Raw genomic sequence first — 72,089 nt, forward strand, 5'->3', positions numbered from 1 at the left:
AGCTACTATTAAAATATAAAAGAAGAGGACCTGACATATATTTATAAGTATTAAGTACCTTTAAAATGTTTAGAGCCCATTTTCAAGCCCCCGACACAAAATCCATGTTGTTGTATTGAACAATAGAAAAACTGAGGTAACGGGTGTCTGAAATGTCTAAATGACGTACCGTACCATATAAAACTTCCGGGTGTACATTACGTAAAAGATTGGGATGGTCACGTGATTTGTTGTGCGTCATTGTAAATTTTTTGAAGATAAATGCAAATATTGTAATGTAACGAGAATGGATATGGTGGAAATGGCAATGAGACACATCCACAACGGGATAAAAACAAATGACACCCATGTATCTTCAATGAACGACAAGGAAATTTTCACAACACAGATCAAGCTGCAGCTGGCCCCAAAAGAACATTATACACAGGAACAGCGAAAACTTGCACCTATATACTACAGCAACATACAAGTAAACAGAAAATGAAACAATACACACAGAGGCTAGAATTTTTTTACTTGTGACAGGGCAAAAATTACCGCAGTATTAATGTACTTTGGCGTGATGATTACAATCCTCCCCCTTTTAAATCTCGATATCGTGGAAAAAATATTACTCATTTAAACACACCTAAAACACAGTTCGAAAAGGATCTGAGTCCCATGTCACAACAGAAATTAAAAAATAAATTATTATACGTTTCACAAATGCACAAACAAATGACTTCTAGCACTAACATGCCAGCTCCATACCCGTTTAATCCTACAAAATTGTATATCCTCCTCATATGTTATGTAAAAACCCAATTCTTCCCATGCAGGGTTTAGAACCACGATACTATAGTATTATTGTGTAAGGTTTTCCATATTGACTTAGTTATCAGTCCGAGGCTAGCCATATTGGACTGAGGTGTAGCCGAAATCCAATATTACTAGCCGAGGACCAATAACTCAGCCAATATGGAAAACCTTACACTAGATCAGTATGGATTTTAACAGGACCAGTATGATATATTGACGGGTAAAAGCCGTATTGGAGGCTAAAATCCCGTATTGAAGCATTTTTGTATTTTGTATTGTACTGGCAGTTTTAATTATATTAAGGCTATTTTTTAACCTTAGTCAATAACCGTCCTTATTGCATGTAAACTCGATATTTGACTAGCAGCCGTTTCATCTAAATGATAAAACAAAAAGATCATTTTGATGTCGATCACCTACCAGATATGTTCATAACGCAATGTGACGCCAAATTAGTTTTTACACCCCCCACCTAATCATATACTCATCTCATGTGAACAAGATATAATGTTTAAATACATATTAATGGGAAATACGAAGGCGTTTCAGTCACATGTACATTTCGTCTTATACAATGGAAAATGTATAAACTGAATCACCTTTGGAGTTTAAAATTGGTTTTGGTTTAGACAGGTATTCGAACTATTAAGGTTCAAATGCATTTACATTAACATGATAGGACTTTATGAAGTGTCTGTGTTAGACAGCTACATTGACATGATAAGGTTTTATGAAGTGTCTGGATTAGACAACTACATTGACATGCTAGGACTTCATAAAGTGTCTTGATTAGACAGTTTTTGGATTATTAAGCGTTCGATTTTGACAGGTTTCACTGTAGGAGTGACAATGTCCTTTCAGACATACGTAAACCTTCTATTATTTTTACGTACCCTACCGTTGCACCTGGTCTATGCTCCCAGTTTTTAGTGGAGTTCGAGTTGCTCATTTGCATTTGTTCCTTTGCATGTATGATTTTAGTTACTTTAGACCTTTTGGAGACAATCAGTTCAAGACTATTATCTGAATATAATAGCATTAAAACCTTTGATTTTTCAACATTTTATACTTCTATTCCCAATACTCAGTTAAAATCCAGACTTAAAAACATACGTCGTTGTTTTTTTCCAAAAAAAGATGGTACACCTAGATATAAATATATAGTTCTTGGTAGAGATTCCTCATACTTTGTAAGAAATAATTCCAAATCATCTTCCAAATATACAGAGGAAGATGTTTACAAAATGCTGGAATTTTTAATCGACAACATATTTGTCCAGCGTGGTGGACGCGTTTTTCAACAAACGGTCGACATTCCAATGGGAACAAATTGTGCTCCTTTACTAACTGACCTATTCCTTTATTCTTATGAGGCTGACTTTATAGCTGATTTGATCCGAAAGAAAAAATATCGTTTGGCTAGATACTTTAATCTCAGTTTCCGCTATATAGATGACGTATTATCTTTAAACAATCCTAATTTCGGGGATTTGATACATCGCATCTACCCAAAAGAACTTGAGATAAAGGATACTACAGACACTGTAAGGTCAGGCTCATATCTTGACCTACACTTAGAAATCGATGGTAAAGGAAAACTATTGACCAAACTTTACGACAAACGTGATGACGTTTCATTCAGAATTGTCAACTTTCCTTTCATCTGTGGCAACATCCCTTCAGCACCTGCGTATGGAGTGTTCATATCACAACTCATACGTTATGCCAACTTTGTTGTGTGTGTCGATTTTCCATCTCTGGATTTTGTCCCTGGATGACATTCTTTTGATTACCGCTATAATCTTGGTTCCCTTGATTACTCTTTTACAGCTACTTATGATGATGATAATAAAAATAATTGGGTAAAACACCGAGGGTCCAGAACCTTACTTTGGAACGCAACGTCTGAGAATAAAAAAAAAAAAAAAAAAAAAAAAAAAAAAAAAAAAAAAAAAAAAAAAAACCAAGTTGGCGACCATTTCATTGTTAAAGCCCTTTTTGGTTTTCCCATAAACATATTAATACTTGTATATAGTTATTTTACTATATGAACATTTTTAACTCCTACACAGAGTAAATAGACTATGAAATCAATGATAAATATCAAGTTACATTTATAGGAACATCACAAAACATACACTCCTTAGTTGAAAAGGTTTAAACATATTTGCTAATAATTATTCCGCCCGACAATTTTCTTACGTAAATATGTACGTATGACATTAATAATCCGACATCGATATAACAATACATCACAATCATCAAGCTGAAATTGATATTTTCTTTAGAGTGTAATCGTACCTTCATTGCTGGTTGGTAGATCAATTGAAAATTGAATCTCTCATAGCACAATACAGTATTTAAAAAACAAAAGAAAAAAAAACGGTGTTGCCTAATGTTATTTAAAACCTAAAATAATTACTTTTGAAAAATGGTCAAAGCACAAGTAATTAAAAAAATCAATAGTGTTGCACTCTGAGAAAAACACAAAAAAGGCGAAACAAAGCAAACTAAGCGAAATACGTATACACACAAAACAAAGCAAAAAAAAAACAAAAACAAAATAAATAAATAAATAAATAAAAACAAAACAAAACAAAACAAAAACGTAAACGAATAAATGAAACAAACAATAATAATAATGATAATAACAAATGAAAAAAAAAATGCAAAATCACACTTAAATGAAACACAAAACTGAAACAGAAAATATGAAGCTAAAAATAGTACTCTTCTTGGAATGTATGAATAAAATGTCACCTGATTAATGCAGCGTTTGTTATAACAAAATTCATTTACATGAAAAAATATCATTCTATTGATTTTCTAACCTATTTGTTCTTTGAAATTCGTTTCCTTCTGCTGACTTTTTGAATATGTCGCATAAAAGGAGGTAAACCTAGGATAAGGGACATAAAATATGTATCATATTCAATTTCATCAAAACCTATCAAGCTTTCATTGGAAACAGAATGAAATAAAACCTAAAACTTTGACGTTTACATGAGATTAATATAAAATGCAAAATACAAATGTTCCAATGATTTGTAAGAGTAGTGTCCCTTACCCTAGGTCTACCTCTTTAATTCAATTTCAACGGAAACTTTGTTTCCAATTTGAAGATTTGTCAGTATTGTCTTGTTTTGTTTTTGTTTTTTTTTTGTTTTTTCTTATTTTTTGTGTGTTTAAATTGCAAAAGATACAAGTAATTTGTAATTAACCTCGAAATGAAAAGGATTTGCGGTGAAGAATTACTTCTATAATCACTGTAATGAATTCAACAAAAATTAAATGTCTGGATGATAATTTGTAATTTACAATGGTGTGAATAAATTTAGCATGTTTACTTTCATTCAATTGAAAAAGTGTCTAATATCTTTTTTAAAAGATGAAGAAAAATATACGTGTTCGTCTATAAAGCGTATTTTCCAAGTTAAGCAGTTCTTTCACGATCATTTTAATTTACCTCTTTAATTATTCATAAGTCATTTGTCAATCTTTCAGACTTTACGGAAACAATATACACTTAGACCTTATCATACATTCTATTTTTGATAAATAACAAATAAAAAATAACCTTGTGTCATTACATAGCAAAAATCTTGTCGAAATTGGCATCAAATTGTATTCTTGCCATTTATGGGTTAAACAAAATAGAATGATTGGACTAACTAGATGTAAAATACCGATAATTGGTTGTTGCACGAGATAGATCGATAACTTCAGAGACTTTCCGAACGCCCATGTTTGTATCTCTTCTATAAAGACTATATCGATAAAGCTAAACTAAAATTTTCTCCAAGAAATTATAGAAGTTCACTTAACAAAAAAGCAGTTAAAGTCTGTTGGAGGAAATTTTAGAAGAAATTTAAGTTATTTTTCACTTCAGATATGCAAATCAATGTTAAAATGTATATACTAGTGTCATCATTTGCCGTAACATTCTGCGCTGTTACCGAAGCTTGGCTTACAAAATATGATTATGACGGCAACTTTGCTGATCATAAATGGGGTGGCCAAGTCAAACCTCAGGTAAGCCAGTTTTTATTATTGTTAAAATTAATTTGAACTGAATGTATTTTTCTTAGTCAATAAAAACAGTTAGATTTACCTTTTCGAAACGAAGCATGGCCGGTTTAAATATTGTTCTCTACATGACAAGTTATCATACAATTTCTTGCATATTAAGAACAGTACTAAAATGTAGAAATAAAAGTCAAAAGTGTATTACAATGTACTACGCGTTTTTATTTGTATATTTAACTCATAACAAAATTTTTAAAAAAATGGTATGTAGAATAAATATTTGCAAACGAGTGATTATTACGGTCATTCACTTTTTTTATTAGAGTAAAAGAAAAGTAAAGTGCTACAATAATTGAAAAAGTATTGATAAAAATATACAATTAGACTTTTCCTCAATTATTAGGTTTGGTTTGGTTTAAACATGCGTTAAATCAATTCTGTGATTTCTTTTTTCGAAATTAAAAATGAGTTGAATTCTTTGATATTTAATATATCTTAACTATGCAGAGTTACCCTATTTTCGAAAGCGAATACAAATGTTTGTTTTTTTTCGGGAAAAAACATGTTATGTTTTAAACTTGAGATAACGTAAAGCTGAAAATTACTCATTATTGAGTATTTTTATGTCTAGTCGGGATCTAAGTACAATAAATCGCCCAAACAAGAGTCTTAATGGCTGGAATAAATAGTTCAGGCGGTAAAATAGGCATCATTATTTGTTCAGAGAACAATTATTTATCAAAGGCTGTATAATTAGTAGTTTACAGAGACAATCTATAGTCTTCACCTACTCGACTGACAACTCGCAAATTGAAGACCAATCAGTCTTTACAATTTAAGAAGTAAAAGATTTTAATCAAGAGTATTTGGAACTAAAGTCAACGTATTTTACGAACTTGACATTCAAAGGGCAACTTAACGGGTGTTTCTAGAAACACAGAACACGCTTAACCTACCGTTACACCTGAATTATGCTCCCAGGTTTTAGCCCGGGTTGCTCATTTGCTTTTGCTTCTTTGTAAGTGTTATTTTGGCTATTTTATGTTTTTGTATTGTGTGTGTCTATTTTCCGTGTTCTGTCGTTATCCTTGGAACAATTCTTTATGATTACTGTCGATTCCTTGTTCTTTTGATTTCCATTTCTCTTGCATTAAATTTTGTGATGCTGAATTTCGCGAATTTCTGAAAATTAAACATTTTCTGAAAAAAAAATGTTTGTAAAAGAAAAGTATTTAAGCTAACAGTTTTCCTCACTCGTAAACTGCAGAAGAAGGGAAAATAATTTCACGGTCTTTTCCTTAGTAGTTGAAGACAACTTCTTTTCAGTCGATAAATTAGATGTCATATATTTCAACAGTTTGTTTTTTAATAAGTTATTTGGATTAAAAACAACTTTTTTTTATAATGGATTACAGCGAGTAACGTAGTAATTTTCGAGAAATTGAACCTCTCTTGATTGCAGGACTGTTATTTGACTACTTGGACTATTCACGAGCAAATTTAAGCATTCTATCAGTTGATAGTATTTAAATCTGCTTCTTTTAGAAACTGATAATATCTTCCAATGAAATTTAAAACCAACAATATTCCCTAATATTAATTATGTTACTCCCTGCGCTGTATCTTTTTTTACGCTATGAACTTATTCATTTCAAATGATAATACATCGAATGGTAGCACTTACAGAAAAGATTAATCTCTCTCGAAAAATAAATTTGTGGGCTATGAAAAAGAAAAATATAACCTACATGTGATCTACCTAATACGGAAAGTGTTCCCTTTCGCTAGTTTACAGCGAAATATCAAACAAATTACATAAGACTATTGCGAAAATTGAATCTCTTGCTATTTACGTAGCAGTCCAGGTAAGAATCATGCAAAATGTGATTCATGGATTGAAAGCCTATATGTATATTTTTTGATATTTTGTTAAAATGTTATCGTTGAAAGGAATTACCATAAAACTTATATAGAATGTATTGTAGAAATTAATACAAATAAAGGAGAACTCTGAAAATGACACTATATCACAATAGAAACTTCAATGTGGAATATCTCCTATACGCAGACAGATTAGAATGAATGATAATACATTTCATCATATAGACCCACAAAACAACTTAATAATAACAAAAATAAAAATTTGTAGCCATTTTTAGGTGTATCACATATTACAGAATTTGAGGGATTCTTACAATGACTACTTCTTAAAAGCTACACAAACTGCAGATACAGTGAAACATGTCTACATCGAACCCTGAAACAACTCGAAAACATATATAATACAGATTTTTTCGAAAGTCCCTAATATTAATTTAAATATGTTTTAACCTTGCTACACCGAACACCTGTTTTAAACGAATCAATTTTAAGTTCAAATAGACGTTTGGTTTAGATAGAAGTCGCCGTTTTGAAAGAGTAATCAAGGGAACCAAGAGTCTAGCATATATTATTAGAATGTAATCCAGGGACAAAGAGCAGACATTGAAAACAGACAAGAACAACATAAAGTAACTAAAATAATGCATGCAAAGTAACAAAAGTAATTGAGCAACTCGCACTTCACTAAAAACTGGTAGCATGCACCAGATGCGTCGGTAGGGTAAGAGTCTTCTGCTTTTCTAGATACACCCACCGAGTTGCTTATAAAATGTCAGGTCCGTGAAAGTATAAACCGATTCTCAATAGAGTTAAGAATATAACGAACGTGATGTTGAACAACCGCTACTGGCAAACATTATTTTGTAACTGTATTAGTGTCGGTTCGGGGACTTTCGTAATCAAAATAAAGAAACACAAGGTCGAACTAGCGTGATTAATTCAAATATCAAGAGTTGAAGTTCCATTATTCCTGTTAGAATCCCGAGCAAAATTACAATATTCCGGGCAATCCGTTGGGATTTAACGACTTATAAAAATTTCGACCCAGATGCTGTCAACAATTTACCTATAACACAGAATATGCATATTAAGATTTTCTTCCTTGAAAACAGAATGATAACATAGAAATTGCTTATACCACTACAAGCACATTTTAGAAAGGATTCTTTCTGACCAACATTAATCCAATAAATCTGACATCTACGTCGTAGATAAATCTACATGATATGAAAATAAAATATTGTCGTATTACGATGGATATTAACAATTAGTATTTGATATGAGAACATTGCGGGGAAGGTATATGATGTATGCACTGCAAACATCCAACACATCCATAAATCAAGTGTACGGATTCTTGCCATTCTAAGTGAGCTAGGAGAAAAGAAGAGACTTTCGTCTTAACTTAAGGAGGTAGACCTAGGGAAAGGGACATAACTCATGAAATCAGTGATATGTTTGTATCACATTAAATTTCACTAATGTCTTTCAAGCTTTCATTTGAAACAGAATGAAATCGATTCAAGTTATTTTGATGCTTACATGAGATTGATGTAAAATGGTAAATGCAAACGTTCAAATGATTTGTAAGATAATGTCCCTTACCTTAGGTCTACCTCCTTAAATGGGCGCACTTTCCATGTCTCATCTGAACAGTGAACAGGTTGTCGATATAGTTTTATCAAGAGTACAAGGGAAAGAAAAAAACTAAAACGAAATTTGTTTTTTTAATGAATAATGCAAGAACTCTCAGAGAAAACAGTCCTGTGCAGTATTTTATGTTGGAAGTTCAATATATGCATGTTTTGTGTTCCTTAATATTCATGCAATAACGCTTTTACTGCATAGCAAAGCTTAAACTTTGTTGAAGTATCAGTGATGTTATGAATTTGAAATTGTATTGCGTTTGTGGAATATTTGTTTACAATGCTCGCTCGCTGACGTTTGGTAGCTTCTTCGGGTAATACGCATAATACTCAAGAAAAAATGGTGTTAAAATGGACATATTTATGAAGAATAAAAAGATGTAATAAAATTGTTTGACTAAATCCTTCTGAGTTGTTTGTATTTTCAATTTGCTGCTAAATGGAAATGTCTGTATTTTAAATTCGTTTTCTCACGATAATCAAAATACGAGTATTTTCGGTTTATTTCATTTTTTGTTGTTGCTGTAATGGTTTTAAGAAGTTGAGTTTTGAATTGGAAGTATGCAATCAAACATGTCACATTAATTAATCATCGAAACAAAAAATTACACAAATTACTATAAATAAGAAATCTTCTTAGATTTGAGACCCTATTATGAAAAGTGTTAATAATTACAAGGCTTTAAATGATAATTGAAGATACGAATGCAGTCGTGCGTAAGTTCTTCGAGATTTCCCATCGACCTTGTTATAAAGCATTCGAAATCCTTCATTGATATATTGTCAGCTTAAAAACAAATGAAATTACTGCTGTTTGAAATCAAGTGTAAGTGTATTGTGAAAGTTTCAATTGCAATAGTGAAATGTATTCAAAAGGTTTGAGAAATTAAAAGAAGTTTTCCTTGTATACACAATGTACGTTAACAGTAAAAATGAATCGTTTGATCTAGAATTGTAATAAATGTACGAAATATACTTAAATTTCCTCAATCAATTGTTTAAATTCAAATTGCCTACTTGGACATCTTTCATACAATGTTTTTCTATGTGGATTTTAACGATTTTCTTGTTGGAGTTGATACATACATTCTTTAAAAGAAACTACAATTATTTTTCCCCTGAGCGATTCTTAAAATATTCTTCTAATGATAAATTTCTTTCTATTTATGATGCATATTTCAAATACTGATTAAAAACAGAACTTGCAATTTAGTGTAATTGATTCTGCTGAAAATAGGTTAGGTGACAGCTTATGAATGCAGATCTATTTTATCATAACGTGTTATATGGATGCCGTACCTTGATAGACATCAAACACCGTAATTAATATCAATCTGTACAGTAATACAAGGTTACATGTTACGTACAAGTCATTCACTGCACTAAATTGCAATAACTCCTTACAAACTAAGGATTGGTGTAATCCGCGTGATAACATTCCATTGCATTGACATAAAGTCAATTTACGAGTAAGGCTTAAAACATTCGGTAAGTTCGAGGAAACATTAATCGGTTAGAGTCGTATTCGAGAATTCGAATATGAAATGTTTCCTAAATATTTGCAATTGTTTTTATACTGCAACAAAATAATTCCAAACAAAGATAAAGTCAGCAGAAACCATCTTTTTTATTCAAACAGATTGCATCATTGCGACTTAAACAATGTTACGGTAGAGACGTCACAACAAGGCATTATTCAATCAATCGTAGTATATCACTAGTAAATAAAGAATAGTTACAGAATACAAAGGGGATAATACGTCAGGGATAAGATACATAAGGATCAGTTTAAAGCAAACATCAAGTTCACTTCCGGAACGTGCGACGATCTCGTACGACTCGGAAAATTGACGGGTTTTTAATTTAATACAGTGAAACCTGTCTATTCCTAACTCAGAAAAATAAGAAAAACCTGTTCAATCAAGGCAATTTTAACTTGGTAAAAAGTTGGTGGACAAGATGACGATGGCGGTTTTTGAAAAGCAACGTATTAGTGCAGGCTTAAGTAAAGAACTAGAAAGATTCTATCAAAAATTCAACAGCACACACATATACCCCCACACTAACTATCCCCAACCACACCCAAAATACAACAAGGGCAATTCAATTGAACATAATATTGTACAAAAAAAAACTACAAATGACATCTCCACGATAGATAAAAATAAAAAAATATGATACAAAATCAAAAGTAATTTATTCTTAATAAGTTTCTATAACTTGTTATACTTTTGTGTTGAGGCCTGGTGCTGCTCAGTAATTTTTAATGTAGTTTTCGGTTGGTATTGGATATTCTTCTTTTTGTTGTTTTTCTTATTTCGGTACTTTGATAATCGTGGTTACATTTGAATTTTCTTCCATATTAGGTCCTGATTAACAGAAAAATTAACCCAATTATTCTTGACTAGAATAGTTAAAAGAACGTGTATTCTACCGGTTGTTTTAAGCCTTGTTCAAATATTTGACATTACTCAAAAGCATGCAAAACAACAGCTTACAAATATGAAGAAAAGCCGGTTTCCATTTACGGCTCTCAATAGTATTATTTAAACTTCAACAGTAGACTAAAATCCTAGGCCGTGTTGAACAGGACGTTGCCTAACAAATGTTCAAAAAGCCGTTTGCTAATGAGAAATGGCATAAAGAAAGTGGCACTGATATTATATAACTCTATTCAGCATTCAAATACAACTTATTTTAACAAATAACGTATAATGTATTGAAGATCTGTTTTGACAAAATATGAGTATTTTGCGTGTTGGTTGTTTATATATTTTCTTGTTTGTGTTTAACTTTTATATCTTATTTCTTCAAGACTAATAAAACCTATAACTTAATGAAATATATATTGTATTTAAAATCAGCCAGACAGTTTCTTTCTATTTGACTTATTTCCGTTTCTCCGCGAGAAGAATTGGACCATATCTTTCTATCCTCTGCTACTTTAGCTACATCTGTCCATGAGTGAGATCTTTCCTTTCTCGTTCTATAGTTCTCCTCCAAGTTTCCTTTGGTCGCCCTCTTTCTTTTTCCTTCTGATGTCCAGGTTAGCAATAGTTTGGTGTGTCTGTTTTTTTTCATTCTAAAGTTGATTGATTGATTGATTTTGCCATCTGCAATTTGTTCATTGTAAAAAACTTTGAGTTGGTGTGTCTGTTTTTTTTTTTTTCATTCTGAAGTTTATTGATTGATTGATTTTGCCATCTGCAGTTTGTTCATTGTAAAAATAACTTTTATCAAACAGTCATATTTTTTTACAATTTTCTGATTGTAATCCCTGTTTCTGTATCTTTAGCGTACATGTGCTGCATACTTTCTTTGCGTAGATAATTCTTAATGGACGGAACAAATGTTACATGCGGACATACTGTGAGTTAAACATTAATTCAATCGTCAATTGCTGAAAATTACTGTAGATCAGAGTTGATTGTGTTCAGTTGAGTTGTCAGTACTTTAAATTGCCAAAGCAAAAATAGAGATTACTTAATTACTGCGTAGTAGTCAGGATGGCTATAGATTTATTTTTATTTGTTAAAAGTACAATCGATTACGACTGAATTATACACTTTTTAGCATTGGTAACAATTACAAACGTTGAACTTGGCAACCAATTTTGTCATTGTTAAAATACGGTGTGTCTGCTGTATAAATCAAACACAAAAAGACAGGTTTACATAAAATTTTATATCAAAGACATGTAGAAAGAAATTGTAAGGCTTTACTTGAAGTGTATCATTAATGCATCTATAAAGAAAGTTCTTTTGACGCCAATGGCTTATCAAAGTATTACACTGCTATTTCTGAAAGTTAAAAGGGATTTAACTGGTGAACAGAAATAGCAATACGTGTATATTTGATTCCGATAGGAAAAAATAGAATATTACAACCGAATATCTTATTTTTAAAGTAGAATATCATAAACTGTAGGCCAATATCAAGGTAATGAATTCTTACGCCAAGGTCAATTCAGACGAAAATTATATATATAAAAAAAAAAATAATGGAATGGCCAATGTAAGATAGTTCCCTTTTTCGAACATACAACCAATAACGCATTACTTTCAATATTTTGTTGGATGCTGAAAAAATAAAATGCATATGGTTAATGTTAGATACACCATATCGAACATATCAATATCTTATGTATCATAACAACATTTAGTTTTTGATTTTGAATATTCAAATGTAAAATGTAAAGCTGCTAGTTAATTTCATGAAGGATATACATGTGTACGTCAATATGAAGATGTTTAATTTAAACATATTTTATTCAGAAATTATAATGAATAGCATTAGATATTTAATATGGAGATGTTTGTAGGTTTATAATGCCTCGAATTAATCATTGCTTACAAAATTCCACCACTTATACCGTGATCTTCTCGAGTGTCAATCTCAATCATGCGTACAGACTTCTAAAAGTACCTACTGTGAAAGTCCTTTTATTCGTGGACACTCATTTCGTGGATTTAGGAAGAAATTTAAGTTCGTGAATTCTTGAATTCGTAGTTTTGAGATTTTCAGGATACACATAAAGGGGAATTCCCTTTTCGTCGGGTACAACATTTCGTGGTCATTGACCTACCAACGAAAACCACGAAAATTGGTACCTCACGAACAATAGTTCTTTCACAGTAACTCCATTGGTGTTTCTAGAGTAGTATATGGTAATCTCTTTCACTTCACCTATTCCATGCTCCTTCGCTTTGATTAAGTCAAGGCCCAAAGTGACAAAAAATTTTGATAAAAAAAGTTATTACAAGATTTTGCTGTTTTTGAGATGTATTTGAATGCTTTTTGGTGGGCAAGGTTGCGAATTTACTTACTTATAGCTTTTAATTCGTAAGCTTTACATTCATGTTTGTCATTGTGTCTCTTTCCGTTCTTTTTGCATCTTCTTTGTTCATGAATCTCGAATGGTTTATAACGGTGATTGGAAAAAATCTTATTTTAAAATTCGCGTAATGCATTTAAAAAAAAGAATCTTAGCTTTTGCTAAGACAACAAATGGTTAACTTTTCTTCAAAAAGGCATCATACGCAGATATTTGTCTTCTCTCGGCATAGGCCATGAAAGTTATGTTTTCTTAGAGATTTATCCGAGCTGTTAAGAAAATAAGATTGAAACTTAAAGTCAGCCAACAATACTAAATTTTATCTAAATCGACACTAATGAGCACTTAACAAGGTCTTAAATTGAATTTCCACATTAATGATGCAATTTAATTGCTTTATCGGTTGATGCGTGAAATCAGTACTATTCATTTTATCTGTGGAAACCCTTAAAACTCGAGCATAATAATGCAGCAATAAATACTAATAAAGTTGCATTTTGGAAAATGTCGACAGATTTAACCGAGTTTTTCTCTTCCAAACTGAACTAAAAAAATCTGTTATAAACTGCACCTTTTAAAGACCCCGTATTGGAGATATTGGAGGCCTAACACTTTTAAGCTTCACACATGAAATATTTTTCAGATGTTTATGAGAATATTGGCGTAATCATGTAATTGTTACCTAAATATATATATTCTACGAAGGGACAATCGGCATTAAAAATAAAATAACAACATTGCAAATGATTTTTAATGCTGTTCAATGTATTATCAAGGTTAAAAGGTTAAATGCAAGAGCTCTTTTGAAAGCAGTAGTATGCAATGTATTTATAATAGTTATTCAAGAAGCAACCAGTTACCATCAATGACAAATGCAGATAGTCCTAAGATAAGCAGGTTAAAAAGTATAAATCCAATGGACCTCAGTGATTGCAAAAAGCAAAAAAATAAAAATAAAATAAAATAAAATAAAATAAAATAAAAATAAATAATTAAATGATATGCAAGATCTTGGTTTGTCAATGATGAACATTATTATTCGCAAAATTATTTCGATCAGTATAGATCCTCCTTCACTAGTCAGAAGTTTAGAGTATTCCTCCACTCAAACTCTAGATTTTCAATATTCGAGCTTCGGCGAGCATGCTTAAATTTAATTTTTATCGCAGAGAGTGGATAAATAGATGAAATAATTTGAAAACAGGAAAAAATGTAAAACGGCAGGAAATATTTCAAATTTTATTTCCCGTCGGTAGTCGCGTTCATTTTCTATCTTATACTTCGAATGGGGGGACAGGCCAGTTGTTATTTCAACAACCGGATATAATATCATTAAAAAGCAGTAGGTACTAGACATTATTTGCGCATTACTCATTTTCTCAGAACCGATAATGTATGTCATTCTAGAATCATAAGTAGACAGTGATAGACAATATTCATACTAGTATCAATTATATTTTGTTTGTATTTTAATTTACCGGCATAGTGTCAGCATAATTTTAGTCTAATTGTATATATCATAGCTTATGCTTATTTTACTTTGTTAAAACACTTAAAGATTTTTTTCTAGTTCTATTTGAAACAGGCTGCATATTTTTTGACTGGGGAAAATGCGGGCTGTATGATACATTTATATTCTGTCAGCCAAATTCTCCCTAAAATGTAAAAAAAGTATTGGTTTAGATTTCATACCACCAAAAGGGTTCTTCTTCTTTTTATAATGGCACTGAGATAACGACAATTTTAACTACACGTGGTCCATGATCCCAGTTTTTAGTGGAGTCCGATTAGCTTATTTGCTTTTGTTACTTTGTATGTATGTTTTTAGTTACTTTATGTTGTTTGTTGTGTATGTCTGTTTTCCATGTCTGGTCTTTGTCCCTGGATTACATTCTTTTGATTACCGCTATAACCTTGGTTCCCTTGATTACTCTTTGATTACCGCTATAACCTTGGTTCCCTTGATTAATCTTTGATTACCGCTATAACCTTGATTCCCTTGATTACTCTTTAAACTTTAGTTTAATTACATAGTTTATGTTTAAAAAAAAAAAGAATGTTGCATTCGATAATATTGCACTGTCTCATGGACATTTCTCCATAACTGTTTTGTTCTTTACTTTTCCAAACGGAAAACAATATCAAAGTCAGTATTTGTATAATTAAGAGTTTTTTCAAACATCCTGATTGTCTTTATCTGTATTGAGTAGCCTTTACGTTGCAATATTTCTTTTTCCCTGCCTTACCAACGCTAAGTAATCGCTGGTTTGGCTCCTGGCTTTGATTTTTAAGTGATGCATCACAAGCTTCATTATCTTCAGTTTAGCATTAACACTTATGACCATTAAAAGAATCGAAAACTTTTATACGCCACATTTGGGAAAATAGATAAGAAAACACTTGTCTTTGAGCAGACATTTATTTTATCACTTATGATGGAATGTCTGAGAACATAAAACGAATCTTTGATACCGTGAGCTCGGGAATTCAAGCATGCTAATCAGTTGTAAAATTCCTGTTTTTTTCTTCTATCTACTAATGTCACAATTTTGTTTCAATTATATCTTTTATCTTGTCGCATTGAGAAAAGGTCGAAAAGCCAATTAGCATGAATCAATGCTATTAAACCATTGATGAAACTCCATCAAATAAATATAAATACAGCAAATATTCCTCCTCTTTATTATTGACCAGAATCTTCACAGATAGTAAAGATTTTTCTATCATCCTAAATGTTGGTAACCAAAGATTACATAACTTTTAATTTGAATGTTCATTGTTCTAAAGATTTCCTTTCCCTAAGGAATTATATATCAAATATTTTAATCAACGCAGCGATTCAACTGAGTAGTTGTAAATAATGTATTTAGACATAATGGTAGCTTCTCAAAAGAATTTTGTTTTCAATTTAAAATTTACCCACTCCTGTTTTGACAAAACAATAACATTTGTACTGAAAATTGTTGTTTTTTAAACTTGTAAATAAGGAAAGGTCATGTTCTTTTCTGATCAGATTTAATATTTTCCACGATGAGTAATTTGAGTTTTTTTGTATAAATATATTTTTGACATTTTGAATTTAAAAATAATATCACATCAATCTTTTTGACTTCAGATTCTGTCAGTCACGAAATTAATTTGTGTCACGATTGTTTGTAAAGAAACGTCTCTAAAGACACTTTGTGTCATGCTTACACTGAAGGTTCAATGTCATGCACCATGGAAAAGGTCAAACTATGCGCAAACGACAAAAAAAAAAAAATGACGTAAAAAGTATGGAATGTTTTCTTTTTTTCTTGACCTCAATTTCAACACAAATTTAGAACACAAAAATAATGAATTAAAGCTAATGCTCATTCTTTAGTCGACTACTAACCTTGCCAAAATTTATTGCCATAGCAACCGACGGTGGTCGACCATTTATATCCAATCTTAAAATTAACTGATCTTTGTCGGGGTATTTAGGCATATACAGTATTAACTGTATAAACTGACCCTGAATAAATCGAAAACCCGTCTAAATTATTGTTGAAGTTTCAATGTATTTTATACCTGGGTAAACCAACCACACTGTATAAAGTGGACAAATGATAAAGTCCACGAAGGTTTCGGTTATGACAAGTATTTTACTTATAAAATTCTTTCCATGTCTATATGAGTAATACTAAATTTTTTTTATAAAAACATATAATTTGTCGTACATATGTTGTTAATGTTTTATTAAATGAATAGTGGGTAAATTTTAAATTGAAAAAGAAGTTTCTTTTCTGGTGAAAGAATTCTTGTATGCGAAGTAATATGTACTTGAAGTTTGGGTGACTTATTCCGGGCTTGTTTGAAGACTAACTTGATTTTAATGATGCGAATATACGTTATTGATTTGGTTCTTATATTGAGAAACACATCCAGACAACTTGATTTCAATTTACACTGGAAATGCATTGGTTAACGTTTAGCGATACGATATATGGAAGTCGGCTATCGTGCAGACTCTATATGGTTGTCAAAAAGAGATCGGTTAAAGAATAGTCATTCATCACTCTTCCCTGTACCAATAAAAATGTCAGGAACCATTGCTGTGGGATCACAGGAAACCCACTGATGTCCATTACAAGATATTGCCTGAATCTAAAATGCAATTCTGGCTGTTAATGGGTTTTGATGCATGATAACACATATAGTGAAATCTGGCGTAAGTGGCCTTCCGGGGAGAGCAAAACCCTTGTGATATAAGACAGCTTATCTCAATATACAGGTTTATTGCATGTACATTCTACTACATAGAGGGGTTTTAATCAGTCTCTTTTAAGACATGTAATTGCTGATAATTGAAATAATAAAATGTTTCATAGAAAAAAATATGGTTTAAAAAATGGACCACAATACCTGATCTTTATGGGATTAAAAGTTGAGTTATTTCCCTTCAACTGCTATTTCCAAAAATAATGTTTATTTGTTATCATTGGTTATTTATAGAGAAAACGAACGACTGCTGCGTTAAGCTTGCAATCGTATAAATTTTGAAGTTCGGTAAGTTGTTCTCGTAGCATTAGAACCAAATAGTTAGGAAGTTCAAGATTCAAAAATAATTTTTGTGACGAATAGAACGATTTCAGTTTTTAAACATATTGATTAATTTATGGCCAATAGTTTTCCGTTTAGTAAGTTTAAATAATCATTTTTACATGTACTAAGCATAATATATTTCCATGTATTCTCAATGCAGTGTGATACCTTTCTGATCATTTTAAACCGTTTTGTTCGAGCTAAGCTTGAAGAGGATAATTATTTAAAAAATATCTCACAAAAAAATTAATGAAGGAATATCAATTCTATTGTGTAAGCCCTTGTTTGACAAGATCTTGAATTAGTTAGTGGCGTTATAAACCAATCGTGCAAAGTATTATTAACTGAATACGTTAACATGGTGTCATCATATCTCATGAGCACATCGCTTTAATGGAAAGTAAATAATTTGTATGTTGTGCTTTTAAAAAAATAACAACTATGAGCTGACAGAATGTTCGTTTTTCAAGTTAATGAAAGTGTTCGCACTTGAGGGCTTAGCAGTGATAAATACATAGTCACGTTCGTTGCTTTGATGTTATTTGCTCACATCACTGCATTATCATAGACAAATACATATTCCCTTCGATGAAAATTTGACTTATCAGGGGAGGCTGAAGTAGAATTAGTGAAAGTAGGTGCATAATTGTCTTGTTTCGTTGTATAAAGCAAAGATGTTTCTCGATAGCTTAAATGCTAAAAAATACTTGTGAGCCAGGTGTATGTCCTTACATTTTCGTTTTCTCATCTAACTGTCAATTTCTATGTGTTGGCTTTCAGTTTTTATATTTCGTTTGTTGTTTTTTGCCTTTTCCAATCCCTCACTTCGTCCAAATAATGTTTTACCTACTGTCTGTCGAGATAATTTAAATTTTGTTTGTTCATATACAAAAGTCACCAAGTTCATACTTTGCATATTTTAGCAGCAATTTATGTTTCATAAAGGTTTCAACGAATATATCGTGTTTAATACAACGATCGTAAAGTAGTATGAAACGTGTTGGGGTAAAAAAAAGTCTTACATACATTAAAAAAGAAATCTTCCGTGTTCGTTTGAAAGAAAATGAAATATATAGTGGCAACAGTGAAATTTACAAGAGCAACTAGAGAAACTAGCATTCATCTCCCACTTAAATCAACCAAATCAAAAACGATAACTATTTCATCTCAAAGGTGCAGCAACAAAAAGAAGAACTAAGACTTTTTATATGGTCTGTAACGTTTTCTTAAGTAGAAATAAAAGAAAACTTGGTTGGCATGTATGAATCAACTCCTGTCTAATATTTATAAAGACTGATTACAACTGGCAATGTTCCCTTGGTAATAAACAGGTTATTCATCATACAGGACTAATTGAACTGTTAGCCTTTCAATCAGTTCAAACTGCCTAAAATTATTTATAGCACATGTCAACCCGTGACCGTCAGTGTGCAATGTATAGGCTGAACTGATAAGTCAGGACAGATGCTCGTCTGTAGTCTTTTTAAGGTTATGCAATTGTTTTAATATTTGTTTTGCTATATATATAGTTTTAGGGTATTGTCAAGTAAACATTTGTATCATTTTTTTTTATTTTGCAGTTTAAAAATGAGAAGTGCTCCGTAGTAGTAAAAATCAATTCCGCAATTTTTTTAAATTTTCGCGCGTACCTATCCACCGCCAAAATGGCAAGAAATAGCACATATCTAATTATAAATTACACTAAGTAATTCAATCGTTTTGTCAAAAGCAATGTAAGTATTTGAGTTCCTATTACATTGATATTACTGCATTTTATATTTAGAATTTGGTAACCCTTTTTACGTTTTAGTACCAATTGTATTTTAGGGTAATGTTTTATTTTATTACGATGATGAAACATAGAAAAATTTCTATAACGAACGTTTAAGCATTTCATGTTATATCTAGTTTGTAAAACTATAGCAAGATACTTTACATTATTGTAATATCTTGAACACACCATATGGTACATATATTAAAAGGCAAGGCCGAGTTATAAACTGTAATTGATTTCCGTGCTGGCTCTTGTCAGTTAACCTTAAAGTCATATACATGTAATTTGAATAACGTAATTTAGCAAAAAAAGAAAGAAAACAATGCTTAGAATCTATAAACCAGCATATTTTATCTAAAAATTGACATTAACATTAAACTCTCTTACAACAACAAACTAATTTCTTTTCTTTGTCATAGCTAAAACTGTTTTTCTAACTATAGACATAACTTGGTCTGGATACATTACTAAATCGTTGAAAGAGTTTATTAGTTATTAAGTAATAGGCTTACGAATAGAAAATATTACCTCATTAGCTTTAATGATGCTTCATCTCCATAATTAGGGCGCCGACTGACTTTCTTACACAGACTTTAGATATTTTTGTAACTGATTACACATACGCTTTGATGTGTTCACGAAAAATCTGATGCTGATAAAGAATCTTTTATTTTGTTTTAGTCATTTTGTTTTGATGTTGTTTTTTTTTAATTTGTTTTCAGTGACAAAAAATACAAAAATGTAATGAGCAAATTACTGTAAATGAATTAATTTTCGTAGATTGTTGCGGTTTAAAAAAAAATGAAATGAATTAGCTATACACATTGCTGAATATCAATTATATGCGAGCACGTTTTTTTGCGCTTTTATATTCATTGCGAAAGAGTAATCAAGGCAACCAAGGTTATAGCAGTAATCAAAAGAATGTAACCCAGGTACAAAAACCAGGCATGGAAAACAGACCTACACAACGAAGAACATAAAGTAACTAAAATCACACATACACATTAACAAAAGCAAATGAGCAACTCGGACTCCACTAAAAACTGGGAGCATGGACCAGGTGCACTGGTAGAGTAAGCGTCCTCTGCTTTTCTAGAAACATCCGGACTCGACTAAAATTAGGGTAAATAACGAAATTAGAATAAATTATATAGTTCACCGGAAAAATTAAATAAATACTTTTCCAGTGCCCATATTAATTAAGTACTCCGTTTGTCACTTACCTTATATATTTGTTGTTTTTATTTGGTACATGTCATCTTCGAACATTATAAGCTATGTACATACTTTTAAAATTATAATATTGAACGTTTTTTATTGCATTGAAAAAAAAATGTCATATGTTGCGTCAAATGCAGATATTTAGTCTTCAAATAGCTAGTGTGACTTGATACAATTGGAATACTCTCAAAGTAATCATGAGAACCAAAATTCGATGGAAATCAACCAGAACATAATCCAAGGATAAAGTCAAAGCAGGGAAAACAAACACACACAACAAAGAACATGAAATGATATGCGTTTTTAAAAATCATAGAACTTACATATTTTTATACTGTTGATGTCGTTTAATTCCGCTTGTTTTGAAGATAATGCCAAGAACACCTTAGAATAGTTTAAATAAATGTTAAATAAATTCAAATATACCAATCTTTCATATTTGAAAATTTCAATACGCGTTCCGGGAGTAACTTTTATCAGTAGCATTAAAGTCAAATATATGGAAGATCTTAAACCAAAAATTAGCTGCATTCATAAATAATCAAATTAAAAATGATGGAAATAGAAGGTTGTAATAATGAAACCTCAGTGTTTTTTGTTTACTTTTTGTAGAGCCAATTAGTAAGTCTTTATCTATATTTTATTTAAGTAGCGAACAGTTTCAAACTAAAACTTGAGGCAGAAAAAATATATTAAACATCCCAAAATCTGTTCTGCAACTACTTCTTTTGCTTGAATTTTGTACATAAATGAATAAAACAAGAATACATTTGGCGACATTCTAAATGTAATTCAATTTGCTTTTCCAAGGTTATAAAAATCATTCAACGTATTGCCCGATAAAATGTTTACCTAGAATAGAATTGAATTGTTGCCTATAATATAATTGACTATTTTAACCAAGGTGTATTATCTTTCAGATTTTAAACATTTTCTCTGTTTTTAGAAGGCGTGTAAAACGATCAATTTCAGTCTTCATGTCTAGTAACCAAATAAAAAAGTCAGTGTCTTAACACAGCGATCAGATCTCTATCGTAAATCATATTCATCGTGATGCACGTAGGCCAGAAAAAATATTGAAATCAATTTAATACCAGTACTGTCCTTTTTAAATGGTACTAATCTGAGTTATGTTAGAACGAACAGAGCGTTACCAACAATCCATGTATGTCAGGAGTGTGAACCATAATTTTTCAGAATCGTCGTCGGGAGTGACGTATTGTCGGTCAAAGAATCTCTCATAACAACTTGGCAGTGCACCATAAAAAAAGTCACCATTTGGGTACAAATAGCTCCATTTCTCATTGCCAAAGCCTATAATTACATTCAGCTACGTCCTTCCGATAAAGAACATTCCCGGACGTTACATGAGAAAACATAAATCTACTGTGAAAATCACATTGAATTAAAATTTGTTCGTTTGCATAGATCATTAAAAGGTATATGAGGATCTAATATCGACTTGTTTCATAAATCATATCTTTTAAGCTTCGGACCCCTGCATTGAATCTGAGAGACGGTTAATTAATAGGTCTTTTTAAATGTGTTTGAGTCCTGTTGATGACGGAAACAGAAATTCGTTAAATGATAAATAAGCAGGTGCTAAGATACCTGATTTCAATATGGATTGGGCGAATGTTGATATTTGAATTTTCAATGAAGGAAAAAGCAAATATCACCAATACAAAAAAAGTACTTGTATTATATGGCTTTATGAGTGTAAAACAAGATAAGAATAATAAATAAATGAACTGACGAAGGTCGTAAGGCCGACAATTATATCTTATATTCTTTATATTTTACGTTTCATTTGTATTTAATTTGTATGTAGTTACTTTTTACCTATAAAACGTGGCAAATTGTTTACTTATCAACTATTCTTATTTGCGTATAATTTTAGCCACTTCACAACATATTTCATTTTTGTAAAACAAAATAACAATTTAAAAAATTTCTATTCAAATCCAATGAAAACACTTCTGTAATGCTTATTATATAGTTTGTAAAGCTTTATCATTTTCAGTGCGTACAATCCGACGAAGAATGTACACATGGTAGCCAGTGTTGCAATAGAAAAGATGCATGCTTAATGGATCCAAGGCATTCATTTCTAGAAGGTATGAATTACTCAGTTATACTGTAAACATGTTTACCTTCTCAGTTTTAATTTTTGCGGAATTGTTCAAATAAATATTTTATTGATTCTATTGATGTCACGACAACTACTTCCGGAGTAATATGTTTTTTGTTGTTTCCTAGTATGTTGTTCTTATGTAGCGTATATCTCTATGATCTTCCCTGCTTATTCTAGACAGTTAATAGTTTATTTAAGGCAAAACTGATTTTTGAATAGAAATCACTGCGATGATTTATAGAGATTTCCCTTTGTATTTTATGAAATAAATAATATTTGACGCCACATATGATCGGAATACCAGCCCGTTCCTCCAAACAAACAAGTGACATATGTTTTAAGTATGGTTCCATCTAAAAACTAAGTATGGGGTGATTCATTGTATCTTAATATGATCATTGTAACTGTATAAATACATTTGTTAGGTCCTAAAACAACTCTTCATATGCTGATGTCCTTGAATCTGCTACTTATCGTGAAATATTTTTTTGACTGGTTATAGTGGCGGGAAGTTTTCCTGTACTTTTTCTGCAGTGTAACATTACCAAAGTTTAAGTTTTGATATCTCCAGTGGACTACTTTTACTTACGCTTATACAGTTTTTATGGACCTACAGAGGGGTTTGCCAAAAAAATTATTTTGCATGTATCACCCATTATAAGCGTCTGTCTGGTCTTTAGGCAGAGCTGTACTTAAATAACATGTTAAGATAACATGAGATATATATTATATAAAGAACAATCAATTTTCGTGCATTACCAAAACATAACATTGCCCGAAGTCTACTACTAAACATAAATATACAAGGAATTTTGCAACGAATGTTTTCCATATGTTTAAAAATACTTATAATTGTATAAAAATACACATGTTTCTCGTATGTTTTCACTATGAAAAGCATACGAAAAACATATGTTTAGGGCGGATATTTTAAATAAAAAATTATACACTTAAAATATGTCTTAAATATGACTTTTTATATAAAGATATGATTTTTGTATAATTTTGGAAAACAAGTTTATAGGCCCAAAACCATGTATTTCAATAGCGGTCTTAAACATATATTTCCATATGATTTATAACACATAAAACATGTGTAGCGATTTTCGTGGGTAGTGCACTCAACTGTTACCATATTGTAGTTAAATTAGTGTTTGTAAGAATCAGGCAAACACAGGAAGAATGGAAAAATCAGAAACCTGAATGTCAAAACCCAACCGATTTGACTATGCAATATCACTCAAGAATACTTTCTCGATTTGAAATTGTTACTCAATAGTCTGGCATGATATGGAAAATTTTGTCGATTTCCTCGATTCAGGTGGTGCAAATGGTCAAATTACACTATCAAAATAAAGGTTTTTCTTATACCATGTTTCTACCACTACCTGATATCTTACAGGGACTGACACTTAATTCTTGTCTTTTGAATATTTTTTGGTGCCTTTGATTAGATGATTTTTAACGGGTTGTCAATATTTCAAAAACCTTGCATGCACAATATCTTTATTTTTTTCAAATGTATATGCAACCCCAAAATTGGAATTCCACACAGAGGCACATACACACACCATCTTCACTTTTGATATTTTAGTTAATGTTTTTTGTAATTTCATTTTCACATCCATTAACAAAACAAAAACGTATTTTCATTTCAGGAAGAAAAGTCGGCTTTTGCAGTGACATGGGGATGATGACAGGTGCTTATCCTCCAACCAAATTTGAAGGTATTCATATTTTTCATCATAGAAATATGTTGAGTGCAAATAGTTAATACAAATATAACCTGATATTGTAGATTTTTTTCCATCAGGCCCTTTAGCTTGAATATCAATGTTGACACAGACTAGAAAATTACTGTTTGTGCTGGTTTTTTTTTTTGGTTTCATATCAGTTGCTCTTAGTTATTTTTGATAATTAAGTGTTAAAGGTTAAGGGTAAGTATTTGTAAGAATCAGGCAAAATGGGAAAAAATCAGAAACTAGAATGTCAAAATTATACTATCAAAATGATGTTTTCTATACCATGTTTCACTCACTGCCTGATTCCTACAGGAACTGAAACTTAATACTATCGCGCTTTTTTCCACGGATATTTGTACACAGTTTTTATCTATATTTTCCCGATTTTAACGAACCTCTGCAATATCAAATTTTTATAGCATTTGGTGTTTTCTTTTGAGTGTTTTTGTACAATTAAAAAAAAGCCAAAAACATTTTTGATTTATGTAGCCACTAAAGCTTTCCAATAAAATCTAGACAGAAATTAAAAGATATTTTATAAATAAAAATATGATGTATCATTTAATATATTCAATAAAGAGGCATGCAATGGGGATTATATGGAAGGATAGTGATGGGGACAATGAAAATCGGGGAATGGCATATGGTGTAAATTTTTAAAGTTTAAACATTTGAAGAACTGTACAAAAAATGTACGCATTTGAAATCTTTAACAGGAAAGGAGGGCACAATTTAAACAGCATTTTAATTCAAACTATCAATTGCATGTTAACTCAAAGGTCGAAAATTTCTAATTACTAAAATAGGTCGCATTTAGTAGTGGTTAACCAATAAGCGTTGAACCTCCCAGAAATCATATTAAAAATCATGAAGGTGGAAATAAAAACAAAACTTGCACATTGGCGTCATATGATTCGAATTGTTTGAATTTTCATCAAATTCCCTTCAACAATTTGAGAGAAGTTGTAGATTTACACTAAAAGAGGTCGCTTTTGATAAAAAAAAAATTGCCCTATTACTTGTTGTTGTTGTATAGTTTTGATAAAGAAATAATTAAAATCTGATAGTTTGGTATTACAAGTTAACCCACCTAAGCTACGAGACATTTTACATATTATTCTTCTTTTAAATGAGTCACGCAGAAGATGTTCTTTAAGGTAACACAAATTTTATCTTTATGATTCATAAAAAAATATATACAAGCTATTAAAAATTTATAAAAAAAAAAGATTCATATCCTTTTTTTTGAATACTGACAATGATCAATACGAAACAGTAGTAGTTTTAAAAAAAAATATATCAGTTATTAATTGATTAATTTTAGGTATTGATTTAAGATATTATTTTTAAAACACGGTTAATATAATTACAATGACTTAGTAATTAACAGCATTTTTTGGAAAAAAAATAATAATAAGATAAAACGAGTCTTTTGAATAATATCACATTCTATGAAATTGACATGCATGGTTACAATGTGGAATCTAAATCGAACTCAAAGTTTAACAGAAACCGATCTAATCGTGCACCTTCTGAAGTCCCATATTAATTAAAATACTTAGTCCTATACTTTCTTCAGGTTTTACTGTATTGCTATACTTTATTCAGGTTTTACTGTATTCCTTGCTTATTTGACAGGTGAAAGATGTGAAGATAGTTCTGAGTGTACAGTTGGTTGCTGCGTATCAATCCGTCGACACAGATACGGAGTTTTACAGGTCTGCGCAGAGGACACAGGTCCCTTCATGTGCATTTCCTCTTCACAGGGACTTGAAGACATATTAAAGAAATGAATACATTACATCTTTTACCTTTGTAAACGCAACTTTTTCATTACAGTATAGTGTAATTGTAACTGGTAATGATTGAAGATAATTTGTTGTTAGAATGAAATAACTGGAATGTCTGAGGCTATTTTTCCTTAATGTGTTTATTGCAAACACAGGCATGGACTTAAAGTATGTAATTTTTTTTCTATAGCATATACAAAATGCACCTACTTTATCTTTTTTCTCTTCAAGTTTTTTTGTCTCATTCTTTCATACAGGAATTCAAATTTCTGGTTAAAGGTTGACATATTATGGTTATTGTAATGAGTATACTTAACAATGTTAATTTATATGGTTTAATTCATTATCAATATACATAAAGATGTAATAAGACATACAATCCTTTTATTTTATTTCATATAACAGATTTTTAACATACATAATTAATAAAAAAAACTAACAAACAAGGAGGTAAAAAGCAATATTACATAATACTATTTGGCAGTAACATATAGCTGCCAACTATCAAATTATATCGAACACGAATGAATAAGCTCCACAAAACTAAGCACTATTATGGACACAAAGTTAAATATACACAACTATTTACATATTGCTTTACACTAGAACCTATGATATTATGTAAGATAAATCTCATAGAAATAAACAAATCTTCATAGCACTACGATAAAACCTGATAAAAAACTTAAACTTCTAAATATGGTTATAGTCAGACTGCAAGTTAGCGTTGTCACAACCGTTCCTCTTAACAGACTTGTACTGACCATCGTCAACACAACCATAATCTGCAGGTGCACTCGACTGGTTGTCTCTCACAGTATGGTCATAGGTACTGTTTTGGCGTTTTACACAATGATCATACAGGTTTTGGTTAGAATTTGTATCCGTTGTTGTTTTGGCGGCTGTAGTAGTGTGGTCGTAAGTACTGTCTGGTCGTGTCTTGAGGTTGTTGTCTTCGTTTTCTCTAATCTCTTTTGAATCAATATCTGTAATCGTAATTCCGTTGGATTTTGTGACGCCATTAAAGCGTATATGATCTTCTTTCCTGAAATACGATATAAACATATCTACAATTGAAATTGAGCCTATCGAAACGAGACATTATATGGACTAAACAGTTTGTTCGTACTTGCCATTGTTTTTTAGCCGATATTTGAAGACGTTTTATCATAATAGGTTATCGGTTAAATAAACTTCTATTTCATATATTCAGTAATGTTTTGTTTTTTTTTTATATGAAAATTAAGGTAATAAAATTACAAGTTCACAATCATAAATCGGTAAGAAAACATTAATACAAAAAACTGGCAAAATCGAGGATATACCGGACAACTGTTAAAACTCTTTATGTTCATGACCTGGTGGTTAACAAAAACTTTATCACTAATCAGTGGGAAGAAAAGTGTTGGTGTGAATTCAATTCACACACAATTTTTACCGAAGTTTAAAGTTTCAATACAAAACAACGTCTGCATAAAACTGTGTAATAACTATTAATTCACTCCCTACAACACTCTTGACAACCACCCTCTAAGAACTTTTCTCACAATACACAATGATTCAAAGAAAGACGTCATTCTGGTTAGAAACTTTCAAATTGTATCATAGAAGAAAAACCAAAACGTATACCATGTACACATACTTTGATTAAAACGAAAGATAGTTTCTAGTTACTTAAATAAGGAAAATCGTCCTAGTTTTGTCTATTATTATATATTATATATTATATACACGTCTATGGTTAATGTTTACAATTGTATATAAATGTTTAAACAAAGTAAAAAAAAAATATAGTTAAAAGTTAAATATAAACATTATAATTGTAGTAACAAGTCGAATCATAGTTTACCATCATCATGTTTGATGAGCGGATATAAACAAGGGGACCAAGATTCAACCAAAATCAAAAGAATAATCCAAGGATGAGGAAAAATAGACACGCACAACAAAGAACGCGAAATAACCAAAATATCACGTATAAAGAAACATAATAAAATGAGCAACTAGGACTCCACTAAAACTGGAAGTATAGACAAAGTGGACCGGCAGGGTAAGCGTCGACAGAAACTTTGCCTCTGTGGTATGTCTCAAGGAAAGATGAAGATTAACCAAATCATGGCAAAAAGACGATATCAAATAACAATTTTATGTTAGCTACTAAATGTTTACATAGCTCCCAGGGTAGATTCATGTTTACATAAAACACATTTTCCTAATTCCGAACTTTTGATCACAGAAAAATTTATAAATGTGTGATCACTTTGCGGTAAGCAGTAGAACACTTTACAATAAAGCAGTGCGTTTAAAAAAAATAATCACTCAATATCTTGATTTAGAATAGTTTGAATTCTGTTTTGAACAGAAATAAACTATAGCTGAAGCTAGTACTATATTGCAGAATCTTTGTAATAATATCTTTATTCAACAAGATTCACAAGCAAGAAAAACTTTTAACTTGAAATGATTTTGTTTTTACTTACTGCATTAAGAGCACTCACAAAGCAGAAATGTTACTATTATCCATGATCTACTATATATTGTGCTGCCCTTTGACCCTCAAATGATATATGAAGTATGATTTGCTATAGAGTACGTCTAAAACACCATAAGTAACTGACATTGTATCGCAATTATATATTTTATCCATGATGTATCGACGACATTAATGGTTAATATGATCATTGTATCCACTAGTATCAAGATTGAAGACGTTAGTGCATCATACACATTATCTTGTGAAGGGCATTAGCTATTAACCTTCCAACGAACCAAAAATTAAGCAGTCCCAGCAAGCAGAAGAATAAATTGTTAAAATGTCTATAGATTTATATTGTAAAACATTTACCATTTTCCCTTCGCTATAATCTTATACAATTACTGCAGATCAGTACATGCGATATCTCATAAGTTTTCCATAAAAAACGATTTCGCGTGATCTGAGCTAAAATAGTTGTTTTATTGCATTTCTCTGTAGACTGTCCAAGACTCAGTTACATGTACTCTTTATCATGATTCTAGAACAAATACTTTGTTTTTTTTCTTTAATGTGGTCGATTCAAATAGACCGCAGTGCAATATCACTAGTAATAAAAACGTCAAGGGTTCAATATCACAAAATACGGGTGTGTTAGTAATACATTGTTTAAATTGAAATTTTAAAGTACGAACAGCAATGATAAATGGGTTATAAATATGTATATGAAACAGGTGAAAGCTGAAACGGTCTAAAAGAAGCATACAGTAAGTTCATATCCCATTTTATCGTGGAGCTACTTAGTTCGATATAAAATCTTGACCCGACATTTCGTGTAACATGTTGTGACACCATTATATCGGATGATTAGGAGAAAATACACGCGTCAGAAACTTTTACCGTCATCATGCAGAATTTGCTTAAGGGAGCATAGAGAATCTGGTTTCTAATTATTGTTTTAAAATGTTCGGACTTCTTCCTGCGGGAAGAGCATATAAATATCAAATACCAAAAACAAAATGAACCAAGAAACGTAGAACAAATGGGTTGTAATACGATGACGCAATTCTTAAATGTGAACATAATTCTGTATCGATTACGATCGAATGACAACGGTCACATTTTAGACCAACATCTATAAACAATGCACTATAATTATTTGTACATGCCGTACATTAAATGCTGTTCAAAAGAAGGAAGTTCGTAAAGGATATTAGCCCCACACTTTTAAGAAATAAACGTGACAATAGAATATAAATCATATATATACTGGAAGAAATAACATATATGAAGTCATTAGTTATAATTTCCTTTACAGTTCTACTTTCAATAGGTCCACTGAAAGTTCATTGCGAAGTTACTGTAAAAGAATGTCTGGCCATGAGATGGTGATTTCTGTGATTTTCATGGCTAGGGTAAACCACGATTTTAAATTCTCAACAAAAGTTAAAATTTTCAGATACAACAGAAATTGAAACTCATGAATAAAAGTACTGTGAAGGCTGTCGAAATCGAACCCTGAATAATCCGAAAACCTGTCGAAACCAGACAATTTTTATTAAAGTCAAAAACGGGTTCGGTTTAGACATGTACAAAATGTATCACTGTATTTTCACGGTACAGTAGTCAACACGCAATGTACTCTTATTCCATACTCTAACTGTCATACAGTTAGCTTTGTTAAGTATAAGTCTTTGTAAGAATCAGGCAGGTTGCGAGGAATCAGAAGCATGCATTCCAAAATCCCTCCGATCTGACTATATAATTTTACTCAAAAACGATTTCTATATTTGAAAAGACCACTGTCTGGTCTCTGCATCACTGGCTTTGTTCTAAAATTTGTCAATAAAATGTTAGGGAAATGAAGTTTTTGAAAGATTTATCGTCCCTTTAAATGATCGTTTTCAGTAAATTCCAATAAAATTATATATCAATTTACCAAAATGATACGGATTTTTTTCCTCGATTCAGTAGGTACAAATGTTCAAATTACAATTTTATAATAGTTGTTTTTTTTCATACCATGCTTCACCCACTGCCTGATCTGATTCTTACAAATACTAACACTGAAACATCAGAATTGTTTGAATGTTTATTTTGCTACATATAACTCTGAGGGTGCCAAGGGTCATTTTCAAACAAAAATTCTTACTTTTTTTTCCTTCTCATCCAAATAACGACAACAAGAACCACAAGTAATACAAACACCACCAGCAATATTGCAACAGCCACAACTGAAAATAATGGGAAAAGAAACCTTTGAAATGTTTCAATCTGAAAAACAAATACACATTTTTAAAATGTTACAATACACATTCAGATGTAAATGATATCGAGTAGCCTAGAACAAACATTCAAACTACATATGAAATCATTTGAAAACAAAACGTTCACTCAAATATTAATAACTAATGCTGCATGTGAAGACAAAGTTATTCTTATTATATGAAAATTATTGAAAATGTTATTACTGAATAAGAGATTGATTCAAGTATTAGCAAGTAGCAGCCCATTTCAAATATGCTTCTTCAAAAGTCAGAATCTGATGTAGGTACCTTTTCTAAGTTATGAAATGCCATCTATGATTTTCACTTCATTTTCTCTTTTTAAAGAGAAGCAAAATGTTACATTACTGCTGATTTCAAAATGGATATGATAGAAACATGTATACAGCATGTTGATGATATATTTATCCTTGACGATTGACCTTAAGTGAACTATGATTATTTATTCAAAAGAATGACATACCCCCAGGACTTGCTGTACTTTTCACATCTGCTACAACTGAAAAGTAATAGATAAATGTCAATTATGATCAATATTTTTTTCCAATTTAAAACGCTGACATTCTATAGCTGTATACAGGTAATGTTGTTGGTTTTTTTTTCGGTTTTGTATTTTTTTTTAAATATTTTGTTTTAATTCGTTTTCCAAACTAAAGAATGTTTCCCAAAAAATACAGAAAATACATTCAAAGCTTATTTAAATAAAAAAAGTTGAAAGCCCTGTACTTAGCAACATAATCGAAATTTCGTAAATAAATAATAATTGTTTTCCAGAATTGAATATTTTAAAGTGCCCATTCATGATAAAAAGTCCTAAAAGTGAATACTGTATTTTAAGAGAACGAATTGTATTTACAAAACAAAAACGAAAATCTCTTGCAAACATGTAAGGCATTAAAAACTGTTGTATTCAGTCACATGATCTGGCACTATCCAATCCATCTCAATGTTCAATTATTTCTCAGTTGGTTGGACTTATTTGTATACGGCGAACTGAGATATTTTTGAGTAAAATAAAATGATGTCCATTTAAACTAGTCAATGGAAACGACAATTACATCACAGCTCATGAATGGATTAATCTTCATAGCATCACCATACTTTTTCCCTGCGCTATTTCAAATTACGCTGCCCCTTACCTACAGAAAACTCATCAGCATTTCTAAGACATTAAATGATTTGAATTTTCATTTATTAAAACTAACAAGAAAAAAGACAATAGATGTTGCACTGTATCTTCACTAATATAAGACGACGGACCAATTTAAGGTATACACTTTAATCATTGAAACACTATTTTATTTAACTGTCCAACAATTGATGTACCTTACATTGAATCTAATGGGTGTACATTGTGAGGTATTTTATTAAGTTCATTCGATTGGAAAAAAATTCAATGACAATCATCTCAAATTCAAGAAGGTTAACTACGGGTTTACAATAAGGTAAATTTATTTTAAAATACTTGTAATTCCAATCATCTGAATAGCATATACTTTTGTAGTGCATTATGATCTATAGTCTCAGCAGTGACACTTTGAAATGTGTTTCTAGAAAAGCATAGGACGCTTACCCTACCGGTGCACCTGGTCCTTGCTCCCAGTTTTAGTGGAGTCCGAGTTGCTCATTTACTTTTGTTACTTTGTATGTAAGGGAACCAAGGTTATAGCGGTAATCAAAAGAATGTAATCCAGGGACAAAGACCATACATGGAAAACAGACATACACAAGAACATAAAGTAACTAAAATCATACATACAAAGTAACAAAAGCAAATGAGCAACTCGGACTCCGGTAGGGTAAGTGTCCTCTGCTTTTCTATAAACACTGTTTTTCAAGAAATACTGTAAATGTATTAATTTTCGAGGATTCTGTCAAGAGAAAATATTTGAGAGTATCAATTTTCGCGATTAAAAAATATTATCCTCAAAATTAATTTGCGGGTAAGATTTTTCGCGATTTTCTGTCCACCGCGAAAATAGCGAAAATTAGTACGTTTACAATAATCGATGTATAAAATCGGACCATTCACTCACACTTACCGATTGTTGATGTAGTGTTGCAGACAAATGTTCGATTTTGTTCACAGCTTAGATATACAAATCCAGTATCTGTAGCACATGGACATAAATCTAAAATTCAATCATGCATACCAGAAATTAAAATCACTGAAATATTATATTTGTACATGTGTAAAAGAAGAACGATCAATTTTGTAAAATAGAAATATTTTTTTTTTATTATAGCCCTTGTTCATCAGATTTTTCCCTTTAGTCTTGACTGTCTCCCCTAAATTTAATTTGTTTCACCACTAAGTTTCTTTATCATAAATATATGACAAGCTACACATCGTTTTTACATTTATTGAAAAAAAATTCATGCAAGGCTGGAGAATCAGAAAAAAATATCACATTAAAAGGTGAGTAAATATTTTAGTAAAGCGTACTTAAATAGTACACAACGTCATATCAAGACAGCAAAGATTTGGACAGAGCTAAATGTATAGGTTAACAGGTTTAAAAAGTGTTCGATGTGCATTTAGCTCCATTTAGTCACCTTTTGGAGTTATACGTTAAAAGCAAATGTATGTAGCTGGAAAGGCTTTGTAAAGCTGTCCTATCATCGTCAAAGAGTAATCAAGAGAACCAAGGCTCTAGCGGTAATAAAAAGAATGTAATCCAGGGACAAAGACCAAACACAGTTAAATCACAATGCATTTCCGAAACGTTTTATAACGTTTTAAAACTTTCAGGTGATAGCTAGCGGTTACCAAAAGAATTCAAAATAAAAATTACTAAAAATACATAAGATGTGGACCACAAATGTATTGTAATTAAGTCCATATACAATTTGTATCATTAGCAAGCAAACAAAAACCTACATGACTTTAAATGTAAAATACAAAGTATTTAATGCAATAATTTGTCAGCATGTTGAAATTTTCGATAAGACTTAGAAAACATCTGCCTTTAAATATTTTATCATGTTTATTTTTACAAGACAAAGAGAAAGAAAGAGAGTAAATGTTTCATGCGTTTTAGACGAAAACATTTCATGCATTCTGAGAACACAAACCATAATAAATTCCAGCATTGAAGTCGTTAGCCTCACTATCACCTCCTGAAGGAGCTGTTGTTAAGAAAAGTGATTTGCTTATTAAAATCTTCCATAAAGCGCCAATCTTATCTATATTGTTTAAACGATTTGTTGTCAGTTACTTTCGAAAATGACCTTTTTGGGAGAGGCCAGACAATAGCTAATCTGGGCTGGAACATTAGATCGAATTCACACGCGAACGTACGCATTATTGGATTCAGCCCCTTTATACTTTTGTTATAATTGGTCACTGGTTGGTGGGTGTCACTATCGAAATTTGATATGTAGTAACGCCAAATTTTGTGACGTCAGCTATAGTACTGTTCTTATAAAATACGAAATTTCCGCTCCTAAGCATCACGTTTTACAGGTCCTGAGGTCCTTGCATTAAAAGGACTATAAAACTAGGTTCTAATCTCTGGTTGTCGAGGCTATCCAGCTGAACGTGTCTTGTCTGCACAGTTGAGATTAATTAGCTTTACTCATATAAAACCATGATTTTACAATGGTTAATAATACTAATCGTATCAATTCTGGTCATATACTATTTTTAAATGTCTAACCATATGCATATAAAATGTAAGGACAGCCAAGTCTGTCTAAATATTTTTTTAAAATAAAATGAATTGTATTGATTTGGATTGATAAAAAAACTTCGGTCTTAAATAAATTTCATTTTCTTCGAGTCTCTTTTTTCCATTTTTGTTTCTTACCTTTTATTGTTGTTGTAGTGTTAATTCCAGATCCTCCAATCCACGCATTGGTGTCAAACAAAAAAGTATCATTCCTTGTCGCTAATTGTCCATTGTGAAGTGCACACGTGGCAGAAGCCTGGAACCAGGTTTTGGGGGTCTTGTAGTACCTTAAGTTGTACTTCACAATGTCTGAAACATACTAAATTTTGTTAAGAGATAGTTTAAAGATGTTAAATAGAGACTAGGGGTGCTTTCTATTATACAGTTCGTTCCAGCTGAACCACAGATTCGTGTACCATTATTGATTCGTACCAAGTGGTTCGTCTCAGACGACAAACCAGATGAACCGGAAGTAGAATTAGAGAAAGTTGTTCGTACCGGTTAAAGGAAAAAAACAATCAAGGGTTTATCACTTGATTTACCGTTGACTGTTCAGCCATGTTGATTAGTTTACCATGAGGAACAGCCAATGCTCTTTTTACACCGATAGAGTTATAAAAGTCTTTATATATATTTCTATAATCGTTCTATTTGAGCAACCAAAATGTATATTAATGATGTATGTATATACGGTCAGCGACAGGCTCCGTGAACTTTCCTTTTACTGTATGAATTACCTGTTTATCGCATTGTCACTATCGGGGCCACTATAGTCGGCGTCACATAAATAACATACTGTTAAAATTTGAATAAAAATATTTTCTACGACTTTATTGACACCTACCGTCGTTTAAATTGTCTTAAATGACTTGCTCATTCGTTTAGCCAAACGGCTTCTCCCTAAACATTGAATCGTTAAATTCCGGTCAGATTTTAATTCTAGGTGGCAATATTTACATTGTAAAAAGTCGGCCATGTTTACAGTGATCGGGTTGCTAGGAGATGTTGTTTACGTTTAAATGGTTTGTCCAAAAACCGAAGAACCCAGAATGCAATTCGGCGTTATTTCGGATATCTCGGATTTATTTTACGTGAACAACGTATAATACCGAGAAGTTGATCAAGCAGACGATTGTCACCGGAGTTCGACGGGAACTTACGCACTTCCGTTTGTAAACAAATCGTCCGGTAAAAACCAACATGGCGGATATTAGTATGGGATTTTCTCGTAAGGATTTGTTACGCATGATTTAAGCTAATAAGCGACTTGTTTTTGAGAAGCTGTTTGGCTAAACGAATGAGCAAGTCATTTAAGACAATTTAAACGATGGTTGGTGTCAATAAAGTCGTAGAAAATATTTTTATTCAAATTTTAACAGTATGTTATTTATGTGACGCCGAGTATAGTGGGGATTAAGATTGAAGTATAAAGACAATAACAGTACATTGACTAGAAATAAAGCAATAAACAAATTTGGAACGAATCGGAAGGAAAAACGCTTGGCAAAGCCTCGCGTTTTACCCCGATTCTTAACCTCATACGTGTATTGTTTTTATTTCAAGTCAATACACTGTTATTGTCTATTTATGGAATGTTATACTAGAATTGTAAAAATCTTATGCCAGACATCTCTCACCAAGTTTAATAAGCACTAATAGTGTGATTGTTTTTTTGTTTTATATACACTTTTGTGTTAACCTGGGATAATAGATAAGCATGCGTGGAGCATGCTCAATATACACTTCCACGAGGAAAATTGTTTTATTCTACCCAAGCCATACCTCGCGAAAGTATATGTCACGTGTGCTCATCGACTAGGCCAAGGGTCTACTGGTATACTGTTAAAACATTATATGGATGCAGATCATATGTATACACTTGTACATACGATGGAAATAAAATCGGAACAAGAAATATAATAAATCCAAAGGCTCATAGGGTCCCAACCCGCCTTCTTGCAAGAGCAACAACATTACTTTATTTTTTATTTATTAACTTAACCTTTAAAGTAGTTTTATGGGCCTGCAATCTTATAGTAGTTCTTACCTTCCAAATGTCATCAGAAATGAATCACTTTATTCAGAAACTATTTTCAAAGACGTAAATTTAGATAATTAATAGCGAGTTAGTGCTTCATTTCCTACTAAAGCGTATGTTGGCAAATTATAAGATTTACACAGAGCAGAATATAAAGGAAAAATATAGAATTATAGTCATTGCTACCGTCAATATTCCTATAAAATTTCAAAACACTGCATGGAATCTGTAGTTTAAAACTAATTTATCTTTGGAAATTGTCTATTTACGAGCTTATAGATAGTCCTCAACAGCAATCTTTTTTCAATAAAGCAGAACCAAAGTGAATCCTTTGTATCAACTGGAACACCATTCGGCCTTTTTCGGTCATCCCCGGAAAGAGTCGATTAATGTTCCGATTGTCTTTTGTATAGGTCCTTCCTTGCATAAAGTTTCTTTACTTTATTTCAGTATATTAAGCAGATTTACTTCAAGGAAACTATGGATGGATACATCCATCGGTTGGGCCATCTGAGGTGTACAAGAAAGTAATTGTTCGTTAGAAAGCATTAGAGTCAACATTTCTACATGTAGACTGTGTGAAAATTCGAATCATTGGCATTCACGGACAACCAATCGGGAGCTAAAATATCATGTGGCGGCCAACTTGATCAAGAGGAACCATTTTAGGAAATTTACTGATATCTAAAACTATTCAAGTTACTTCATTTCAAAATAAGTTCAGGAAAAAACTAAGAAAACAGAAACAAGAACAACAAAATTTAATGACATTAAATACAGGAGTTCATTTTTCAACTCGAGGCATGTACTAGTGGCAAGAGTTCGGTTCTCATACTGTTTGTTTAAAAAAAAAAACATCAGTTGAGTTGCCAATGTATAATTTCAAAGTCTATGAAACAGTCCTTTAAAGACACATTTTTTATTCATTTAAGTCAAAAGGCATTAACGCCTTATAAGGAAGTCATTCAAATTTATTTTCAAAAATATTTTATAGGTTGGTATATCACTTTTCATTATTAAATTAATACGTGAATGGAAACCAAAATAAATGCCACTTCATAATGCGGAAATGAATTAAATGAAAAAAAATATAAACAGTAAAATACAATTACATTATAGTACGTTTTATCAATTTGACTTTCCGAAGTCGGTTGATCAATTTAATTTATAATTTAGTTTTTGGTCAATAAACTCTTAAGTTGAGCAGTGAGATTTTTTTTTCTTTCCCACAATTTCTAACGATGTTGCATAAGGATATAACAGGGCATGAAAAAACGACAAGATAATCCTAATGATATTTGTAAAACTACCATTGACTGGGTTTTGAAATGGAAATGAGGGAAATGCTATGAATAGTTCCAAGGCGCAGCATCAAATCTGTTGAGAATAATTGATGAGGAGATTGCAATGGTTGAAAACTAAACGATTAATAAATACGGAACAATACTCTTGTCTGTTTCAAAAATATTAATTCCAAAGCACGAACGTAGAATTAAATTATTAATACCATCTTGTGTTTGGACGGTAAAAACTCTTTTTTTCACTGATATAATGCAGCATTTTATACACCAACAATCCTACATAGGGGATATCAGCCACCAAAACATACAACTGAGCTGTGTTCTCTTAAAGCTCATTGTTTTTTTCTTGAGCCTTAATATCGTTTTAGCAATAAAAGTTACTACCTATTATTTCACTTATCAAATAAGTACTCTTCCATGTAAAAATCGGGCAGGAGCATGTACATTTGTGGTTTTCAAACCTCAATACGCTGGGATTGCGTCAGAGAAATATTGAATGTATTTTTCAATAAGTCACCATTACATTAGGACCAGTCTGATTCTTAAATAGGTTTGTATACAAATGTATAAACCCGCATGACTACGTCATAATTAAATCAACTTAGCTATTCCATACCTGCAGGTCTTTCACATATTACACCGCCACTGGTGATGTCACATGAGGCAGATTTCCATGATTTATCCCATTCTGTCCCCTGTGCGTCCATGTAAGCACACATGTTCTGACTATCCGTAGAACTAGAACATTGATAATACCATTACCGAGTGTTTACAAAATATGTTGCTAATGTCTTGTCACTTTGTGTCCATTCCAGATATTTCATGGACATCGTCACGCATCTCTTTTTTCATTGATATGAAAAAGATCTTACCTTAAACGGCAGAGAAGGATCTTTTTTATCTCAATGAAGTTTAATTACAGTGTTTATGTTGTGCCGAAATTAAAATGTGTCGAATTGTCCATTATTGTTCATTGGATAAGCGTACATACATGACATCTTCCGGTGAAGAATTGATTTGTGTTATCTGTGTTTTAGTTCCTTATTTCAAAATTGCGTACTTATGTGCACCATATCGACCCATTTGCGTTCTAAATGTTTTAACAAATTACTTACCGTCAGATTTTTAAGGTCACTATAAGTATCATATTGAATGAAAACCAAGTTCCTTTAGGACACGCACCCCTACAAGTTTGTATGAAGTATTCTTATAATGAATAAACAACTCTCTGAAATCTTACAACGTGGATATTTGAGTGCAATGGCAGTAAAAATTATCGGGCTTAAAAACATTACCTTAAAACTGTGGATTCATTTTCCCAGAATGTCAATGGAGGATTAGCTTTATCATCACTGGAACTCCACTGAAAATTGTTACCATTTCTGATCTAAAATATAATATCATGCCATTTACCGTTTTATTGTAATACTGTACATGATAATTTAGGAAGCCATAAGAGAAGAGTAACTTAAATCGAAAATGTAATTTTCAAATGTTTTGAATATATGTGTCGCTCAATGTTTTTCTATTTTGTTACAGTTTCTTAGGAGTTTCTTTTTGGAATGTTTTTTTTTTTTTTACCATGTTTTCAACTCATTTTTTCATTATTTTACCAATATCAACAAAAAAAGCCTGATTCGATACAAAAAGCACCACTTTTGTGATAAAAACTTATATCGAATTAATGAACAATGTAAAGGAGACGTTCACATCTAAACATTAATCAGAAATGACATAGGCTCTCCCTGCATACATGCTCTGTGCGACAGAGTGGTAAAATATTTTCTTTCTGATTTGTCCTGGTGAACCTGCTTAAGTTTAAAGTGCTAATAATTGCATTGTAAGTTAGAAAATGAAACGGGCACCAGCTTCCCCGAGACAAAAGTTTGAATTGAACACATGACGATTTTAGATCAAAAACCCGGGATTGTTCATCGCTTATATTAAAGCAGATTATCAGATATATCTGATGGTCGTAATTGACAACCCAGATTATACCACTGTGAAGGTACATTCATCAATGAATATTAATTTTCGCGGTTCTTCGATTATTTTTCAGCGAAAATTTTATATTTCATAGGGAATTTTTAAGCATGAATGGACCTAAAAAATAAAAACATTGAAAAATAGTTCTGCCATGGTATTATTCATAATAGGGTATGTAAGTCTCGTTACGTGACTCCGTGATTTTATGAGCATGGGTCCTCGTCTACGATTCAAATGTATGGAGATTCGTCATTAACATATCAATTGGTTCAACATTAAAAGCCAAACTTTTTTGTGTGTATACATACTGATTAAAAAATGACAAATATCTAGTTCTACTAATAAAAATGTTAAGAAAAGCATAAAATAGAAGATTTTGAACTGTGATTGCAGCGTTTAGATTTCCCGGAAGTAAACAATAAAATGCAGATCGGTCTTCGGATTTCAATACTTTCAACATCAGAAATTTCGGAAGGGAAACTGAAACCAGAACGAGACTTACAAACCCTATAAAGCTGCTCTTGAAAACTTACAGAATGAAAGCCTATCCACAATTTCTTTGCATTATTCTTGATAAAATCAAACAATGCAAACTGTTGATACTTTGTTGTTGGAGTTGCCATTATCGACTGTCTTCCTTGGCAGAAATCTCTGTAATGTAAAGAAATTAAGTAGCATTCCAGCGAAGAATCATGCAAAATGTGATACATGGTTGGAAAGCCTACACAATTTTTTTTATATCAGAAACTTACATGTGGTTCTCCATAAAAACCTTGTTCTTAAGAGATAAATATCATATAGAATGCACTGTAAATTCAAAATTTAGGGAGATAACTCTCTAATGACACTCAAATACAGTAGAAACAATTGGATTATCCATGTGGATAATTTCCGAACAGCAGACAAATTGGAATGAATGATTATACATTTCATCATACAGACCTATAAAACAACATAAAACTCACAATAAAAATATGTAGCCTATTTTTCAGGTGTATCACATTTTACAGAATTTGCATGATTCTTACAAAGACTGCTACTTAAATAATAATTCCATTGAAATCAACTCACACTTTGAAAACAAGTTGAAATTCAAGCAACTTGCTGAGAGGAAGTAACGAACAAAAAACTTATATTTATTAATTATAAAACATCTTTAATTATCTAAAAAGAGTTGATAGATTTACAAATGGACTTCAAAGAAATTCTTCACAATATATGATTTTATTGTGCAATATTTCATTGGTCTTTAATTAAAAGTAAAATTTGTCCCTTTTCTTTTGTAACCCGTTATTTCTTTCTTCAATACAAAAAAAGATAATATATAAAGGACAGGTATCAACTATTCCATTTATTCTAATACTGTATCTACCTAGGGTGTTTTTGTATGAAAGTACCATTTAAAAGCCACTTAATCGACATTCGTCTTTAATTTCGTTCAATCTAAGTGAATGTTTAGTAAGTCAATTTCAGACGAAGTATCACTGTTTTCTGTATATGCAACATAAGTTCAAATGGGAAAACCATCGGATCTACATGTAGGATTCGAACGTTAATCAAAGAAAACAAGATGAGGATAAAGACTTGACATGATGGGAAAACAGACACACACAACGAAGAACATGAAATAACCAAAATAAAAATTAAATAGACAATCCGGACTCCATTAAAAACTGGTACATGATATGTGTAGCATAAACTAGGTGCACCGGAAGAGCGGATGTTCTCTGCTTTTCTAAAAACACATATTAAGTTGCTCATGATATGTCCCGGCCGAATGGTTTCGTTATAAATTTCCAAGACAAACATGGTTGCATTCTTTAAGAATAATGTCAACTCTGTAGTTTAATTGATGTTATTGACGATCCTGTTTCATTTTCAACATTAGGACTTCAGTTCACACGATGTATTTGAAAGGAATGGGATTCACAACCAAAAAATAAAGGACGTAGCGATCGGTAGGCTTGCGCCATATCAATAATATATTCAACATGAAAACTTAAAAAAAAGGAAGAAAAAACAAGAGTTTTCCACAGCATGTGTACTGATCCATCCTTTTTAACAAACCGTCGAACTCGCCGTACCAATGCATACTCGGGTACTACGCCTCTGACAACATACCTATTTCACGACCCTTTGTCCATAAACATATTCCACGACGCTAGTCACTTATAAAGTTTGAGTTGTTTTTAATCCTCTTAATTCTCTCTCTTATATCCTCATTGTTAAACTTTACATTTTTTATTTCCATAATGCTATTTTTCTCTGTTTTCGTCCCTAATAATATATATTTTTTTAATTTCCGGTTCAGTATATATATAATAATTCCTACCTGGCTTCCGTCCAGCTCGTTGACTGAGGTGCTCGATAGTAACACGTGTCTCCATAAGATTGCCAGTCATTTTGGGTATCACACCGTATTTGTTTTCCTACAACAGAAAAAGAAGAATAACCCTGGTGAAGAAGACGACCAAGATTCTTGCAACGTCTTATGTGCAGTTTCGTTAATTATGACAGACTGTTTTGTGTACACTATATAAAACTTAATCATTTTACAGTGAAAAGTTTAACCATTATATTGTGAAAGATGTCTTAATTGAACCTTTTACGGACTTCAAAAATAGTTCAGTGTAGGTCGGTTTACATAAATTCAAAAAAAAACAAAAAAAAAACAATGGAACTGATATTACTAAACTTCAGATGAGTTCGGTTTAGACAGGCTTTGGGATTTATCAGGTTTCGGTTTAGACAAGAGACAAGTTTCACTGTCTGTACTTAAAATTTTGTTTGTAATGCATGTTTGTTTCATATATTATCGATAAATATATACAAATCTGCAGTGATATTCTCTAAAATAAACGGCTTGGATATTGAAGCGCGTGATACTCCAGTCTTGGTTTTTTTTCTTTTTTTCTTTCTTTCTTTCATTTTATACTAAAAGAAATTTGAGCCATTTGACTGACGGGCGGACGTTGGTACACCATCGAAGACAGCGTATAGATATAAAGTAGGATTTAAACTGATATATAAAATGCCAACCTGCAGGTTGCTGGCAGAGGACACCTCTTGTCTGGCTACATTCTCCACTTTGTAAAATTGTTGTGGAAAGTTGTCCACAATCATTCCCTGGAATTATTGCTCTATTTATTTGTTGTCTGGAACATGAAATAAAGAAAAGTAAATAACAAAATTTGCATGAACATAACGACAACACTATATATATAAACACAATACACATGTGCATGTATTATGATTCATCCTTATATGTGCCATATATGCCGTACACCTTTATAGATATACTATATTCATTATTGAACAATGACCTTGAATATCGTTTCTCGGTCTAACTCGGCTCTGGCATATGAAATGGCTGAATACTGGGCCAAACGTAAAGGGGAAATCTTTTAAAATCATTATCTTTTATAATACAAGAAAAAGCTACCTACATGATTTTTGAGTTCACTGTAGAGTTATCTGCCCATTTCCACTCGTCTTTCATTTTATGCAGACCGATCCAAAATGAGGTTGAGGGGGCCAACAAGCCTTGATAACTTCGAACTTCGTCCTACCAAAATAATCATGAGATAATAAACAGCAGTGTTAAAGTATATGAACCATCCAAGCCCCAAATACTCCCACCCAACCCCATTTTGTATGTTGTTTTAATTGATAGTTTGATTGTAGTTTGAAATCCCTTGACAGACATTTCATGTATTACAGAACGCGAACGTTTTATCAATTGAACAGACTCTGCTTTATACTATGCCAGCACGTCGAGTTGGGTTTTAATGTTCTAGTTCATAGAAGCAGCAGTCCATGGGGTGGCCGTCTTGTGGTTTATAGCCCTATAACTCAGAAACGTAAGTTTTCAAATCCATTAATCGTTTTTGGTGAATTGTAAGAAGCGTTGGCGGACGGATACCAAACACTAGGAGCATGGAACTGACGAATAGACAGGAAAAATGTCCTTATAATTAATTTTAATTTCTTAAACATCAATGATCTAAATTCTCGTCTCCCGACCGGATATCCGTGAATGAAAGATAGAAGAAAACATGACATCTTTTGACTAACTCATAAGAAAAAGATAACTGTACATTTAAACAATAAAATAGAGTCAGTAATAAGTGTACATTTAAACAATAAAATAGAGTTAGTATAATCAAGCAACCATTTTGACCCTGAAAATGTTTCGAGTGTGTCAAATTGTCTGGCTTAAAAATTGGAAGGTTAATACACTATATGTTTGAAATGCTTTTAATAAGGACTAACGATAGCTCCGATGTTTTATCCATTTTTCATCATTGAGTTTTATGCTCTCTTCTTCTGCTGTGGCGATGTAATGCATCTTCTCTTTAAGCAAACAGGGTCACAACAAAATTTTATAAACGACATATATTATCTAACTACAAACCTGTTCTGTTATTGTTTCAAACTTTGCCAAATCAGCATCCTGAGTTTGGCACCAGAATCTTGCATCTGTCCAATTTTTAACAGCATAATTATACCTCGTTCTGTAACAGTTAGATCCTATTTTTATCCAATGAGCAGGGCATCGTGCTCCTAAAAGATTGATAGGAACATAAAATCATTGACCTATCTATGCAATCGGTACATCCTCGGCCAATCCCGGCTATCCTCGGAATCAACGAGATTGACCGAGAAGTTGTGATTGCTATTTATGCAGAAAAATGAATACGCTCTATACTTTTCCAATTACTTACCTGTAAGTATGTTCTGAATGTGGAACTAATGAAAACCTTTTTAGAACGATTTTCTTCTAATACTGTATAAGTATTAATTATCGCAATGTACTAATTTTCGCTATTTGATGAACAAAAAAGGCTGAAAAATAGTACCCACGAAATTGACCTTTAACATTAAATACATGTACTGTTATCATTTATTGATAAGCGCGAAAATTAATACCCGAAAATATGTCCACTTTACAAAATTCGCGAAAATCAGTAATCGCGCGAAAATTAATACGTTTACAGTATAAAGGTCAAAGGTGAAATAAAGTACCGCGTAAGCAACTAGTATTCCCACAATAAAACTAGGGTGGAAAAATGTAGGCAATATAACCTATGACAAAAATGCAAAAGACAAATTATTGATCAAATTGCATTAAGAACCAACCACCTCAGTATTCACACAGAAAGCCGTGCACAAAGCGACTGTTTTGACTTTTTATAAGCAGCTCGGCGTGTGTGCCTGGTTCATGCTCTCAGTTTTTAGTGGAGTCCGAGTTGCACATTTACTTGTGTCGCTTTGTACGTACTATTTTGGTTATTTTATGTCCTTTGTTATGTGTGTCTGTTTTCCATGTCTAGTCTTTGTCCCTGCATTACATTCTTTTGATTTCCACTAGAACCTTGGTTCCCTTGATTATTCTTTTGCAAAATTTATCTATTCTAAATAATACCAGGCGTAGATCCAGGTTTTAAGGTTAGGTTAAGTTTAGGGGGGCGTAAATAGAATTAGATGCCGATTGAAAAACCAAGATGACAGGCAAAGAACAATGCCTAGTAATTTTAGGGAGCGGTGGGGCCACGGTTGCATCCCCGCCTAAATCCGCGTCTGAATTCATTCAACAACTATAATTCATACAATTACCAACATAAACAAACGAAGCATAATAATGTTAATATAAATGAAGAATAAAACTAAATATTAATACATACACATTTACATGTAGGAAAATAGGGACGTAATCCTTACTTTAGTGAAGCCCAAGGACTAGTTCTAAATTCTATACATAGTTAAAGTTAATAGTAATAAACTTAGTCTAAACATATTTATTCAGTCAGATACATTTCTGTTGCAATTTTACACAGTACAATAATACATACTGGATCAGGAAACAAGCAAAGCTTATATTAATCCATCTCCTTATAAAGTATGACAATTATAATATTTTATAACATAGTTTGATGCTCTGTGTACGAATTTACTAAAACGATGAATTACTAGAAGTTAATGGATAGTGTTCAGGTAGTATGGAATACAGCGGATAAAATTTAACAATATGAAATGAACAAAAATTGTAGAAAAAGAAAAAGAAATAGGGAGACAAAACAAATAATTAATAAAGATATTGAATTCAATATTAATTCTACTAATAATATTGAATATTTTGTTTAACAATGTGTGAAGTTGAAGTGCATATCAAGTGAACCGTTTGCTGTCAATGATATACTTGTGGACTTGTAAAAATAAGTTTGTTTTGATCATCTGAAAGATCAGCGGAGCCGAATAGCAGAGTGTGTTCGTCGAAAGTAATCTGAAAGGGAAGAGACGAAAACGTGTCGAGTCTAAGCTGAGTATAACGGTTGCATCTGAGTAAGTAATGGGAAGTGGATTCAATATTTCCACATGCGCAATTAGGTAAATCGACCAGGTAGCGAACGAATAGGTGTTCATGGAGCGAGGAGCAATTCATACGTAGACGAGCGTGTACAACCTGTAATAAACTGGCTTAAATGGAGGCACTTTGGGGAGGGGGAGATCCAACTAATATTTGTATTTTCAACAATGATCTAAAACTAAAACAAGATTGAAATTTAATAATTCTGCTTATTTCCCTATCAACTTAACTATGCTAATTTCTTTCAGCATAAAAAAAAAACAACAACAAACAAACAAACAACATAATTATTTCACCTTTTTTTTTTATTAATTTCCCTTTTATTTCGTTTGGTTTGTAATCATGAAAATCACTACACATAATAACACTTACGCCATAATGACACACACTTATTTAACTTTTACATGACCTTAAACTACGGTAAAGATTTTTCATCCAACATGGTTAATCCTTTAACATGTATCATCTTGTCACAAATGTTTGTTCAAATAATGACAATAGCCATTACTGTGCGTGTAAATACTTAATTTAGCCATGACATGTGTAGGTAAGTTGGAAAAGCGTGTCAGACTCAATCTGAATCAAATATGATTATATTTATGCTTCTGAAAGAGCGGGTCTATATACTTTTTTTGTTTTTGTCTTTTTTGTTTTTTTATGAATACCTTGGTCGCAAAATATCTTAAGTTATCCAGTTTATACAGAGACAACCTTGATTTTACCATAGAGATTGTATAAATAATTTAATCAAGAAAAGACTGAAGGAGACTTGGTTTCTCCCATGAAATGCAGTAAATGTAAAATGGCGAGTAAACACTTGCATAAATTTAATCACTGCCCGGTGGTTAAAAAGTTACGTTCATTTTTAAATCCCCAGTTAAGAATGTTTAATCGAAACCTGCTTATTATACACACCGTTTAATTATCCATCACGTCCCAAATATTTTAGTTTTGTATGCGTTGTGAACCAAATGAAGAAAAAAGACACCCGTCTAAAGCAACCACCCGCGCACAGAAAACAGTTGTCAAAACTAAACGCTTGTCTAAACTTAATGCCTGCCTTAACCGCACCAAATCGTCAGTCTAGCTGAGATCGTTACGTCGTCTTTGCTGATAACTGTAGTTTATGATTGGTCGGCCAGGTGTTTAATAAACAGACAGATATAGCTCATAGCTACTGGTTGGCCTTTTGTTACAAAGAAATGCGTTCTTTGATATTTGAAATTGTTTAAAGTTAAAGTTATAAGTTAAAGTTAAAAACTTTTCCAACATAAATCAAATTAAGAAAGCTGTCTATATTAGTGAGTAGAACCCTGCAATTTTAGACGACAAAAAGGTACGTGCCAACCAATGTTTACATCAAAGAAAATAAATCAAATACGACATGATTATAAATATTGATGTTTCATAAAATTGAATGTTTCTTTAATGATCATTTTAAGTATGAGGCGCCAGGCGACACATGTAAGCCCAAACCTAGTATAGACAAAAGATTTACCAGAAGTAGGGAGAAATTTTTATAACTAAAGGATTCACTTTAATTTTAACCATTTTGACCGCTGAGCAGGAACACCTTTACTACCCCGGCTATTTACGTTTTATCGGGTCTTGTCACCTTAAGAAAGACCACCATGAAATAATTTTTTGGAAAAAAACCTTGTCATCTTATTTTTTAAACAGGTTTCACATTGTTTTTTTCTTACCTGCTCTTATAAATCTGATACATGTTTCTCCAGATAAAAATACAATTAAAAGTCCATAAAATACTCTGATTATCATAGTCCGTTAAATACTTTAGTCAATAGTCACAGGAGTATGAAACATGTAGATTTGTAAAGTTACAAATACTTGATTTCACAGTGTTACATCCGTAAATATTTACATCGAATTAAATATAATGAATTTAATCAAACAAAAACCGTGTCTTGTAAAACGGATAGAGGCAATGCAGCATTTAATTATTGTTGCTGTTAACCCGTCATGAAACAATTTCTATACATAAGAAAACATATTGTTTACAGTCGAAACGAAATCAAAATGACAGTTACACCTTTTAACGCTCTTGTTTCACATGCAAACTATACTACTAACACACGTATTTTATATCCTGCCTGGGGCTGATTAATGAAAAAGTAGTTAAAGTCTCCAGTGATATATACACAAGTTACAGCTGATGTTGGGGTTAGTATTGAAATATGTTACAATTTATTTGTTTTGTCATTAATAAAGTGACTAGGTCAAAGGTCAAAATGGCCTATTAACGTTAAAAAGTACATAGATTTTAAGTCATCATAAACTTTTGTACAGATGGGTCAGAATCATGTACACATGAGGCGTAACATGCGTATCGTCAGGCTCTCGCTTCTGTGAGCAAGGAAAAGAAAAATCCTACAAAGTCTGTCAGATAAATACAAAGCAGGGTCTATTTGATAAATCAAATCTTTCTCGCCCTGAAATGCATGAAATATCTGCCATAAGATGTTAAACCTTAATCAATCATAATCAATCAATGAATAAAAACACGCAGTGGAATCCAGTTTACTTTTATATTGTGAAGGTTGTGGCATTAGGTGCAAGCTTTATAAAAGCCTTCAACAAAAATGATTAAGTTCATAACATGATTGTCAAAAACCCACCGATCTGAAAATTCACTTACCCACAATGTGATATTTATTTCAAATAAAAACTATTTTGTTATTCTCTACAAAAGCAGAAAAGACACAGTCAAAATCACAAGATGGCCCTATTTTTGCCCCTGCTTTGTTGATTTGCGATGCATTTAAATAAAAACCAAATTTCCTTTAACAAAGGGAAAAAAAGACACCACAAATCAGATCTTTATTTCCCAAGCTTTGATGATACAAAGATCAAATTGTTAAGTTTTGAATCTTTGAATCTCTAATTTTTTTCACAGATTTCATATCATGTTTATTTGAATTTTCATCAACAACACTTTAACCAACAGATTTGATTTCGGAAACGAAACATATTTGTCATGTCCGGCTAAATTGTAAATAGAGTAGTCCACATCCGTTCAAAAAATTCCAATTTTATATGAGTACAGCAAAATTGGGTGGAGATTTTTCGTCATTTTCAGTTAAAAAAATATTAAACACATTTGCCCACTGCAAATCTTCCCCCGTTAAAATTTCAAATTTAAGAAAATAATCGAGTCTCATTTGGTCTCTGTATACAAAGACTATAGCTACATGTTACACTTATTTCCATGGATGTACGTAAAAAATGTTTTGCCAATTATTATATAGTCAAGAAACATTTAAAGAATTAATCATTTTTTCTTGAAAGATTGTTTTAGTCTTTGAATATATTAGCGGCTTGTGTGCATTATTCATCGAGTTCTAATTGCGTGTTTGGGTTACTCCTCTTTGAACTGCATTCAAATAACGTGAAGAAGTCATGTCCATAAATTCGGCAAAACCTTTAAAATTCACCACCAAGAGGACAGGAAATTGAAATGGTATCGGCTCCGATGAATGACAATGCAGCAGCTGAATGGAAAAAAAAAATGCCCACAAAGTTATAACCCAAAATAACAGCAGTACTAGTGACATTGCGATGAAATTGTACAAGTCACTCTTCACCATGGACATACACCATTGATTCATATAAAGATGGTCTTAATACAAACGCATTTCAACAAGTAAAATTAAAAATCAGCTAACTGAAACTTAATGACAATAGGGTTTTCATACTTCCATGTATGTTATCATGATGTATGATTGATATGTGTAGCAAATTTACCAGAAAAAGTTTGAGGGGGTCCAGGCAAAAAACCAGTCAGTGCGAGGCAAATGAGTAATTTTGTTTTTGAACACATTTCATCTATTTCATATTGCAAATGCATTCTTTCTCAAAGTTGAATATTGGTTTTTTGGTAAATTCAAAGAGAAATAAATTAAATAGAAAGCATTGAAATTTATTGAAAAAGGGAGATAACTCTTTGTCTTACTTTAAATCTGAATCCAGGCGCGGATCCGAGGACTGGCGTACCGGGCGTACGCCTCCCCCCCTAAATCGGTAAGAAAAAAAAATTGTACCACAACTTTCATCCCATAATATTTTTTGCCTCGCTTTGCACTGCATTTAATTCAATTAATGCCCCACCCCTAAACTCAAATCCTGGATCCGCCCCTGGAATCCTAGATCAACTCATTACTCACGTTATGCGAACCGTCTTTCGTAGATGATATACATGCTCAGAATCGTAAATAGCTAAAGAAAAGTGACATGTTTCGGGAATGAGTATGCAGTAAGGCAGTAATTGTTTTAACTTGTGAAGGTGTATTTTAGGAAATCTCGCATATCCCGATGGTCGAGACTCCAGCGATATAACAGCATAGCGATGCGTTTTCAACAATTTGAATACAAATAGCTCAGTCACTCATAGGCAAAGCCTAAAATCAAAATATTTTTAGTTATTGGTACCTATAAAATGGCGTAGAGATAAATCTGTCTACCAAACGTGTAAACTAAATATTTGTTTATGAAAATACATATTTCAAAAACCCTTGCCCCATTTTCGCGAACGTCTTGAACTGTTAAATAAACCGTTTTGGTGTCAGGACTCCATGACTAAAACTGATATCATCTGGATAAAACAAACGAACCAGTTTGATCAATATTTTGAAAATGACATCTCTGAAAACTAATCACTCACTAATGTGTAAATGTTCTCATCACTTGGTTTAATCAAATCATTTAACTTCAATACACAAACTAATCATCATTACAACAATATTTGTCTAACTCAGCTCATCTCTCATCTAATCGTCTGCAAAATTCCGCCAAATCTGCCATTTTGATCAATGTCATTTGGGGCATACGAAGAGAAAATTTACGATATATCTCGCGTTAATTAGAGAGTATATTGATTTCCGAGTACAAAATGTAAGAAATTTGGAATTATAAGATCATTAATAATTTGGTGTTGTTGAACAATTAATTGACTGATTGGCTTTAAACGAGCAAATCTCATCAATGTTGACTATATTTACAACGCCTGATTGAGATCAATGTCGGAATGGAAACGAATGAAATACGACTGAGGGGTTTACGTCCAGCATTATTTACTATGGATCTGTAAAATGAAATTATTTTCTAATACCATGACGGTTTTGCAATTTATCATGTGTTACAGAAGCGTTAAATGCTTTTGTATAATTGCGTATTTAAAAATTTCGAAAATCGTTATGGCCGCTAAATGGTAATTGTTTCAAAGGTCGTCTGATTCAAACATTAAATGACGTCTCTAGTTTAAATCGGAAATGCAGTTACTGATACAACTTTGATATCAGAATTATATTTCATCTGTTTTTGCTGCATCCGACATAAGCTTCGCACGTTTATTCATAACTACGTCATTATGTAGGCACAGCGAAAGGTGCAATCCAAATTTACAACGCCTTCTTGGGGGAAAAAGAGTGGGCGGTCGAATGACTAGGCCTTATATAAAAGTTAAAATATTATAAATTATTAAATTGTTAAACATTTTATATGCTAAAACAAACTCATGAACATATATATAAATAAAAAGTATGGATAATACTTAGAAAGCAATAAAGTTACATATATAATTAAGCCAATTCGTTATCTATCATTATACTATATACCCAAGAGAATATGATGCATTAAATTTCCCGGTTCAGTACCCATTTTGTAAATCCAATGACACACAATAACATCTCAATATAGCAAATGATAAATATAGAGGGCATACAAATACGAAATTTACGATATTGGTATTAAAACATGGTGAAGATTATAAAAAAGTGCTTACTTGAATTTTATAATGTCACACTTTAAGGAGGTAGACCTAAGGTAAGGGACAAAACACATACAAATAATTGGAACGTTTGTATTCAGCATTTTACATCAATCTCATGTAGGCATCAAAGTAACTTGGATTGATTTTATTCTGTTTCAAATGAAAGCTTGATAATTGATTATGATAGAAACACATCACTGATTTCAAGAGTTATGTTCCTTCCCTAGGTCAACCTCCTTAAACTTAGGTACTAGTAAGGGATGGTATTTATTATCCATGGAATATAAAATTTTTGTTTTTTAAGTAATCGCGGATTTATTTCTCTTTTTAAAATTAGTACTAAATGATAAATTGTCTAGCCGAATAGAAAACACACATTAACAAAAATAAGAATAAACTCTGTCTATTACAAATCCTGTGAAAAAAAATACATACATTATCATTCAATCCGTGTTACTAAAAGTACATAATAACATCAAAAAGAGCCTATTGAAAGATACCAAAACTATTTGTAAGTGCCAACACGCAATACCATTAAGTATATAACATTAGGCTGTAAATGGCAATAACCGAAAAAGTATTCAAATATAATTTGAAATATTAAGACGGCAGTTAATAGTCCATTACAGAAGAAGACTTTCTGGGAAAGTCATCACTTAAAGTTAAGCAATCGCATACTTAAAGCGTTTCCCCTCTAGAACAGTTAAAAGATTGACAAATAATCGGGAGCATTTCTTTCTTAAAGGGTTTAGTAATGAATGTTTTGTCATAAAATGAACCGTTGACAATAGAATTTAGCTTCATTTCATTCAATTATACCCCCAAACCGGTCTCGTAAGGCAATTTTCTAATTGATTCTCTAGAAACCATTTAATTTATTTTGTTATTTACAGTGATTTAAGCGCTGTATCTGTCGGATGCCATTTATTTCTGGTCATAATTTTGTTCTTAAGGCTTTCGATAGATTGAGTGCCCATTTTCAATCATTTTCTACAGTTTTTGCATTGATTCTATGTATTTCAGCAAGTACTTTAGATTATGAATTGAATTGATTTGTTCAAGTTTGTGTAAGGAAAAATCATGGAAATGACCTTTGCCATATTTAAGCCTAATAGAATTTTTAAAGATAGTACGTAGTGATGTTGATATCGTAACACTGCTATTCAAAATAACCCCAGATTTAAAGTTTTTTCTACAAGTGTTTCTATTGTAAAATATGTTAAAACCTCTACCTGGTAAGCAGCAATTTTTAAATGATTTGGTCTATTTTGGAAACAGGAAATTAACGATTTCTAGGATTGATTTTAGTACATGTATTTTTTTCTTCTTAAATACATTTTACATGAAATGAACGTGTCTGCATCATGCATGATACAAAAATATAATTTTCCAATATAAGTCGACAACGAAATATTCTTATCCTAAAAATGATTTTGTAATCAGGAAAGAGTTAAATATCAGTCTCTGTAAGAATCAGGCAGTGGGTGAAACATGGTATAAAAAGATCCACCATTTTGAAAGTATAATTTGATTATTTGCACCATCAGAATTAAATAAAGACAAGATTTCCCATACCCCAATGGTAAATTGAGTTGTTATTTCATTGCAATGCACTGAAAATGAACATTTTAAGGGCAGATATCTCTGTCAAAAGCCTCATTTTTCTAACTTTCTATTGAAAAATTTCTGAGCAAATCCAGTGATGCAGAGATCAAATAGTGATCTTTTTAAATATAGAAAGTATCCTTGAGTGAAATTTTATTATCAGGTCGGTGAGGTTTTGATAGGCATGTTTCTGATTTTTCCATTTTGCCTGATTCTTACAAAAACTGACACTTAAAAACTAAAGTATGTTTAACGCCAGAGAAACCACATTAAATTACCTACATATTTTCTGCATTTTTTATATTCTATACCCCAGTGAATTTGCTGCGTCAATATTCAAATATGCCTTGTTTATTTTTAAATATCTTTTTGAAGAAGTACTTAAGTGTCTATTTGCAGAATGAATCAATCATGTTTGAAAGCGTAATCAAGGGAACCAAGATTTTAGTGGAAATCAGAATAATGTAATTCAGGTAAAAGACAAGATATGGGAAACACACACAACATTGAACATAAAACAACCAAAATAAAACGTAGAAAGCAACAACTCGGACTCCACTAAAAACTGAGAGTATGGACCAGGTGCACCGGTAGGGTAAGCATCCTCTGATTTTCTTAAAATGCATATTTTTGCCTATTTTGTCGACTTTTCTATTAATTTTATGTACGTTTGCAACAAGATGGTCTTAAGTTTTCTTTTAAAGTAGATGATAAGCGCTATTTCAGTTACCCTAAACAACAAAAAAAAAGATAATTTACAGATCAATCCCATTTATGAAGTTCTTAAGTCATGCTTTATCAGTTAAACTTAATATACATATTTGTACATTAGGAATGTTTTGTTTACTGAAAAATGAAAAAAAACTATTTATAATTTCAAGTCAAAATTATGACAAATCCTAGATAATAGAGGTCACATTAATAAAATAAAATAATAATAATAAATTAAAAAAAAAAAGCATGACAATGTCAGTTTTCTCGGTGTCAGGGGTTTCAGAGTGACAAGGAAATGGTAAATTATATTGGTTCAGGAGAAATATACAACTTCAGGCTAAAAAGGATTCCGCCTTCCAAAGTTAAATGTTTAAAAAGATACTTTCAGATCCCTGACAAAAATAAATAAAAAAAAAAAGGTAAACAGATGCACAGCACTATAGAAATCGGTATAACTGTGGTATATCTCCTATATTTTAACATCTTTTCAATACCATAATGATCTGATAATCTCATCTTTTCTGATACAACGAATCAAGACATTTAACCTCTTTGAATAGGAAGACTCATCTTTAACGCTCGTCTTCTGACTTTCCCACCGATGTAGCTTTTAATCAAATTGGTGATAAAAGAACTAATTTGTTTGCAAAAAGAAACTGGCAAAAACCCATCTGAATGGTTCAATTTCGCTAATATCCCGATGTCTTCACAAATCACTCTGAAGAGACTCTGTCATCAGCTAACAATACTGATTTATTCATTTTCATCAATTTTACAACAGTTTGTCCTTCATTAGCAAACTCGAACCTCACATTGTCTGAAAGCATCGGTCATCGGAATTATGACAATTATACTCTTCTTCGACGCCTCGGTGACGCTAAATCAACGCTCAAATCATGTCTTTAAATTAGTCCAATAAGTCTATTGTACGTTTTGGTAAAATGGGTGTAATGATTGATAATTTCATACAGGATACAAAACAGTAAAAGAAAATACTTTCGTATATTTTCCCCACAACTATTTGAATTAATGTTGATAACTTAATATACTCTCATATAAAAAACGCAACATAAAAACATATATAACTCGGAATTCTCTCACGACTTAGAAAAATAACAACTTTGCATATGAATAATGGTCACAAATAGAGTCTTGTAGACTTTTACCAGATTGAAAATATAATGATATACTACAATATATAAATTTGTAACTGGTTAACAATAGAAGGGTTAAGTCTCTTTAAAAATTGTAAAAACAAAATATTGCGGTAAAGTAAAAAAGTGATGTTGTTGTCAAAACTTTACAATGAAACGTGCAAGCACTCATATTGCAATATTTTTCATTGAAATGATTCAGTCATTACTTGAAGCTTTTTAAATGATACAATGAAGCTTACCTCACTTAATCATCTACTTTTATTTATAATAAACGGTACTGACGTCTTGCTCATTTGCTTTTTCGTGCTGATAAAATTTCCGATTTGTTTTGTATTACTAGTATATCAAATTGAGAGCATCATGATATTGTGTAGTTTTATTCCTCTCTTGAATTTGACTTTCAGCCTTGTTATTATCTTGATTGGAAGAAAAGCAACAACAAAAAACAGATTTAGACGAAACAATCATTTATAAAGATGAAACATTTTGTATTGTCTTATAAAAAAACCATCAACATCAATTTGAACTGTGCAGTTGTTCAAATGCATAAACCATTAAGAAATTATATTACCGCCATATATTAGAGATAATCGCTTTAAGGTAATTGAATCCTAATTGTCAACTGCGCACCTGTTCAAAAGTGAGACGTAACTAAGGCGTCGAGTTCTCCTAACTTCAGAAAATAAACAAGCCAGAACACTTGTGTCTTCACATGCTTTAAAATCGCCAAGAAATTGCAAACCGAGACTCAAAATGTAGCTTATGTAATAAATCCCTTCAGCAGATTTGTCAAAGTAATACATATTAAGTTGTAATTCTGCACGAATTTCTCTCGATTAATCGCAATAAAATACAACAAGGAAAGCTGTTATTGGTGATAATACTTCGTTACAGGACAACTTATACGGTATTTGTTTGACAATAAAAAGATTTAATGCTAATAGTTCTATAACACTGGGAACGAGGTACAGAGTGCAATAATATATCTTGGTAGTTTATTACCCCTGTTGGGAAATTTAATGAAACTTTGGAATTCAAGGTCAGAAGAACTAGCCTTGAAAATTAAAAAGGTGTAAGAAAGTTCTGATGGCTCTTACCAGAGTTTACCGAATCGCAATTAATTCTTGAATGAATCATTGTTAGACCAGAAAAACTGTTAGAATGCAGGGCTATACTGTGACACCTGAAACGAGTCACGTCGTTTGAATCTACCCTTTTGTTTGCTAGTAGAAAGCTAATTGGGTTTGTAAATATACCGACTACTTCATCACCCAATACATTTCGGTACACTGTTTAATTTCTTTTACACCTGATTCTTATGGTATCATTTGTAAATTGAAACTTCGTGATCTCCAAGACAAGATAATAGAAATTTTGCTTCAATTTGGCAAAATTGCCTACAGTTTTATATTGTATTGCATCAGTTGGAAAATGGATTACGACCTTCCATTCACAAACTAAATCCCTTAAGGAGGTAGATCTAAGGTTTTGAACACAAGTCTTACAAATCATTGGAACGTTTGTATTCAGCATTTTATATCAATCTCATGTAAGCATCAAAGTAACTATGGTTGATTTTATTCTGTTTCAAATGAAAGCTTGATAGGCTTTGGTGAAATTGAATGTTATACAAACATATCACTGATTTCAAGTATTATGTCCCTTACACTAGGTCTACCTCCTTAAATCATGAAATAAGTATTTTATTAATTATAACTTGGCTACCAATTAGCAGACACATGTATCATCAAATAAAAGAGTTTTGTTTTGAAATGTTACAATAGTATATAGGTAAAATTATTCCAAACAATATTCCCATGAATTAAACACGACTTTCATTTTATTGGGCAATTAATTTGTTTCATGTGAAATGCATGTGAATGTAGTCTTCGTGAATTTTCACATGAGTTTATGTTAAGTGAGTGTCACGTGACAACCACATTAATTTCACATTAATTTCATGTGAGGTTTACGTGAATTTTACGTGAAGCCGGAAGCACATGTTTTTTTAGGTATATTCACCTGGGTGTGTTATGGATTTATTAATTAATCAATTATCATATTGGAAGTCATCTTCACTAGGGGTCATACGCATATGCTACACGAATAATCATGTATATGAAATATAATTGATTAGCTTGTGAGTCATCTACATGCACTAATTTGATTGGTTAGTTTTTTTTTAGGAATACCAAACCTAAATATATTCATTTGGCAGATTGATTCGTTATTAGAAAGACTAGTGTCCGAATTTACTAAACTTTATTGTGCTATATTCAATTATCTTCCACCCACAATCTCTTCAGTGTATACTGATATGACACATATGTAGTTTTCTCTATGATGTGGTTGTCATATACTTCTTGGGGGATCAGATATTTGCGGTATCACACCATGGACGATGTTACATGAACTACTGATATGAAAAAATCGCCGCTGCAATTAGTTGCTGTGTGATTGCATATCATTTTCTATAAAACCTGATTTGTCGAAAGCGACGTTGTAACATCGTTCTCCCAACACTATTGATAATGTCATAGACGGGCGATCGCTAGAATTTCCACCATTAAATATGCCGAATATTAAGCAGCTAAAATATTCCAAAAGAGTCGTAGAGAAAAATGTTAAAATAACTCGTTAAAGTTAGATATCGCAAAAATCAACTCTCTTTATTTAATTTCAACTTCACGCAACATCAACAAACTCGCCGAGGATCGTTTGTTATGATGTTAAAATTAATTAACTCGAGTTGATTTTTTGCTCTAATCAACTTTATCATGAAATCTATAATAATGTACTCTTTTCTATGTTTGTACTTATTACTCCATTCGTCTTCACATTTACATGTAAAATATCAGTTTCTTCCCAATCAGTTTGATGACATTATGATAATTGTTTGATTTATCACATGTATTGCAAAATTACCTTTTCAAATACAAACAAAGCTCATGGTGCATTGTTTTTTTTTTTTTTGGTCAGACTCCAAGAATGATACTTTGGTGACATATTTTGATGGCGTATTTGTAAAATATTATGTCAATTGTGACTTGAATAAGTAAATGTTATTGTTATGTTTGCATAGGCGGTAAAAGCTTTTTGCAGGATGTGGTATAGTATTAAAATTCATTTTTAAATCAATGAACATGTACAGAAAATTTAACCTGGCTGTACTTGATATTATTCACTTGCTTCGGTGCTTGTTGTCTTTTATCTTACTTTCTGTCAACCTTAATCATTTGTACAGAAAATAATATAAGTAAAATAGAAAGTGCCAGTGAAAATGAGGATCAAAGAAGAAACACCAATGGCCAAAAACACTTTCTAAATTAGATTGAAAAGGAAACTCGGGTGAATAAACTCGGGTGCTCCGGAGGGTAAGTAGTTGTGTTAATGTTACAATTGAATGTTCATCGACATCAACTTTATAGTGTGCCTTCACTATGATATTATGGTGTTCAGCTGTCAGCTTAAAACCTGATGATACAACAAAAAACTGCAGTTGAAGACAGTCTTCAAAAATTGGGCGGTATTACAAGAAAACTTATGATATATACCAAGATAAAGCCACTTTAAATCAGTTTAAATTAAGTGATGACCCATTTAAAATAATTTGTAATAAGAAATTCATTTTGAGGCAGTTTAAAAAATAATGACACTTAAGTTTTCATTAGTTGTTGGCACTTTGATGCATCTTTACTTCAGTTGGAAATACAGAAGTTTTTAAGTATAAAAGTGTAAAACAAAATGATAACTCAAATCCGCTAGATTATTTCTTTATTTATCTATTTAAAAAGCATGCAAGAGAGCATTAATAGCTTTACTAAGATGATATGATCCTGGTCAATTTCAATCAGTTTATAGTACTTAGCAATAACGCACTTTGCAAGTCTATAGAAAAATCAAACGAATCTGTCTCAAATATATGTCACTCTGAACACCTTAAAATGTTGTAAATTAATATTGCAAACTGTATAGTGTGCTTTCATGCAGTTCTGTGATTTTGTGTAACAATAATACTGTAGGAAAAGCCCCTTTATCAGATACTATTTCATGTCTCCATCCATTGTATATGGTGTTGGTTATGTAGATTGTATATAGTCTATGATTTAATAACTTTAACGTTGTTTTCAAACTTCTACCTGGGCATTTGATATGTGCTATTAATTGTTTGTACATTAATTTTTGGTACCTTATATTTAGTACATCTTTTTTAACTTTTGTTCATGTTTTTGTCTTCTTCTTTTATTGTCACGTTAACAGTGTATAACTTCTGTTGTTTATGTTTTCTTCGTGTCTTATTGCTCGAAGTTGCTACGATTGTCAAGTTCTGAATATTTTCAAAATCGTAGGTTTCGCTTGAACGGTTACCCCTAAATCTATGGTTTCTTAAAGTCTTAAGCGACTCTTTACTGGTATTCTTGTGCGGACTTCATTTGTCCTGATCCTAAAAATGAGGTAACTTCCACAATATGTAAAAGTGACACATATTTTCGGTTTTAACGTATATAAATACTTATAATTTAAGATCACGAAGCAGCGACCCCGTTTATATAATTTCCGATTTGTATCCTTTATCTAGGCATTGTTTACATTTTGCATTTGACAAGTAGGTGCAATGTGTGTATATTGTCCTGTAATTGCATTTTTTATGTACAAATATCTACATAATTTATAACATAAATACACAAATTAGGAATTTTAACAAATAGTATATAATCCATTGACTGTTAGGTTGAGTCTATTTACAACATAGCAGGTGCTATCTAATAACAAAACTCAATGACCAAGTATAAATTTACACAAGAACTCTTTAAATAAAATTGTATTTCACAAAACGACATCAAGCACTAGTATATGTGAGAAAATTGCTTTTGAGGTGTGCTTCAACTGCAAATTATTCTGTCGTGCGTGGTTAAATTTAAATTATTTCAAATCTTTCATTATTTATGATGTCAGAACGAATATTTGAATTGTCTCTTTCAAAGCATATCTTAGTTGTTAGATCATATAGAGGTTTAGCACCTCATAGTGAACTGTACCCAGAATTATCAATCTCGAAAAAGACGAAATTTTGTATTAAAAAGCTGAAATTTACATCAATGTACTAAAACATATTACTTCATTTTAAAATTTTTGCCACAACGTTTAATCTTCTGTCAAATATTAGCTTTAACCATTTTAGCGTCCAAATTCTTACTACTCGTAATACGATTTTAACATATTGACCCTAACATATTAAATAGTTTACAATTCTTTACAAAGAGACAGATATTAACTCTTTTATGTTTTTATGTTTTTGGGGTTTTTTTGTGCAAAGGTTTAAATAATACACTTTAGGCTTTGTTTGTTTGTTTTTTTATTTCTTTCTATTTATCATTTCTGGTACATTGGAAAATTAAGATTTTTTTTTTCTTGTAAAACACAACTGTCAATCGAGGGTGACGTCAAGAACGTCATGCCCTCTGTTGTATTGCTGATGGAAATAATAGTTTTGAATTCAGTCAAAACGACATGCAGTAAGGGTTCGATTTTTTCGTGATTTTTAATACTAATTAGTCTGAATTTTATTTAACTTAATTTAATTAACTCATTTGATTTTATTTCTTAGTATGTGTTGTTTTGGGTTATTTCATGTTTTTTGTCTGTTTTCCCTGCCTAGTCTTTATCGTTGGATTTTATTCTTTTGATTTCATCTCGAATCTTGATCTCCTCGTTACTCTTTAACAAGGACGAATAAATGCTCATTTTGGAAATGAATTTGCCATGAAAAAAAAATCCAAAAAGAGATAGCGTACCTTGAACTTCACACAACAACTACATAACTTTTTCCTCTGAGAAAACCAGCTCTACATATGAAAGTATACTAGTGACAATATGATTCAATTTCGACTATTTATTTGGTTGAAATTACCGTGATAGAATTTACTGATAGAATTTCTTCATTTGCTATAAGTTAATGTTTTGAAGAGATACATATACTTAAGGTCAACCATTGATTATTCTTTCTGGACATTTTATCAAAGAAGGAGAACCAAAGACCAGATACAAACATCAACATTTCAAATTCATTGCAAGATCTTTTTTTCACTGAAAAACCAACGAAGAAATGCCAAATATGAAACTTAGTAGGGTTATTTTGAAGCACTGTAAACAATTACAATACTTAGATATAAATATTTTTTTAATCAAAAAGACATGTAAAAGTGCAAATTGTTATAACCATTTTAACAAAATGCATTGATTAATTTCAAAACCTTTATCGTCTACGCAGAACTCACTGAAATTAAAGCCACTTTTTACAATATTGTTTGCCGATTTGTTTAATCAATTGGCCAGTTAACTTACAGAAACGTTTTTAAATAGTCACATTCTAATACTGTAACCTACAAGAAGAATGTATTTAACATAACTATCTTCCTTTTCCGTAATATATCAATATATTTAGGAAAAGGAATTTTATTTAGTTTGAGCACATACATGTAACGCCATTACATATAGACGTAAACATTTCCTTTAAGAATTATATAAATGGGATACGGCAAAAATGTCAAAATGAATTTTGACCTTTGTGGAACATCGATATTGCGAAAAAGTAATGAAATAAAAAAACACAGATAAAAATAAACTCTTCAAAGTCATACAGACGACGTGCAGATTAATGTTAAAATGTACAAGTTACATCATTTCATTAAGTATGTGCGAAATAGAGTTTTGTATGAAAATGTTTTTGAAAATAAAGATAATTTTGTAATTTTAACGAGTTAAAAAAAACCTTTAAAAATCAAATTTAACAATAATAATTTATTAATAAATGTGATTTGAAAATATTCAAAGCTTTTACAATCAACTTTGCGTAAGTAATGTTTCGCAAATATTTCCTTCATCTTAAATCTTATTATCAACACAAGTTGTTATTGGTTTGATTTGCACGGAAGTTGAACACATTGTTCTCATTCTTCACGAAAAGCCTTGTCATTATTTTTCAGTCAATCTGCAGATGTTTTTGTTGGTACACTGAGTCATATGTTTGTTAGAACTACAGAACCATTGTATCAAACATATAGTTTTGCAATCGTATCAAAAATGTAAATAATCAGTTGCCATTCAAATTATTTTCAACTTATAAATCTGTTTCGAGTCACGAAAAGGGGATCAACTCTGTCTAAAATTTGTATGTTTATGCCGAATTTGAGATAACCTCCTCGTAAACGAAAGTCCCAATAATATAGAAGAAGTGAATAAATGCAGATTAAATTCTAATAGAACAAAAGCATAAAATGACAAAATGAAAAGAAATGTGGAGATAAGTTTTTAGAAACCATAAATTCTCCACAAGATCCCTTCTGTGTGTAGAGAAAGGATTTTTAACTCATCAAATTGGATTCCAAAAGGGATATGATATGTTTGGATTTTCCTGATCTGTGAAACGCACGATATCTAAGCACAATTTACATACATTTAAAACGTCTTATTGACCGCTAATCTTAGTATGGGTCAGATTAACGTTTGAATGGACTATATTAATATGTGTCACAATCAAATTTAGAAAATGCGTTGTTGCATTCATATAAATGGATTCAGATTTCGCACGTTCGAAATTGTTGGTAAAATACCCTTTAATCAAAGATATTAGTACCTTTATCCTTTCCCTTGTGTGCTTATTAAATACTTGTATCAGATGTAAGTACTGGTAATTAATATTTTACCAACGGAGTCTCTCTGAAATTGCAATTATAAGAACGTAGCGAACACGTGTTCAAAGATCAGATATGAGATAAAAATATTCAATTATGCTTATCATTGGCTTCATGTTCAAACTAAGGATATTTTTACTTTATATAGAGTTTTACCCGGTTTTATGAACTTTTTAAAAGTGATTTACAGGTATATGAGTATACTTTAAAAACTGAAATAGAAATAATAAATATATATTGTTCTTTGGAGAGTTACTAAGTCACAGTCCTAGATTAATCCTACGAGGAGCAATAACCCGGCCAGCGAAAGCTATATTTTATAGCCTAGCTGGTCGAGTGGTCTAGGGTGCTTGACTTAGTGCAGGCGGTGTTTCCATAGATGTCACAGCGGCACGAGTTCGAATCCCGCAGAGGGAACGACCAAAAATTTGCTTCGCACATTTGACAGTTCTAACATCGTTGGGAATTTTTCAGACCCTTCTATAAGTTTACGTTATCTTCTCTGTATCAATTTGATCCGATGGAGCAGTGTAGCGAATAGAGTCGTCACATTCTGAGACGTTATATATATATATATATATATAGTTCTATACTATATTAGGTGTAGAGAATATTTCATTAATCATTTTGGGCTATTCATTTTTGTTGTTTGATGTTTATAATTTTTAATTCAGTTTGTATCTATTGACTTCAAACCCTTATTATCAAGAGTTATATGTTTACTCTAGTGTCATCTACTAATGCCATGTTAACACTCGCATTAACTGTTTTTCATATACTCTTAAGTGTCAGTCCCTGTAAGAATCAGGCAGTACCTGTATACATGGTATAAAAAAACATCATTTTGATAGTGTAACTTGACTATTTACACCATCAGAATCAAGGAAAACATACAAGATTTTCAATATCATGCTGGAGTTACAATTTCACTGAAATGCACTAAAAATGAACATTTCAAGGGCAGATAACTCTGTCAAAAGCCTTTTTTTTCTAAGATTCTGTTGAGAAAATTTTGAGCAAATCCATTGATGTAAAGATCAAATAATGGTCTTTTAAAATAAAGAAAGCATCCTTGATTGAAATAATATAGTCAGATCGGTGGTGTTTGGACATGCATGTTTCTGGTTTGTTTGTTTTTTTTTTTCTTTTTCTCAATTTTGCCTGATTCTTACAAACACTTACACTTAATCATTTATAAACCATGTTATGAATTATGCTAATGGTATAACGCAAAAAGCGATGAATATTAATATTTGATTCAAAAGATGAACATTTCGAGGAATTATCAAATATTATTTCAAATTTCATCAATAACTTAAAAGTGTACAGTAGCAGATAAATTGAGAAATATACGATAACAATTTGCAAAAGGTCATACCATTCATAATAATTCACAAGTAAATAAAATACAATTAAAGCAATGTTTGCAAAAACTAAATATGTAGTTATATTTTGTTTTAATTTTCCTTGATATCCATATGTCTAAAAAGATAATTAATTATGATATAGTATAAAGGCAAAAACACCAATTATACGTTTCAAGGAGTAACTTCTTATATCAGTAGAATTAGATAAAAAATTAATACATATACTCTAAAGTGGTAAACAATACTATTGAAGACCAATGGGTGGCCTTAGGCCTAGTGGGGTTGTTTGTCATTCTGACATATACACCATACCCATTCTTGTTAAAGTAATCAATACACAAAGAAATGCCGTATTGAATACATATCTATTTTCGCAATGTATTAATTATTGCCTAAGATAAGCGACATATAAGCATATTATTTCGCAATATTTATTTTTTAAACTATAAGACACTATTTATTATCATAAAATGTTTTCAGTAATCCCTCCGAACATACTTCCGCAGAAAATGTTTTCAGAAATCCCTCCGAACATACTTCTACATAAAATGTTTTCAGTAATCCCTCCGAACATACTTCCGCAGAAAAAGCTTTTTAGAAATCCATCCGAACATACTTCCGCATAAAATTAGCAACTTCAAACATAAATACAAATTGAAAATTCAGTTGCAGCTTAGAGTTGAAGTTTTTAACACTGCCGCCGAACTGTCGGCCGCGATCCGTGACATCTGGGAAAATTTCAGTGTGGACTATATTCAGGGACTGTATCATTCAATTCCAAAGCGTTTACGGAAAGTGTTGAAAATGAACGGCGAAATGACAAAGTACTGAATAAAAGTAAGTACATTTAAACACATTTATTGATGTTTTATTTACGCAACATTTTCACGCTTCACCGACGCCATCTTGGATTTTGCCGGTAAATTATGGCACAGCACTGTACGTTAACTGTTTACAAGAGTGTTTAGCAAAACAGATAGACAACACTTGTACATTGACAATATAAACAAAGTATTTTATCATCAGATTATTTCAAAATAATGACTCAAGAATCATTTTTAAAAATTAACCGTATCAATCCAAATATGATAAAAATCTTTACAAATATATAAAGTACCAAATAACTTATCCCTTTACATAGTATGCAATAAATTGAACTGCAGGAAGTATGCTATAACCTTTACATACATAAAGTATGCAATAACCTTTACCTACATAAATTATGCAATTACGTTACATACATAAAGTATGCAGTAACCTATACCTACATGAAGTATGCTAAAACTTCACATACATAAAGTATGCAACAACCTGTACCTAGAAAAAATACACAATAACATTAAATACATAAAGTATGCAATAACCGTTACTAACATAAAGTATACAATACCTTTATCTACATAAAGTATGCAATAGCATTTACCTACATAAAGTATGTAATAGCATTTACCTACATAAAGTATGCAATAACTTGACATATATAAAATATGCAATAACCTATACCTAAAAAAAATACGCAATAACATTAAATACATAAAGTATGCAATAAGCGTTACTAACATAAAGTATACAATACCTTTACATACATACAGTATGCAATAAGCGTTACCTACATGAAGTATGCAATAACCTTTACCTTCATAATGTATTCAATAACTTACCTTCATACAGTTTGCAATAACCTTCACCTGGATGAAATATGCAATAACTTTACTTACATAAAATAAACATTAATATTTTACAATAAAATATCTGCAATGACCTTTATCAGCAAAAACTATGGAAGAACCGTTTACCAACATAAAATTAGCCATTCCTTACATAAAGTATACAAAAACCTTTACAAACATAAGATAAACAAATAATCCTTATCCATATGAAATATGCTATAATATTTAAATACATTTGCAGGAGGCAACCACAATACAAATTAAATGATCCTTTCGCAAAAAAAAGTAATAAAATTGTTAACTATTTGTACGGACCTTAACAGAAAACACTTATTACAAGATATTACGTAACCGTGGTTCAAGAATTCGATAATAATTGTGATAAATGTATCATTTTGAAGATTGGGAAGCAGCGATTGATGATCGTCAAATCTTAAAATGCAATATAGTTATTTTTTTTATATTTCAATGCATCTACCGAATCTATTTGTAGCGTTAGTACTTATATGTAAAACTAGGGAATTGAGCATAGTAGATACACTGTGACTTATCCAATGCCATTAAAGCTACCACGAATGCCAACTCATATAACGAGTGGATGGCCGGTTTTGAATATGTTTTTTTTTTTTGTGATTGCTTATTTTCGTTTTTTTTACTGTGCACAGTTCAGTGTGCGAATCAGCAAATCATTTGAAAGCACCTTTTCTATTTGTTTTATCACGAAGTCGTTACTCCTTTTCGAGACAAAATGTTCACAGTTACTTTTTAGCTTAAAGTGAAGTTGAAGGTTACCATGGTTGAAGCGATAATTACAAAAATAAACAAATTATGAACCAAAAAATATGAAAAATATAGTAAAATCTTAACATACAGCAGCAAAATAAAACAAACATATTTTGATTAAATTATTTAGTGCCATTTTTTATTGCACTGTGTTACAATCTTTAATAATAACATAAAGGGGGTGATTCGTTCCAGGGTCGGACATTTGTGCAAATAGGTAGGACATCTACGCAAAAAAAAACCGAAGGACTCTTGCTCAACACCCCCACACCCCCCCCCCAAAAAAAAACGGACATCTGCGCAAACCAAAAAAGGCTTACCTGTATAAATTGAGAGAACATTTGCGCAGATATTCGTACTACACAATTGAATATACACGAGACATATTTTGAAAATATTTATTTATTTCATCCTTATCTTTCCATGGGAAATTGCTCTAAGCCTAACAGGTAGGCTTTCAAATAATTGTCATAGCCTGAAAACAATGTCACATGCCTCTTCTGTTAGCCAGACTTAGTCTCTGTTGTCCCCTGCTTACTGCGGGGAGGTGGAGGAAGGATTTTGAGCAGGATAAAGTAGTTTAATCTGAAGCACTAAAAGTTTTTCGTTTTTGTCAAAAGCATCACCAAATTCACTTATGTATCGCATTTAGAAACAGTAACAAGGCCCATTGAAAAATAATTGGGGCTTCCCTTCTTCAACTTGAAGAGTTCTACATTGGATCAAAGCTGTCCGTGTACCACCTTTAGACTAAATGCTTGGTTGTTGTTAAGGCACAAATAACTGATTTCCAACTTTCCGGGTTTTGCTGATATTGCAATTCGTTTTACGGACTATCTTTTTAGACTTTCCTTTCGACTATTACACAACAGAACTGACTCTTTGTTTGTCATTCAGTTGTTGTACATAAGAGATAAAAAATATATAAATTGTACATGACATTTGAACCTTTCAAGATTATACGCCCTTGTTTGATTCGATTTTGTGGGCGATTGATGTATGATCCTCTCTAAAATATAGATCTGAATACAGAAAAGGACAATGGTTACGTAAAAATATAGCTCAATTATGTAGATTAAAAAAAAAAACATTGTTTGTTCGGTGTGTTTTTTTTTCTGAAATATGAATCAACTATACCATAGGCAGTGCCTGATTTTTATGTGGATAAATACTAAAAAGAGTTTTTTTTAAAGTACTTTTGTGCATAGTGATTTATTATGTACGTCATCATTTGTTCTTAATCAAAACATTTCGCGTAGGAAGATAAATGTATAAGTCTAAATCTAATGAGATTTCGTCTCTGTCTTTTATTCAATTTTAATGTTATGTATCTTGCAGGCTTGTTTTTATTATTTGTTTATTAAGATTTTGCTTTTGTATTTCGTTTGTTATTGTTATCGTATCGCTAATTCCTGTACGGCTACATTACATCTACGCACTTTCTGTAATTAAGGATATCTACATCTAGTACGCACTTTCTGTAATTAAGGATATCTACATTTGCGCACTTTTAACTCCTACATCGGCGCTCTTTTTTTTTCCGTTACAACCGTGCTCAATGTGATTCATTACAAAAGCACACTTTATAGGTACAAGAAATATGACAATCCGGAAAGCCGAGTTATAAAAAATATATAATAATTCCGTTGCAAAACATCAAAATGTAAATGTTTGAAAATATATTTCTTGAACAAAAACAAAAAAAAAGAGGAAATTTTTTGAAAAAAACTTATTAAGTAATTAAAAATGTTATATTTCACTTGTTTATTTTTTATTTTTATTTTTATATTTTTTTGCGTTGATGCAATAAAAATGGGAAAAAACAGATGTTTAAACGCTCAACCTTTTATCTCAGTTAAGTGTTGAAAATCTTTAATTTTTAAAATCAACAGAAACAAGCATTCTGACAGTATTGCTGATGTAATACAGTGTTCCCTTTCGGCCTTTGAACTCATTGCCTTTATGAGATTTTTTTTTATATGTGAACTAACAATGGATGGTGTTATTTTTTAACAATCAAGAGAAAATAACTCTTGAACAGCAAAAGCAAATTCCATCAAAATCAAACCTGAGCTTCATTTTACAGTAGATAATAACATTTTTGCATAACAGAAAGCTACATAAAGACATTCTCTTTCTATCACCTGGAAAGTTGAAAAAACTTCGTTACTATGATTTAAAGGGCAAATAACTCGAGAATGACAGCAGCAATTTGCATCAAAATGATGAAACATGAAATTTTATGTAATTTTCCATGTCAAAGAGCCACAAGTTCCATATAAACCATTTTGCCGCCATAATATTTAAATTAATTTGTAAGTTGTCATGATAAGACTAGCTAACAAATATGAAATCAATTGGATGAGGCATTACAAAGAAAAGTCTGGAAAACATAAATTTTATGAAATTTTCTATGTCCAAGGGACACAACTTCTGTGAAAATCATTCAACCGTAACATCATTCGATCTTAACTTGTAACTTGTCATGATAAGACTATATACCAAATATGAAATCAATTGGATGAGGCATTACAAAAAAAAGTCCAGAAAACATAAAATTTCATGAAATTTCTATGTCCAAGGTCCACACCTTCCGTAATAATCATTCAACCGTAAGGTCATTCAAACTTAACTTGTAACTTGCCATGATAAGACTATATCCCAAATATGAAATCAATTGGATGAGGCATTACCAAAAAAAAGTCCGGAAAATATAAAATTTCATGAAATTTTCTATGTCCAAGGGCCGTAACTTCTGTAAAAATCGTTCAACCGTAACGTCATTCGAACTTGATTTGTAACTTGTCATGATAAGACTATATACCAAATATGAAATCAATTGGATGAAGCATTACAAAAAAAATTCGGAAAACCAAGTGTGACTGATGGATTGACAGACAGACTGACGGACTGACGGACTGATGGACGGACCGACCGACGGAGTGCAAACCTAAGTCCCATTCGGCATTTGCCGAAAGGGGACAATTAGAAAATTTCTCCCGTAGACTTGTATGGCTTCTGCACAGTGTGCAGCATGAAGGTCTGCCCTTCAAATTAAAAGAATATGGCATTTTTGGGTAAATTTAAAATGGACCGATAGTGTGTCATTGAGACGGATGCATTTGGTCACATAAAAACTGGGTAGACAAAAAGGCGGAGGTTCCCAAAGGTTCCATCTAATGACCTCTGCTATTTTTTTCATCAAAACGTGAAAATAGGAAACAATGATATAAATGCACAATGCGACTAACAAAATAAAACACTAATTGTCATAGTTTTCCTTTACTCTTTAGTCTAACCTGGACTTGACTTATTGTGCAACTCGGTTGGTGTTTCTAGAAAAGCAGAGAATGCTTACCCTACCGGTGCACCTGGTCCATGCTCCCAGTTTTTAGTGGAGTCCGACTTGTTTATTTACTTTTGCTACTTTGTATTCATTATTTTAGTAACTTAAGAATCCCGCACACTAAGTTAGATCTGTACACTATCCAATGATGGGCACAAAACTAGCAAGTCTCATTCAATGATTTTTTAAGTAGCTGTCTTTGTGACAATCATGCAAAATATGAAAAATGTGATACACCCTCAAAAAGGCTACATATTACATATTTCAATTTTTGTAATTAAGTTGTTTTATGTGTCTATACTATAAAATGTGTAATTAATCATTCAAATCTGCCTGCTCTTAGGAGATAATCCACATTGAAAACCTAGTAGATTATACTGTATTTGAGCGCCATTTACAGAGTTATCTCCCTTAATTTTGAAATCTTCGGTGCATTCTACATAATTTTTATCTCCTAAGAGCACGGGTTATAAGAAAAACCACATGTTAATTTCTGTTTACTATGACATTTCAAACAAAATATCAAAAATAAAAATATGTAGGCTTTTTACCCATGAGTCACATTTTGCATGATCCTTAGCTGGAGTGCTACTTAACGCAGTGAATGTGACTGCAAAGATAGTGTTCACATTTGTCAAATATTTTATTACTAAGCATACATTAATTATTTATGTAATCTCTTGAATGTTTAATTCATGGTTATATTTACTTATTCCATATGGGTATAATTTGCAATTAAGTTATTATTAAATCAATCCTAAAATAAATAAAAAGAAAATGAAGATTTTGTCATACTCACACAAAGTTCCGTGTTCGAAATGTCTTTGTTTAAAAAAAAATGTTTGTCATGTTATATACCTTGGGTATTTCAATGTCTTGTAGGATAGTTTAGTAAAGTAAATAGAGGCTGTCCAGTTAGAAACAGTCAAATGCAGAATTGTAACAGTTGGAACAAATAAAGAATAAACACTGTTTTTGTTTTTGTTTTTGTTTTTTTGCCAATAAAAACAGCTATTTTTCTCTATAACATTAATTATATGATTTATAATATAATGTTGTATTTTCATGTGCATGAACATAACAATGTATATAATTTCTGTGTATAAGTGTTTCATAGAGTTCTATATCGCGTTTTGGGCTTCTTTATGTGTATCAGTGTTTCATGGAGGAGTTCTATATCGCGTTTTGCGCTTCTTTATGTGTATCAGTGTTTCATGAAGGTGTTCTATATCGCGTTTTGCGCTTCTTTATGTGTGTATTGTGTTATTGAATCAATAAATGTACATGTTAAACAAAGACATCCACAGTGCGTTTGTTTCTGACTTTGTTTATATTCTTTTAAATCTGGTTGTATAAATATATATTTTAAAATAAACTAACTTGAAAGCTATCAATTCCATCTTAATTGAAGTTAAATGAAAAGTGCGCAAAT

At 31.6% G+C, this 72,089-nt stretch overlaps 2 protein-coding genes across 4 annotated transcripts; one reads left to right on the forward strand and one right to left on the reverse strand.

Moving 5' to 3' along the window:
• Positions 1–4,525: 4,525 nt before the first annotated feature.
• On the forward strand, positions 4,526–26,794 carry LOC148612255 (uncharacterized). Of its 2 annotated transcripts, none has more exons than XM_088593516.1 (4): positions 4,526–4,830; positions 22,758–22,866; positions 24,542–24,610; positions 26,264–26,794. In XM_088593516.1, the coding sequence occupies exons 1-4, from the start codon at positions 4,690–4,692 to the stop codon at positions 26,416–26,418; spliced, it is 474 nt and encodes a 157-aa protein (XP_088449642.1). In that variant the 5' UTR covers positions 4,526–4,689; the 3' UTR covers positions 26,419–26,794. The 2 variants fall into 2 exon arrangements, with proteins under 2 accessions (XP_088449642.1, XP_088449643.1); XM_088593517.1 differs by having other exon boundaries at positions 4,532–4,830; positions 22,773–22,866.
• LOC148612256 (uncharacterized) lies at positions 26,783–48,590 on the reverse strand. Of its 2 annotated transcripts, XM_088593514.1 has the most exons (14): positions 48,240–48,589; positions 44,584–44,732; positions 43,616–43,734; positions 43,209–43,324; positions 42,502–42,598; positions 40,703–40,820; positions 39,479–39,570; positions 38,800–38,921; positions 34,983–35,153; positions 34,249–34,302; positions 33,216–33,305; positions 31,637–31,672; positions 31,041–31,122; positions 26,783–27,460 (listed from the first exon to the last, which is right to left on the reverse strand). In XM_088593514.1, the coding sequence occupies exons 1-14, from the start codon at positions 48,313–48,315 to the stop codon at positions 27,109–27,111; spliced, it is 1,674 nt and encodes a 557-aa protein (XP_088449640.1). In that variant the 5' UTR covers positions 48,316–48,589; the 3' UTR covers positions 26,783–27,108. The 2 variants fall into 2 exon arrangements, with proteins under 2 accessions (XP_088449640.1, XP_088449641.1); XM_088593515.1 differs by lacking the exon at positions 34,249–34,302 and having other exon boundaries at positions 48,240–48,590.
• Between the last annotated feature and the right edge of the window lie 23,499 nt (positions 48,591–72,089).

The sequence above is a fragment of the Perna viridis genome, chromosome 7 (assembly GCF_037379345.1).
Source record: "Perna viridis isolate PV_CMFRI_1.1 ecotype Kerala chromosome 7, ASM3737934v1, whole genome shotgun sequence".
Lineage (NCBI taxonomy): Eukaryota > Metazoa > Mollusca > Bivalvia > Mytilida > Mytilidae > Perna > Perna viridis.

What these genes read in the sequence shown, in the direction of transcription:
- LOC148612255 (XM_088593516.1), top strand. Translation starts at nt 4,690, where the DNA reads ATGCAAATCAATGTTAAAATGTATATACTAGTGTCATCATTTGCCGTA. An exon ending in GTGGCCAAGTCAAACCTCAG is followed by an intron (nt 4,831 to 22,757) that starts GTAAGCCAGTTT and finishes TAGTTTGTAAAG; the next exon opens with CTTTATCATTTTCAGTGCGT. An exon ending in TCCTCCAACCAAATTTGAAG is followed by an intron (nt 24,611 to 26,263) that starts GTATTCATATTT and finishes CTTATTTGACAG; the next exon opens with GTGAAAGATGTGAAGATAGT.
- LOC148612256 (XM_088593514.1), bottom strand. Translation starts at nt 48,315, where the DNA reads ATGATAATCAGAGTATTTTATGGACTTTTAATTGTATTTTTATCTGGA. An exon ending in AATGAATCCACAGTTTTAAG is followed by an intron (nt 38,922 to 39,478) that starts GTAATGTTTTTA and finishes TCAATGTTCTAG; the next exon opens with TTCTACGGATAGTCAGAACA. An exon ending in TGGATGAGAAGGAAAAAAAA is followed by an intron (nt 27,461 to 31,040) that starts GTAAGAATTTTT and finishes ATCGTATTTCAG; the next exon opens with GAAAGAAGATCATATACGCT.